Genomic DNA, 72089 nt, shown 5'->3' with positions numbered 1-72089 from the left:
GCTCAGAATGAAACTGATAGGAGAAAACTTCATGATGAGAAAAAAATGGTAATTTAGTTTTATCCAGATTAAGATCGACATTATATTTGTAGATTGGTGATTTTTTTTTTCATGAGGAGTTACATTGATATGAAAAAACAAGTTGAAATAGATCAGGCCCTGTTTTGGTGTTTTTGAAACTTGTCATTAGCATCCTCAACCAGGCTATTTGTCATCTATTAAAATTCATTCAGATAGCTTTGTGCATTTCTTGCAGTGAAAAGCAGATAATAGAATTTTTGAAGTAGAAATTAACAATTATGTTTCCTTCTTTCCTTTTATTTGTGTAATTTTTAATTACACTTGTATCAAAGATTGTTTGCCTCGATGGTGTTGGGTTGATCCAGTGTTGGTAAAAGTGCAAAACCCCAAGGACAAAGCAAAGTGAATTTACAAATATTTGCTTAAGGCGCATTTTTAGGTGATCTTAAAGCGCAGAAAAGCACCATTTTGTATTTTTTTAATGAAGAAAATAGAAAATATCTATTCAAGACCCAGAAAATAAATATTCTAGAGTGTTGATATTGAAAATCATTTGCCGTATGGTGCCACATGTTTTCATGTGTTATGCTTTGACTTATAAAAAAAAAAATATATGTGTCATGCTTTGAACTCGATATAATAGTCCGAAATGGCTTTCTAGATGGATTGATATTTTTCTTGCTTATGTTGGCATAAAAGTCAATCAATACCTACAATTCTCAAGCTTTTTTGATCATGGCCCATCGGTAGTTTTGTTTCGACCATGTACGCTTTAATTGGATTATTGCTATTAAATATCATAAAGGTGTATATAAAGTACAGCACAAAAGAATTATATAAAATGTTATGTTAAAACTTTATGTAATTAGTTATTACTTGTGATGCAGTATAATACTTTAATTGAGTTAATAGAGGTGGTTTAACGTTTGTCCTTGGCTCTTTTTTTGGGCTAGTTTCTATCCTGCTTTGAGAATTTGAGAAACTCTTACTGAATGGGTAAGATCACCTCTTTTTTTCAGAATGAGAGGGCTGCTGTAGAGCAAAAGAAGGCAGATGAGAATTTCTTGAAGTTGGCAGAGGAACATAAGGTGTGTTTTGCATTCTGTGCCTTGAAATGGATCTCTGAAAAAATATATATAATAATATTATAATTTTTGTATATTGATACTTTAATTTCTAGACTTCTCATGCTTTTTTTTTTGTTTGATTGATGATGGCAGAAAGAAAAGGAGAAACTTCATAGAAAAACAATTGAACTGGAAAAGAAACTTGATGCTAAGCAGGCATTAGAGTTGGAGGTTGAGCGCATGAGAGGTGCGTTACAGGTCATGAAACACATGGGTGACGATGGGGATTTTGAGATGAAGAAAAAGATGGATCAAATTATAGAAGATTTGAATGAGAAGGAAGAAGAATTGGATCACATGGAACAACTGAACCAAACTCTTATCATCAAGGAGCGTAAAACTAATGATGAAGTGCAGGAGGCTCGTAAAGAGCTAATCGCTGTATGTATCCCTTTTTTCAACTCATGTGAAGTGCTTGGGGATGCATTATAATTTGAGGATTAAAACGCAGTACTGATTTTAGATAGACTATGGTTATGTTTAGTTGAGATGTGAGGCAACAACTGTGGATTTAGTACAACCAAAATGGCCAAATCACGAATAAGTAGTAGAAGAAAGAATGAATGAGAAACTTAGTTGAAATTGTAGAAAAAAGTTCAAATATTTGAATGACATTGCATCACATGTAAAAGCATGATGGAGATGTTTTTTAAATCATGTTCATGATTCAGGGTAATTTTGTTGAGCTTTTGATCCAATTTTTAGCTTCGGACAGTGTACCGTTGAAAGCTTTCCAGCTGTAAAAATTTCCCAGAACAAGATAACAAGAATCGAAAGGTCTTCGGAGAATTGCAGTAACCCCAACAGATTCATTTTTTTGGTGCAGTCCTATTCTTAGCAAAAATTGCTCACAAATCACGTTCTTCCTCAGCCGTCTTCCCTCATTTGATGCCAACATGAATTCCCCTGCTATAAATTGTTCATAATTTTTTCTGCAAGTATAAGTTGTTCACTACACAGTCAATATCGACAGCTTGGGCTCCTTGAGTCTGTCAATTATTTTGGTTTTCTTTTTCTGGTTTATTAGTTTTCTTAGTAATTGCAACTAAGAAAGTTAATAAACCAGAAAAAGGAATGGTCATTTTGAAGATCGAGAAAGGACATTGGATTAACGTAAATGCCTCTTTTTCAACACTTTGTTCCTTTGGATAGCCATTGATTTCAATGGACTAAACTGTAAAGATTTCCTTGTATTCTACTTCTTAACTAGCTATTGTCTCTTGTATACACCCCGTGTACTTGGGCTATGCCTATTCTTATTGTCAATAAATTTTTTGTTTACCTACAAAAGAGAAAAATAACCTTCTTAGTGATTGCATTACACCTGCATTGCAAAGCAGTTACTCCTTAGTTCAATTTGCCGAATAGGGCTGGCAATGAGCTTCATTTTTTTTCCCCTAAAGATGATGAACAAGTAATCTACCTAGTAAAATAATTTCACCTTTACATGCTCTGTTTATTTTTTACATTATAAACACTTGCTTGCCTTACAAGCCAATTATCAATGGGACATAAATTTGGACCTACATTTGGATTTTTCCAGACATGATTTTGTTATCTCCATGTTTTATTAAATGCATCAATCGTTGAATTTAAGACTTGTTATCGAGAATTTAAGTCACGTTTTTGTTTACTCTCATTGTCATATTCTGTAAATGGAAGAATTAATCCACTTGTAGGTCTATCAATGTCTTCTATCTTACAACTATATTTTCTAATGGAAGAATTGGTCTCCTGAGACGTTTGAGACAGCATGGATAAACATCTAAACTGTGTCAGTGGACCATTATCGGTGTTTTGTTTTGAACTCAAGGGTACTGGTTCACTAGGCATCAATTGGAGATGAGTTGACATCTTATAGCTTCTTGTTTTGCTCTATGTACATAAAATATTCGAGGAGAAAATGTGATGTGCTGGTCATATTGTTCTTGAACTTTGTAGTATCAACGATTTTTATTGTTTGCTTAGTTTTTTTATTGTCCATATCTGTTTATATCCTAATATGGAAATGCTTGTCCTTTGGTGGAAAGTCTGATTTCGTTGCTTTGCAGGGATTGAGAGAAGTGACAGCCCGTGCTAATATTGGTGTCAAGAGAATGGGCGAGCTTGACATCAAGCCATTTACCACAGCAGCCAAGAGGAAATTTCCCAAGGAAGAAGCAGCTGAGAAAGCTATGGTGCTGTGTTCACAATGGGAGGACTATCTTAGAGATCCTAGCTGGCATCCCTTTAAGATCATCCTAGATGAAGGAGGGAAGAGTAAGGTATGCCTATATGTGATAATGGAACAATTCATGTGAACATTTTTTTTAAGCATACAACCTGCCCACCTCAATCTCTGCTTATGCTGATATAAAGGAAGGCCCATATTTTTGGTGCGGCTGGTAGAAGATTTTCTCCTTGTCGTAACTTCATTAAGATTGTCTTAGGCTCTCTTGGCTCGTAAATTTTCTACCATTTTCCTCTTTTGATATAGTTTCTGTTAGTGTTTTTTTTTTTTTTTTTTAATGACGGGGAACCACCCCATGGCAGAGCCCTTAGGACTCACCCATGGAACCTAAACCCTTGGGGAGACTAGCACAGCAACCCACCGCCATGTCCTCCCACTTAAATTGCAGTTTGATCCCAGGGAAAATCAAACCTGTGACATGGGCTCATGCACACAAGTTCACCCCTTTCCACTTTCTATTTTGACTAAAACTACATCATCCTAATATTTTTCCATTTAATTCGTATACTGGTTTGAGTTGGATGTTGCTGTACAGGAAGTAATGAATGAAGAAGATGAAAAGTTGAAGAATTTGAAGAATGAGTTTGGTGATGAAGTTTACGTGGCAGTGACTACAGCCTTGAAGGAGGTGAATGAATATAATGCAAGTGGTAGGTACATTGTACCGGAGCTGTGGAATTTCAAAGAAGGAAAGAAAGCAACATTAAAGGAAGGAGTACTCCACATCCTGAAGAAGTGGAGATTGCTTAAACAGAGGTCGCGCTGAAGATATGCATTGTAAGTGCTACGATGGAGAGTGTTTAACATGACATATACAGGTTACAGTTCTAATGCTTTTTACTTGTTGGATTCTGTCTAGTTGTGGTTAGAAATCGGACAACCCCGGATAATAAGGGAGGAAACATTTGGTTGTTTAGCTGCCTCGATCAATGACAGCCAGTTTTCATGTCAACAATTGGTATTAATTCGTCATTATGCAAGTAATCTGTGCCAGTACATAGATGCTGGTTGGCATCAAGTCATCCAGACTGATGTTCTAATTGAAGCTTCATCACACCTAATGTCCAACTTTATACTTGGCATATCTGACTTATACAGCACATAATTCAATTGTTGTCATTAATTTCGACATTTCACACTATTTCTATTCTAATATATACATTTTCAGGATCTGTGGCTGCATCATCCTTTACTGAAGCATAGTGGATGTGGTGCTCGTAGAGATTTCAGTTATATTTTGGCTGGCTAGTAGTCCGTCTCATGCATACCTGCATATAAAGAAACTTTCAGAATTTTCTTTTGCTTGATGTGCCTGTATTTTGATAAAAGACAAAACTGGATGGAGTACCAATGGAAGATGTTTGTGTTCTCTAGTTTGGACTAGGCATTGCAATGTTACAGGTTATATGGACACATGCGCTCGCTTTCTAATTACATAATCACTTGCTAATGCATGAGGCAGGCCGGGAGAGGTGTAAGCATCGTGAGATCAGTTATCTTCGATCTCAGAAACTATTTTCGGGCGTGTTTTCTATCTGATGTGAGGGATGATTTAGAGGTTCCTGGGCCTTCTGTACACATATTTTGAGTGTGATGTTTCCATTAAGCATATAGTTCATAACTCCTGTCATTTTGTACATACTGGGCTCTTGACCCGAGTTATGGGCTAGCTGTATGGGCTTTTCTAGACCACGCACCACTTACCCAACAAACAAATGATTTTAGGACGAATCATCATATTATCTCAGATACGGAAATTCATCTCAACCGCGAACAGGGACATTCACACAGAGATACGTTAATATACGAACTCTCTGGAGTGATTATAATGTGACAAACACAGGAGATATGTAAAATATCATCGTAGCATTTAAATGAAATGCACGTTTCATTAACTTGTTCGAAATCTCCCCCCTCCCATTTCCAAATCCTGCTTGAAAAAAAAAATGCTAAACACAACCAGTTGGAGGAACCGCTGGATAAACACTGCCCTTGTGGCATAGAAGAAACGGTGCCATTTAGAAAAACTTCCTTCCCCACCCCCCACAAACCCCCGGCGCCCGATCCCCCTTTCCCCAAGCACAACATTTCGAAATCACCTTTCCCCCATCTCCCCCTTTCCGTTCGATTATGCAATTTTCCCATTTTTCGTGTTCGGAGCGAAACGTTCCTCCCTTAGATTTGTGGTCGTAGCTGAAGAAGACATCTGCCTCCTTTTGAATCATTTTTCTTTGGCAGCTTTTCGGTTACTTGAGAAAGGGGTAGTGGCGATAATTGATCCACAGTCCTCTACTATAGCTCATATGATTTCTGAGATTGCTAGTGATCTCCAAGTGCCTCTTGTTTCATTGCCATATTTGTGGATGATGACTATTGGAGAAATGAGATATCTGCTTTAGATGATGAACTTCACAAGAGTGCATTGAAGATTGCCCAGAAGTTGCCTTTGGCTATCCAGACACCAACAGTTTGCGGAAAGGAATAGGAATAATATAATCTGTCTTGGTGATGATGGGCATTTGATTGTTTTTCTTTTGTAGAGTATAAATTGGAATATGAAATAACTCCTTATTTTTATAGATTCTTTTTTAGAAATAAAATAATTATGATGTGAATTTTAAGGGCCATTTTCATCCGTTGGTTCTCATTTAGTGTAAAAAATCCAAGAATCAAATCAGATATCAGTATGTTTTGTGGAATGCAAGATTCTGGAATGCAAAGTCCACCACAGGAGATGAGCAAAAAAAAAAAAACATTATATTTTAAAATAGTAACAAATATTTTATTGGCATAGCCCTTTAATCTGTGGTCGTCTTCTTGGCCATGACTGGGCTTGCCCGCATTGTTTGTCGCTTGGGAGGAGCTTCTCGGACATTGCGTAACCAGATCCGAGGTCATCGATATTGAACTTGTTGTTAAAGGTGTGGGCATTGCAGTTGTAGGTGAACTAGTTGTTGGCAGCCAGGAGCTTCTAGAGGCATTGGTGCGCTATGGAATTGAAATTTCCACTTAAGCCTCTGGAGTGTTTAGAGCTTCCAGAGGTAGTGGGCATAGTGAGTGGAGAAGAAACAAAATGCATCAAATCCCAAAGTTTCAACCGATTGCTTATCTTTTTCTTTTTAATTTTATGCTGACATCAGCCGGTTACACGCCGGTTGTACCTAGCAAGATTCTATCTGAATTGAACCGATTTTACAAGTACAAAATGTGCCGCTTCATTTTGTGGGTGGCATGCCAAGTAGATGGGGGTGCGCAAGGGTGTACGAACTTGTCTTCCTATATATATATTTTATATCAAACTATTAAGATAATGTAGAGTTATTTATTAAATTTCTTATATTCAAATTTTTCTAATATCTCTCATTTATAAGCTAAAAAAAATAAGGTCTTGTTTGGTTACATAGATGAGATGAGATAAAAATTGAAACTTAAATATAATATTGTTAGAATATATTTTTTTAATATTATTTTTATTTTAAAATTTGAAAAAATTAAATTTTTTATAATATTTTGTATGAAAATTTGAAAAAGTTATAATGATTAGATGAGATGAGATGGTTTCATTTGTGTAACCAAACTAGGCCTAACCCTAATCTAAAACTTTGTTTTGCCATGAACGTTCCAAAATAAAATAAATATTAAGGATAGGCAAAAGAAATTGTTTTAGCAAAGTAAGTGGGCACACTTTGTTGGGTTTGTGGGGCTTAGTTTGTGCTTATAGTGGTCCGATTTGATAACCCAACCTAACAATGACTCGTCATGATTTTTTGGTAGAGATTCAATGAGACATGGCCATGGAGTGCAGGTCCAAAGCCAAAGCAAACATAGTCAAGTCTCATGAGGGTTTGGGGGGGAAGGCCCCAGGAGAAATATTTTTTATCCTATTTTATTCGAGAAATGTCAAGAGAAAGTTCACTCGACGTTTGTGTGACAGACTACTCGAGCGAACATCAAACATAGAGTTCGTTTGATACCTCGCTTGAACGAATAACGCGATAATTGTAAAATTAGGATTTCCATCGTACAACTATATGTGTGTGTGTGCACGCGCGCACATTTGTTATGAACTGTATGACAGTTATGGAATGGTGTATTTTCACCCCAAAATATATTTTATCATTCCTCGAGATAATTAAATCATCTATAGCTCTGTAAACGTAGGTACGTTATTGAATCACATAAATTTGTGTGTTACGTGATTGATTTCTTGTTTTACTTTATTTTATACTAACTTATATAAAACTTTTAAGTTGCAAAGAAAAAACTGTATCAATATTAATAACTGGATTCCGGAAATAGGTTATAAAGCATAGCAATTGAAGGAAAACTAGCATGATAATAAGAAACAGTTCAAATAAATTGTAATGAAATAGGAAACGTGGCTCTTGTGCGGTCATAGCTAGCTTTACCAGAAAACGAAATAATAAAAAAAGCGTTCCACATGTTTGCATTCTTATTTTTACAGCCTTTGTGCCTATAGAAATGGATGAGTCACCGTATCTTTACCTTCTTCAACCGATGAACATCTATGACGGGAAGTTGTTTGCTACCTTCAATGGATGTGCGCTAGATTATGAGCAAGTTTCAATAGATGTTAAGAGTAGAATTTGCTGATTATCAAAAGGGAGGATATGACAGATAGACTATCAAAAGGTAGATCAAGAAGGGAGCTCATGACAGATTTTTTTCATTGGAGTTGATCTAGGATCTTTCAAAGGGAGATGAAGATTTATGTTCATAATTTCTGACTGCAGGTTTTCTTAGGTGAAGTTGTAAAGCCTTTGTAACACCCAGGTCAAGCAGCAAGCCCAAGCTAATTATAGTTTTTATATATATATTTTTTCTCTTTTGAAGCAGGTTACGAGTTCAAAATTTATTTCCGTGGTATATGAATTTTTATTGGATTTGATAATTCCCTTTAAGTTATTTAAGAGACCAAGATCTTTTTATTTGAAAATTGGCCCGAAAGATTTAAGAGACGTGTTGGTCTATTTTAACAGTTGAGTCGAGGCCTACTATTATTATTATTTATTTAAATGATCGACCCATGAAAACATGGGTAAGCGGAAAAGATTATATGAACTGCATTAACCGACCCAACGCAATTATTAAGACTCGGACCCGGTTGCTTTAAACTGAGTGACCCGACATCCTATTTCTTTAGAAACTCGCCACAACGCATGACTCCACGCTCATGCACCCATGCACGTTTCTTCCCTTTCCTCCTTTAGGGTTTTCCAATCACCAATATATATATGCACATGTATTTCTCTTCTGCATATAAGAAACTAACCAAGGCTTGTTGCTGCCGCCAGCCACTGCACAAGCCGTACCTTGTTACACCTCCACAAGCCACTGGCCACAAGTTGTCGTTAACCCAAAGCTCTTTGTCGTTGCACCTGGACAGACCGAGTGAAAAGGAAGCAAACCCACAGCTTAGTCCCACGTTCAACGTTGCACTGCAGCCCTTCCACGTACGTTGCCAACCACCATCGCACAACAACCCCACAAGACAATCCCCCCTACACTACCTCAGCCGCAACAACAAATCGCAGCATACCCAGTTGCCGTGAAACCAACCTCCACACCGTGAGCCATCCTCCCACTCAAAACTACCGTGTGATAGCCCCACTTCCTAGCCTACTCGAAACCGACAGCCACTTGCATAGAGAACGGAAGTCATCTCTGTTTTTGCTCATCAAAACAGAGCACCTACTTCTCCACCACGAGCCATTACAAACCACCATCATCGAGAGCCAAACACATTGAAACCCCCACAGAAACCATCGCCAAAAGCTTTATGTCACCCTAGATCGTCGCACGCCTCCTCGTTGTCTCACGGTGAGTTTCCTCTCTCCCTCACGCCTTGCTCTCTCTCAGCTCTCTTCGTTCTCTCTCTCTCTCTCTCTCTCTCTCTCTCTCTCATAGTGTCGTGCTGCCGCGTGACCACCTACGACCTCCACTTAGCTCACTGCCCCGTCGCGTCTCTCTTTCCCTCTCAGTGAGTATGAACTCTTCTCTATTTCACGACTTGGTTTGGGTGTCTTATGAGTTCATGCCTTTTAATTTCAGCCTTCCCAAAGAACCCATATATAATTATGATCAATTCCTAAAATACCCTTGTAAGTGGGCTGGTAATACGTTCGTCTTTTTTTTTTTTTTTTTTTTTTTTGTAATTTACTTTGTAAAGGCTTTGTTTTAAGTATAAGTATTATTATAGAAGATAGTTAGAGATTTAAATTATATTTTTATAGTTGGATTTCAGTAGTAAGTAGTAAGTGTTTAATTTTATTTTAAACACTTTAAATCTGATTAAGTCTATTTTATTATATGAAATTTTGTTGTTTCCTGTAATAGATTTTGTTATAATTATGTTAAGTAAATATTAAGCTAGAGGTGTATTTTCACGTGGGCTTAGTTTTAATTGAGTAAATATGTTAGCCATATAATTATTTTACTGAAAATTATTTAGAGTTTAAAGTATTAGACGGAGAAATTAAGTGGATATCGATGAATTTGAGAAGTGATGGTATTTTAAGGTTACGAAAATTTTAGATTGTTAGGAAAAATAGGTTATTTTAGTATTTTAGAATTAAATATCAAAATATGTGTATAGCTAGAGATTTAAATAAGTTATGTGTTTATTTTATAGGTGACGATTGATTTTCATCCAGCACTATCATGGAAAAATTCAAAAAATTTAAGAAGTTCAGGTAAGCGAAATTCTTATATTGGACTTTGCAATAAAAGAAAATGGACCGATGTTGATTTTATGAAAAATGTGCATTATATGTTTAGAAGAGAAATGTGAAAATAACCTCGGTCATGTGTTCTACATTACTCATGAAAGTTGTATAAGAAGAAAGTATTTTCTGTCATGACTGATGTAGACATGAGCTTATTTTTGATATTTTATTTTCTGCACAAAGAGCGAATATGAAATCTGAAAATTTTTACATTGATTTAGCGATGATATTTTGAATTTTTTTCTGATATTGTTAAGATGAGATGAGTTTTTTAGTACTCTGTTTTGATATGATGTGGCATCTAAAAGACTTTTGGCATGACTTTTTGATTCTGTATCTGATTCTATTTTAGTTTCGATTTTGTTTCTTTTATGTTCAGTTAAGGCCCCCACAGGTAATAATAATGGTATACGACCATACTACGGGTAATAATAGTAATATATGGCTCTGCCACAGGTAATATTAGTGGAATACGGCCCTGCCACAAGTAATAATAGTGGTATACAGCTTTTTCATGAGTAATAATAGTAGTATACGATCTGCCAGTGCTGTCATAAGTGATAGTAGTAGTCTCTGTTTGAGTGCATACCATTTGGTAACATAGTGATTTATGTTCTGTTTGGCTATCCGCAGATACACAATCCTACCATTGGAGTTAAACATGACATCTGTTATGATATGATGCTCTGATAAGATGATGATGATGCTCAATTATGCTATGCCAGACAATACTTTTGAATAAGAATATTTCTGAACTTGCACTCTGATATTTTTAATAACATGTTATAATTCTACATTCTGAAGCTAAAAATATTTTGTTCTGTATTATGAACTTTGTAAATGCTCATGTTTACATACTAGTATATGTTATCTGCTTATTGAGTTGTTGATAACTTATTTTTTATCTCCACAATATTTTCTGATAATTTTGAAAGTTCATCCAGAAATCAAGAGTAGCGACCAGGAGAAAATTAGATGATCGTAGAGGAATAAGTGCTATAGGGTATGAGTAATTATTAGAGAGTCGTAGTCAATAGATATATTATTTTATGTTAATTTGAGTATCTGAGACGTAGATATTTTGAATTTTTATGGAGATTTTAGTTTGTTATATTGATGTCTTTGTTTGGTGTCCTTGTGAAGGAACACCCATTTGATTTTGAATGAGTGAATTTATATTTTATAGAAACTTTGGAGTATTTATAATTGTATTATGAGAAATGATTTTAGGTAACAGAAGTTAACTCTCTGGATTTTTGGGAATGGGACGTTACAACCTTTACAAGTCTCGTTTGGTTACTAAGTCATCTCAACTTATCTCATCTCATCATTATAATTTTCTAAACTTTCACACAAAATATAATAAACAGTTCAACTTTTTTAAATCTTTGAACATAAATAATATTAAAATATTATATTATAACAATATTTTATTTTACTTTTAACTTTTATATTATCTCATCTCATCTCATTTCATTTGTATAACCAAACGAGGTCTGAAGGCTTTTCTTGGAAGGCATAAAACATGTTTTCTCGTTCATGAAAAGTGTGATTCATAGCTTGTCAAAGAAGACATTACAATTAGAGGAGAGCAATGCTAGATTGAAGATGGACCAAATGAGACTTAGGCCATGTTTTGTTAAACATATGAGATGAGAAATTTGTAAATAGTAGTAAAATAATTTGTAAATAATAATGAAATAGTTTGAGTTAAGATGTTTTATGGAGTTTTGGGAGAGAATAGAGAAAAAATTGAATAAAAATATTATAAAGTTAAAATATTATTATAATATAATTTTTTAATATATATATTTTTATATTTGAAAAAGTTGAATTGTTTTTTTGTTTTGTTTGGAAGTTTGAGAAAGTTGTAATGATTAGATAAAAAAGTTAATGAGAAAGTTGTAATGATTAGATAAAAAAGTTAAAATTTGAAATTAAAAAGTGTTTATATTTAAATAGTATTTAAATGTTGAGATGAGATGGAATAAGATGAGATGTGTTTATACTTTGATCTACTATCCTATGCTATTAAAATCGTATTAAAATTATATGATATGCTATGCTATTATTGACCCGTTGACCAATGTGATTTGGTACATCTGCCCAATGCTGTGTTGTGCAAATCAATTAGATGGCGCGCGGGTGTTTGGACGTCCTATTTTAATCACTCCATTTTGTATAAACAATTATTTGTTGTATGTTTTTCATTACTAACCATGTATATGGGAGTAGCCCCGGTAGAGCCTCTAATATCTCACGCTTTAACAAATCATGAGAATGACACTTATAATAAAATTCATACCAATCCGTGGATAGTTCAAGTGGCCAGGGCGAACTTGTGTCCATTAGTCTCATGTCACACGTTTGATTTTTATGGAATCAAACTACGATTTAAGTATGAGGTTATGATGATGGGTTGTTATGCTAGTCTCTTTAGAAATTTAGGTTTTATAGTTAAATCCTAAAACTTTTACCATTAGGTGAGTATATATATATATATATTATATATATATATATATATCAACCCAAGTGTGAATAGTAGTCTCTCAAAAGTCTTGAATAGTTGCTCTAAATATCAAGCTTGTCTCCTACAGCCTCTTTAATTATCTGTTTGTCTCCTGAGATTTCTTCTATAAAAAGATATCATTTGTAAACGAAATAGTGTGTAAGAAATACATAAAAGATGCCATTTGTAGAGATAGAGATAATCTTGTTAGAATTTGTATATTTTGTACAAACACTTTAAAATCTATTATTTTCGCTATAATGGATATAGGTAAATTGCCGAACCACTTACATATTTTGGATGGTTTTGGTACAACATAAATATATATATATATATATATATATATTTATATTAAGACTCATTTGAAGCAATAGCCATTTATGCAGGTTTATAACATGCAATTACTTTTTACTGCATAGATCTTTTGAAAAAGAGGAGGGACGTATGTAAAAAGAATTTACTTTTTATGGTAAGCTTGTTTTATTACTTTTTTTATTTTTTTTACTGGTTAAGGAAGTGATTATAGTAAAGTTGTATATTTTTTTAATTTTCTCTTAATAATTAAGGATGTTAAAAAAATATTTAAAAAAAATTATAAAAAAAATAAAAATTTTAAATATACTATAAAACAGTAAAAGAGTAATAGAAGGATAGTAAGACTATCATTATCGTTTAAATATTTATGGAAAGCATGAAAAAATATCTGTACTTTTTAAACTCTTTTTATATATACAATGGTCTCCCAATATGTGGTGTGACATAATAGACTTGCAAAGTATCATTAGTACTCATATCAAAATGAGTTATTCATTCAAATAATCAAATTTAATGATAATTACGTAACTTAAGTGACCCTCAATTACTACGTCATGGCCAGTAATGTCCATAAATGTTTCGTAAATGCACATACAGATAAATTTTAAGATGTAAAGGCCATATTTGGTTTGCCATTAAATTTCAACTTCATTAATACGAACATACTTCATTCTTAAAAATATTATTTATTTTAAATTTTCAACCAATCATTTTCCTAACTTTCAGTAAAATGTTAAAAAAATACATACATATATATATATATATATATATAGGTTTAAACCAAAACGGTTTAATAAAACATAAATTATCATAAAATTTATATTCAAATAATATTTTAACTCTTTTGATTCATTTTTAAAATTTTCAATATAATATAAAACATACTTTTTTTTTGGAAAAATGATTAATTTCCAACTCTTGTACAACTGAGATATATATAGTTTCGTAAGATTGAGATTTATTTATAATGATACGAAGAGTCAATTGATTGATTGTAAAATGAGTTGTAAAAAACTTGTAGATGTATCATTATCTTATATTTTTAAGATTTAATTTAATAGAAAATATATTTCCATTATTGATTTAGATATGTTTAATGAGGAAAAATTTTAAAAGTATTTAAAAAACCTAGTTTTTTTTTTTTAATTTATAATAAAGTTAATTATAGTTATATATATATATTTAGAGTACTAATGTTAGGTACAATTTTTAAATGTATTTTTATGTATTTTTTTAAAAAGAAAAATGCTACTTAAACAGATGATTATGACTGACAATCTTGACTGATTGTATTTTTATTTTTTATTTTATTTTTATATTTTTACTTAATAATTAAGGAAGTGATTATTAGTATTTTTATTTTTTATTTTTTTTAATATTTGAAGATGAATAAAAAATGATTGAAAATAAAACAAAAAATAATAATAAAAAATTTATTTACACTTAGTCCACTATCTCAGTCCGAGTAGCACTGTCGCTTTTAAAAAATATAAAATTTATCGTTAAAAACAAATGTTTTCACATGCAGAACATGTTTATCTAATTTTTGAAACTGAACTGAGTGAGTTAGAAAAATATTTTTTTTTTTAAAAAAAAAAATAGTTTGTGCATATCTTTATAAGAAATTGAACTCCATATTAAAAATATGTTAAAAAAATTATTCTTTTTAATACTTTCTACTATTTTATAAAAAATTTATCAATTTAAAATTTATAAGCAGCTAACTTTTTTTCATAAAACCTGTTATTAATCGAAATTAAGGTTGAGTTTGGATGTTAAATTGAATTGAATTGACGTGATAAGATATTGTTAGAATATTATTTTTTAATATTATTATTATTTTAAAATTTAAAAAAATTAAATTATTTATTATATGTTGTATTGAGATTTAAAAAAATTATAATTATGAGTTGAAAAGAATCAACCTAACAAACGTCTACACGACAGCTTACTGGCCGAATGGACGGGCTCGTTATGGAACAGTGGGAGCGTGATTGGTTGCGTGCTCGACGATTTCTATTCCGTTCTCGGCCATCGTACTACCATAGAACCTACCTCTGTCACTCTCGTTTGCTATACCTCTCTAGCTAAGGACTCCTTTGCTGTTCGCTGACGAGCGATTCTGTTTCCTATGCGTCGTTTCATCTTATCAGCTGGTTTGCCTTCATTTAGTCGATATATCGGAGTTTTGCTTCGGAAATCATTCAGGAAAGCGGTCAGGGATCCGCAATCTGTTCTCGAACGAACAATATAAGGTATGATCGATGAACCGTCCATCCTGTTTTACATGCAAACTGGTACCTGTATATTCGTGCTTTGTTTGGGTTGAGAGAAAATGTAGGAAATGATAAAAGGAAATGAATGGGCAAGTGTTTTTGGTTTTAACACCGTGTCGAAAAATGAAGCGTGGTTCTGTAGCCGTGAGGGTTCTTACTTTTTTCCTTTACGTTCTGAATCGTAACTGATTGGATTCTTTTTGGTGGAGAATTGCTGAAGTGAGTTGGATGCGACAACCGTACAATGGCTTGGTTGGTTATAGTTTTTTGGTCGTTTGGTTGCTGAGAAAAAGTATGAGAGTAAAAAGAAACAAAACATAAATTTTGAACGTTACGAATTTTGTTGCATATGGATGAGGCCGTGCCGGGAATTGACTGGTGCTTATAAGTGTCGTTTGGAGGTTGTAATGGGATGAAAAATTTTTAAATAATAGTAAAATTATTTGTGAATAGTAATAAAATAGTTTGAATTAATATATTTTTTTGAATTTTTGAAAAATGAAAAAGAAAAGTTGAATAAAAATATTATAAAATTAAAATGTAATCTTTAATATAATTTTTATTTTGATATTTAAAAAAATTAATTATTTTTTGTCTTGTTTAGAAATTTATGAAAATTGTAATGATTAGATGAAAAAAGTAAAAAATATTTATATTTGAGTGATATTTGGAAATGAAATAAAATAATATGAGTTGGGAATGGTATCCATAATATTCAATATAAAAAACTCAGTGTGCATACATGTGTGCGAGCATGCACCTTTATAAAATAAGAAAGGACAATTCTTAGCTTTATTTGGATGTTGAGATTATATGAGAATTTTTAAATAATAATAAAATGATTTGTGATTTGTATTGAAATGATTTGAATTAAGAGGTTTTATGGATCTTTAAGAAAGAAGAGAGAAAAAATTAAATAAAAATATAATAGAATTAAAATATTGTTAGAATATAAGTTTTTAATGTAATTTTTGTTTTAGAATTTAAAAAAGTTGAATTATTTTTTGTGTTTTGTTTAAAAGTTTGGAAAAATTGTAATAATTAGATGATACTTAGATGAAAAAGTTAAGATTTAAAATTGAAAAATATTTATATTTAAGTAGTGTTTGGATGTTGATATTAGATGAGATAGACGAGATGAGGCTTTTTCTTTAGTACTTTGAGTTTATGGGCTAAAACTTTTGTACTTGTTGATAATTTTCAGAATTTGTTTTAGATCTCCTTTTAGTATTAGAAAGAACTAGGTATTTCTTTTGTATAGGTCCTGTGTACTTAGATTTATACTGTTATTCTTATTCTTGAGAATAAAATCTCTTATTACTTATAAATAAAGAATAAATAAAAGTGAGATGAGATGAGACTAACTCAACATCGCCTTAATCATTTAATCCAAAAGTTGGTCATAACTTTCTATATACATTATTATAAGCTGCAAATTCTCAACCAGAATAATTCTATTATACCCTTTTTTTCACAAGTTTCATCGTCTAAAAGCATCTTCTTTACTTGCCTTACAAAGTGGAAGGGTCAACACATATCACTTGCGAATGAAAATTCATTCAGTCTATATTTGCAAGCAAAAGCAGAGGAAGTGTAAGCCCTTGCGAACAAGAAAATGTAGGAAGTTGGTAATCATTTGAAATTCCTTTGAACTCTTTGGAGGGTCAATTTCACTAGCATACAGGCTGTAGGAAATTCTTAAACCTCACCCTCTAGCGTGGTACTGATACTGAATGTGGCTGGCAAAGACATTGAATTCCACTAAATTGAACCTGATGCAGCTATTTAGCATGGTTTGATGGTTTTCTCTACACTTTGAAACCAAAGAAGATAAAGCATTAGACCTTTATATTTCTCTGTATTTGGAATGGAACAATGGAATCGTTGCTTAGAACATTCATCTTGTGAATCTGATTTTCCTGATAAATGAGTATATGCTCTTTCCTGATGGAAAAAGAAATACTTTTTTTTTTTTTTTTTTATAATTAATAAGAGATTTATTATCAAGAATAGAGATAGCCAAGTATACAGGAGGTATACAAGAGAAAATACCTACATACACTAACTAAAAATGACCGAAAAACTAAAGTAAATCTAGAAATTCTTCCCCGTTCATTACAATAGCCTTACCCCACAAACATAAAGTTTAAAGAAAAATTCCTAACTTCTCCAATCGACTGTTCTCTATCTTCAAAACTCCTCCCATTTCTCTCCAGCCATAAACACCGCATCAAACACAAAAGAAGCATTTTCTAAATGGCAAAAATACATTGTATCCGCTCTACACCTCTGCAACAAACAAGTAGATCCACCACCTGCTTAGGAATCACCGAAGCTATACCTATTCTACCAAAAATCTCATTCCTCAAACTCTTAGCCACCTCGCAATGAAGAAACAGGTGGTTTACTGATTCACCATCTTTGTTGCACGTGGAACACCAATCTACAACGTTAAGTCCACGCTTACTTAAATTTTCCTTGGTCAGAATTTTATCTAGAGACACCAGCCAACAGAAGAAAGCCACCTTACTAGGCACCTTAACTTTCCAAATGCTTTTCCAAGGGTAGTCACAAACACCTCGGCAGGTTAACGCCTTGTAATAGGAACGAACCGAAAATCTGAAATTTCCTTCATGAATCCACAGCAAGCTATCCTCCCTTCCTTGAACAATCTTCCACTCATATAATCTATAAAAAAAATCAGAGATTACATTCACTTCCCAGTGATGCACATTTCTCACAAAATCAACATTCCATTGAGGACTATTATTCAAAAAAGAAAAGCAATCAGCCATTGCTGCATCTTGGTGCCTTGCGATCCTGAAAAGTGAAGGGAAGACATTTTTGAGTGCTGAATCGCCACACCAAATGGCATGCCAAAAATGTATCCTTGATCCATCCCCCACCTTAAAATTCACATGATTAACAAACTCCCCCCAACCCATTCGAATGGACTTCCACAATTTCACATTCGAATGGAAAAATAAATACTCTAGTCTCTGAAAAGGTATCTGGAAAGAAAGAGATATAATACTGAGTATTTTATATATTCCATCTGTTGACTTGTGGAAACATATAACTCTGGAGAAGGTACACCTCTTTGTGTAATTTTTGTTTATGATTTATTATTGTCTTAAAGGAAAACAGTGTGAAACGTCATAATATCAACTCCTGCAAGTGATGATTCTCCAGTTTTCCAGTTAAGTTCTCTGTTTCTGTAAGTGATGATTCTCCTAGGGAAAAATTTGGAGAATCATCGCTTACAGAAACAGAGAACTTAATTGGAAAACTGGTCTTTTTTCATGTTACTCTCAAAATAAATGAAAGCAGAACTTTAATCTTTGATTTTTGTGGTGTTTCAGTTTGGAGATGACCTACAGGTCAGAAAAAGATATTATTGAGACTGAGTTAGAGTACTACGAGTATAAATATTATAATGAGTTGAAAAAAGGGAGGCCTAAGGTTAAGTTTTCTGATTTAGTATATAGATGCCCATACTGCCCAGGGAAGTGTAAGCAAGATTACCTCTTTAAGGAGCTTCTCCAACATGCTTCTGCTGTTATTACCTCACGGAGTAGGAGCATCAAAGAGAAAGCGAGGCACTTGGCTTTGGAGAGGTACATGAGAAAGTATCTTGATGTGAGGGTTCATTCAGAACTTGCCACTAAAACTGAATGTTCCAAGCCTCATGGTGATCAGGGGTTTGTGTATCCTTGGAAGGGCATCATCGCAAATATTAAAACTGAATGGATAGATGGGAAAGATGTTGGTGAAAGTGGAACAAGACTCAGGGAGGTGTTGTCAAGGAAGGGGTTTAATCCTGTGAGGGTCCATCCCATATGGAATCGTTGGGGACATTCAGGTTTTGTGATTGCAGAGTTTAAAAGTGATTGGGCTGGTTTCAACAATGCCATGTCCATGGAGAAGAGTTTTGAACTCGATCATTGCGGGAAGAGGGACTACTACGCAGCCACAAATCTAGGAGATAAGTTGTTTGGATGGATGGCCCACAAGGATGACTATGACTCGAACGTCCCTATTGGTGTGTTTCTTAGAAAGAGTGCAGGTGTGAAAACCATTTCTGGAAAAGAAGCAGAAGAACAAAGACAGGCTTCAACGCTTGTCTCGAACTTGACAAATACCCTGGAGGTCCAGAGTTTGCACCTTAAACAGATTGAGAACGAATATCAGGAAATCAGTGCATCTCCAAACAAGTTGATAGGGCAAAAGGAGGACAAGCTCAAGGCTTACAATGAAGGTATGCTTAAAACTTTGTGACTTCTACTTTAGTGAATTCACTTTGATTTATATCTTTTTTCACTACCATGCTTTACAATAGTTTATCTTATGTTTTGATAAATGTTGTCAGAAATGAAAAAGATGCAACAGAATACGCGCGATCATCTTGATAAGATTTTCATAGAGCATGAGAAGGTTACACTGCATTTGGAGGCTCAGAAAAAACGGCTTGAGCAGCATGAGAAGCAATTGCAGCAGCGGGAGGCTCAGAATGAAACTGATAGGAGAAAACTTCATGATGAGAAAAAAATGGTAATTTAGTTTTATCCAGATTAAGATCGACATTATATTGTAGATTGGTGATTTTTTTTTTTCATGAGGATTTGCATTGATATAAAAAAGCAAGTTGAAATAGATCAGCCCTGTTTTGGTGTTTTTGAAACGTGTCATTGGCATCCTTAACCAGGCTATTTCTCATCTATTAAAATTCATCCAGATAGTTTTGTGCATTTCTTGCAGTGAAAAGCAGATATTAGAATTTTTGAAGTAGAAATTAACTATTATGTTTCCTTCTTTCCTTTTATTTGTGTAATTTTTAATTACACTTGTATCAAAGATTGTTTGCCTCGATGGTGTGGGTTGATCCAGTGTTTGTAAAAGCACAAAACCCCAAGAACAAAATGGTAAGCGAATTTACAAATATTTGCTTAAAGTGCACTTTTGAGTGATCTTAAAGTGCAAAAAAGCACAATTTTGTAAATTTTAATGAAGAAAATAGAAAATATCTATTCAAGACCCAGATCATAAATATTCTAGGGTGTTGATATTGAAAATCATTTGTCGTATGGTGCCACATGCTTTCATGTGTTATGCTTTGAACTCGATATAATAGTCCGAAATGGCTTTCTAAATGGATTGATATTTTTCTTGCTTATGTTGGCATAGAAGTCAATCAATACCTACAATTCTCTAGCTTTTTTATTCATGGCCCATTCAGTAGTTTTGATTCGACCATGTACTATCAGATATCACAAAGGTGTATATAAAGTAGAGCACAAAAGAATTATATAAAATGTTATGTTGAAACTTTATGTTATTACTTATTTTTGATGCAGCATAATACTTAAATTGAGTTAATAGAAGTGGTTTAACGATTGTCCTTGGCTCTTTTTTTGGGCTAGTTTCTTCCTACTGTGAGAATTTGAGAAACTTTTACTTATAAAAAAAATGAGAAACTTTTACTAAATGGGTAACATCGCCTTTTTTTTTTTTTCAGAATGAGAGGGCTGCTGTAGAGCAAAAGAAGGCAGATGAGAATTTCTTGAAGTTGACAGAGGAACAAAAGGTGTGTTTTGCATTCTGTGCCTTGAAATGGATCTTTGAAAAAATATATATAATAATATTATAATTTTTGTATAACAATACTATAATTTCTAGAATTCTCATGCCTTTTTTTTTGTGTTTGATTGATGATGGCAGAAAGAAAAGGAGAAACTTCTTAGAAAAACAATTCGACTGGAAAAGAAACTTGCTAAGCAGGCATTAGAGTTGGAGGTTGAGCGCATGAGAGGAGCGTTACAGGTCATGAAACACATGGGTGACGATGGGTATTTTGAGATGAAGAAAAAGATTATAGAAGATTTGAATGAGAAGGAAAAAGCATTGGATCACATGGAACAACTGAACCTAGCTCTTATCATCAAGGAGCGTAAAACTAATGATGAACTGCAGGAGGCTCGTAAAGAGCTAATCGATGTATGTTTCCCTTTTTCAACTCATGTGAAGTGCTTGGGAATATCTAATTTCAATGCAAGATCAACATAACCATTCTTACACCATCAAAACGTCACTAGCATTCACAGATTTTTGACCCTATACAAAGCAAATAATTAGAGAAACCATTTATATCTACATTTTTGGCTTCTTGCTTGCCTTTTTCTTTTTTTTTTTTACCAGTAATTATTTTTTTTTTATTATTATTACATGCAAATATCATGATTTTGTTAGTGTCTGAATATAATACTAGAGTGTTTTGGTTTGTAAGGCAATTAGGCAATTTGTATGCACTTGTATTTGCTTTGCATTTGTCCTCTCACTTTATTTTTAAAAACAAATTACTTTTAAAAATCAAGGCAAATGAAGCTGGAATCTTGTGAATGTGCTGAAATCTCCAGAATGTGCTAGAATCTTGTGAATTTGGAATTGAATATTGGATAACTTTTTTGATTCCTTGAAAATTTAACATTTTTCAAAGATGGACACACATTTTGATGATGACCCATTCTTCACCACTCTCTTACAAAGCGGATGAGGAGGTTGTAATAGCACTCCAATGCAATATTCTAATGTTGTGGTCCAAGCAACCCCAAATGACAGTGAAAAGAGACATCATTAAAAAAAAAGTTCAAAGAGGTGCATCTTTTACTGTAGAGGAAGATAACTTACTCGTCTCAGTTTGACTCAACATTAGCATCGACGCGATAAGGGGTACTGATAAAAAGTCTACTCAAATGTGAGAAAGAATTACCATATTTTATTATGAATATAAAAAATCGAACATTGCCAACTATTCTGATGACTCTTTGATGAATCGGTAGTCTACGATTAAAAAATGGACAAATAAGTTTTGTGCATATATAGCATAGGTAGAGTCATTGCACTCGAGTGGTGCAACAGAGCAAGACAAGGTATGTATCATTTTCCTTTAATTATGCAATTATGTTGGACTTATTTATGAATTAATAAATATTCATTCACCTTTGTAGATTGAGAAGACAAATATGTTGTACAAAGAGATGGTAGGGTCTAATTTCACAATGGAGCACTCCAACCAAAATGGCAGCAACACATATCCACTTTTGGTATGAAGAGAATACCACAAGAAAATGTGTGCGGTGAAGTTGATGTTGATATAGCCGAGGAGGACCTAGAGGTTCTTGCTGAGAGACATCCAGACAAAAAATCTGAGAAAGAAAGAGAGAGGAAGCGAAAGTTGATGGAAGGCAAAGAGGTAGAGATCAAGATTGCGTTAGCTAAAATCATTGAGGATAGAGCGACGACCATGGGAGAACGGAGAAATGCTGCATTGAAGGTAGACCAAAAAAGCAATGCAGTATTTAAACTAAAGAAGAAGTTCGAGGCAAAGATGATGATGCTAGATCTACATGGCATGAATGTTATGCTACAAGAATATTTCCGTAATATTCAACTAGCAATTTTTGAGGAATCGAAATCCCATTCCGGAGGTACATCTACATCTTCTTTGACACCTTATGGAGGTGTCTAACTTCTAATGTTGGTAGTATTAAATTTTTTGAGAATTTAGTGGCTGCTCAGCCATAAGTGGGCTAGATAAATATGTGGCTGGGTAGCAACTAAATGTATGGACTGTTGACTATTTAGTAATTTGTGAATTGGATATTATCTTTTGTACTAGAAACTGTGTTGTAAATTCTCTTTTGGTATTTATATGGACTATTTTGCACTGTTTTGGTAATTTGTGTTGGTAATTTGTGGACTATTTTAGTAACTTTTTTGACTCTTTTGGTATATAAAGAGGTATTTATATGGACTGTTGTTGCCATGTCTTGTGAATTTGGACTTGAATTTGGAATCTTGTGAATTTGGACTTGAATGTGCTGAAATCTTGTGAATTCCTTTATATGAATTCAATTCTTGAGCATTAAACATGAAGTGAATTTGGAGTGAAGGAGATGCGGTTTTTTTTTTCAAAATAAATTAAACATGAAGTGCTCTTTTTGCACAAGTTCTTGAACATTAATGAAAAACTTGGAGTGAAGGAGATGTAGTGAAAAATGTGAGTAAACAACATATATTATTTTTATGCCAATGTAGTGAAGGGTTATTGGTAGGGCTGTGCAAAAAAGTACGTAACTCGGTTTGTTCGTTCGTCCGTCCGCCCGCACGTAAGACCCGACCCGACCCAAAATAGCGGTTTGAAATAGCATGCGGGTCAAACCCGCTGAAACTAACTACACGTTTTCACAATTGATCTCAAACCCTAGCTGCAATCCCTCTCCATTTCTCTTTGTCGTCATAACCACTTGCAGTCGATTTAAAGCACGAGTTGGAGCATATTATACTTGATCCATTGTTCAACCATAAGGAAAATCCTTAGTTTTATGCCAATTTGAAAACACAAAAAGAACAAAACAGAGCATTTCATCACAGAAGAAACCAAACCTTATAAACTACATGAACAAACCAACGATTAAATTGAAGAAGAAAAGCAGAGCTTACTTGCATCAACCGTGAGGAGCTCGGTCCAAGCACCATCTATGAATCTCCATAAAACCCATATCGGATGCTCTGCAAAAAATGCCCATTTCATCGCAGGTCTGATGAAAACCAACATGAAAGCAACGAACGCAGCACATGAGAGGAGAACCCAAATTGATATTAGGGGGCTCTTGTGGCCACCACTATCACCGTCACCCGCGAGTGCTACGACTATAGGCAGCAGGATCCACACAGCGATGTCGTTGAATGCAACTACAACTATGGCAAGCTCTCCCACTCTGTTACAGTTGAGGTTACTGTTTCGTTTCGACTTCCTCTATTAGTTCCTCTCACACTCGCTCTCTCTACGTTTGTGTCCTTGTACCTCTTTCAAACTCGATCTCACATCAATTTCGTTTGTATCTCGATCTCTTGAGAGTAAATGTGTTATTACTCATCAAACTCGAGTCGGATTGGGTCAGGCTGTCTTATTTATTCTTGGTGACAGGTCGGGTCAGTCCTAAACACTAATCGGGTCAATCGGTGCTCACCCCTAGTTATTGGCATCAGAGAAGGAAAAACGTCTAATTTGTGCCAATGTAGCATAACAGCCGGAGTAAAGTTGATGTGTTAATATCTTTTTATCAAATATTATTAAAATATATGAAATATATTTGCAAAATATAAAAATCAGATAAAATTACTGTAGCTCAAAGTTCAAGCCAATGCCAGTTCTCTTTCCCATTTATTGGGGAGAACAAAATATCTCCCGGAACTGTATGTAAAATCAGTCTATTAAGTTATTATTATTTGCAGATCGATCGGGCAAATTCAATTAATACCTGTTGAAATTAATTTTAATGAAGCAGCTCAATTATATTAGTTGAATGTAAAATGAGTTATAAAATAAATATATATAAGAATTGTAGGTGTTAATTAAATTACAACGTTTATAAATAAAAATTCTCTAAAAAAAAAACCTGCCATCTCTGCTTACATCAATGGATTTACTAAGATTTCACACAGCACACGACATAAAACGCAAAGCAGAGAATTCATTCCGGCCATAAGAATTAAAATTTATCATTAATTGATGACTTGTAGCCAGGGGATTTCGGAATGTTGGGAGCCTGTAATGGAACTTCAACAAATCACTCTGTTATGGAGACTTTTTTCTGGAAAACTAATTTGCAGGAGAAAGTTGTCAAACTCAAATGGCTGGCGCAAACTGAGGACGGAGGGAGTTTAATCGCTTTCGTTCTCATGTCTTCCAAACACGAATGGTGCCGTCAACAGAGGCAGTTATCATGCAGTTGTCCTTTGGATGGTAACTCACACTTGTCACCTGCATAGTGAAATCCATATGCATTAAGTTGCCAATATAATCCCCAAAAAGTATATTATTCAAGGGAGATATCATACACGACAAACTGCTTTCGACCCACAAATCAAACAAATCTAGTGTTGACCTTCTGCATGACTATTGGCTAATAAAACATAATTGCACCCTGCATCATTTTGTTCCCATGGAGGTTGACATAGAACCAATCATAAAGCACAATACAGCTAACAGTTTTGAAGGAGGTTTTCCTAAGGTGTTGTCAAACTAAAATCTAGTTTATCAACAATAACACAACCAAATTCAGGCGAAAAAACGATATGAGCCATTGAGAACTACAAAACAGGAGATACTTGAAGCAAATCTCCCTATATTTATGAGATTCATTTTGTTTTTGTGAAAGTGTCTTCCTTGACAACATTAGTGTGTTTTTAGTTCCAGTCAAAGGATGCACCTAAGAACTCCAGAAAAAAAAAAATTGCTACAACAAATGGGAAATAGAGATGAGCACATCATTTGTTTTTCGCATACACCAGTGATTATACTTGGTCCTGGTATTCCAAAAAACTGCATCTGATTTCTCAATTTTGATATAAGCAAAGAATTGACAAGCTATCCAGGGAGCTGGGTACTCCTTTTGGGAAAATGCCTATGGATAAAAGTCTCAATGATATTTAAGCCAACTGCAAACATGACTAAAGACAACAATACTCAAAGCAAAAAATTCAACATTGTGGAAACTAGTGATTATGACACATTTTGGTGTCTTATCTGACTTGATTTACAAAAGATTCGCTCATTATTGTGAGTTTTTTATGCTACCGTACAATATTTAAATTTTTGAATCATGTTTAACATTAGACTAATACTTCAACACATTAAACATCACAGACATAACAATATATACTATAAGCACATCTAGGAGGATCTTTTTTCTTTGATAGGTAATCAAGACGTTTTATTCATAAGAAGAGAAGGCATAGCCCAAGTACACATCCAGGAGGAGTTTACCACTGACGAATGCGCTTGGAAACTTGAAACCACTGATGCATCCACCAGATCCCAGAAATAAATGAAGCCATCCTCAGATCCACCAGTTATATGGGCATCATTGTTGGTGAGGCAGCAGTCCAGTTTGTAGGACTGATATGAGAATGAAAAATATAGACTTGCAAAGCTTGTTACAGATTTCAAACATAGGTAGAAGATGCTTCAACATGTGTGAGAATTAAAAAGACTTGTTTCTTGTTGGTGCACATAAAAGTAAGCAAATAATATATAACTTGTATGTAACCATCATTGATAGCAGTAATCTTATAAAGATGACTACATTTCTGAATTATATAATTTCAGAGAGACACTACGTAGAAGACACAAGAACAAAGAATCTACAGGCTAACCTTACAAGTATGGCCTTTATATTCTTGCAAGAGTTCACCAGTAGATCTGCCATAAGAAAGCTAGTAAGGGCAGAGAACTATAGTAAATATCAATAAAAGTAGAAGAATTTACCTGTCCAGAAGACGGAATGTAGAATCTAAGCAACTGGCTAATATGCAGTTACCATCATTTGACATTGCAATACAGTTGACTGGTTGACCCAAGTTGTCTGATAATTCTCTATATTATAAGGCAGAAAAAGAACATCATCATTAGAAGAAGTGGATGATCTAAAATGGGATACTTTCCAGCAAGTAATGCGTACCAACCTTTAGGAAAGTTAGAGAAAAAAAGAGAGAATTCAATGTAGCACAAAAGGTCACAAAAGGGTAAAACAAAAGGTATAACTCAATTTGTTCACAGAAAAAAGGTAAGAAATACGAACAATCTCTTGAATGTCTAAGATATTTCTATAACATCGACATGTGGATTTTACAAGCTTTCCACTAGAGTACTACATACCTACCAATGCGCATGTCAAATGTTCGAACAGTCCCATCAACACTTCCTCCAATAATTTCAGTTTTTGTTAAACAAACAGACATTACGCTGTCTAAAAATGTGTCAATAATCTGCAAACAAAACAGCATTTTTGAAAAGATAAGCTATTATAAACTGATAAAAGGGTACCCGCAGAGATGTACTTGATTAACAAAAAATAGAGTAAACCTGAATTGGCTCGTTGCTGTGCGATCTACAGTCCCAAGCACGCAATGATCGATCATACCCTGCTGAGACTACGACAGAAGAATACTCATTGAACTTTACAGCATTGACCTGACAAAAGAAAAAAAGAAAAAGGAAGGACAGATAGTTAAATAAATTCCAAAAAATTATATGATTTGCAAGAACAACAAAAATAGGAAACAAAGGAAGACATTTGAACAAAGAAAAAACATCTTCCAGCATCTTCACATGAGATATTGTTAATGTATATGTCATTGCCAGGTCTAGATAACAATGTTGGTTTGACAAGATCCATAACCTCACCTAAGAATTAAGAATTCAATTCATAAACAGACAATGATAAGAAATGAAATTTCCATCTGTAAAGAAACCATACCTCTCCATCATGGCCACGGAATTTTCGAATTACACGGCCTGTTGATACATCCCAATAAAAGATTTGTCGGTCACCACCACAAGAACAAAGCTTCGAATTGTCCCTAATATAATAACCCATCATTAGCCAAATGAGGTGAAAGCTATCAGGCCCTCAAACTAACTGTTCTGAGTAGGAAAAGAAATGTCATAAAGACACAGCTACCAAGGCTTATGTTTCAAATGATAGTCTTTGGTTTTTAGCCCACCCGGTATATTCTTTTCCTAGATTTAACTCAGTTCCCAGTTTGCAATGACTTAAGGATCACAAGTCAAAATTTTTTTTTCTTGGATAGGTAAAAAGAGTCACTAGTCAAATATTACCTAACTGATCCCAATTCACCTAATTTTTTTGCCAGAGTTAGTCTTTTCAATTAAAGTTCCAAATAACTATCTGCGTGCAGCATTATAAGTTGGATGTTCATCAGATCAAAGATTCTTATGGTACAGAACGTATACAAAAATACAAGCTAATTATGATTTTTGTTAGACAGTAGATCAAAATTTGAAAACTTTACCTTACAAGATATTCCTTGTATCACGGGAGAACTTGAAACTTCTTCTATACCATGTTATCACCTTATATTAAGTTGAAAAATAGAACTAAAACACCAAGTACTTTTTTTTCACATAAAATAAAAAAAAGCACAAGTGAATCTCATAATCAAAGAATGTTTTAATCAAGGAGCATGTGAGGTAAAGCTGGTTTATTACAGAGACAGAAATGGGACTTGGAGTTTCAAAAGTTCGTGTTTGTATCAAACTTAAAGACAAATTAAAGGGTAAAAGGCTGGTAGCAAAGGCAGTAATGAAATAATCAAGGTACTCTTCCCTAGTATCAAAAGTAATAATAATTTGAGGATTAAAAACGCAGTACTGATTTTAGATAGATTAAGGTAATGTTTAGTTGAGATGTGAGGCAACAACTGTGGATATAGTACAACAAAAATGGCATCACATGTAGAAAGAATGAATGAGAAACTTAGTTGAAATTGTAGAAAAAAGTTTAAATTTTTGAATGACATGGCATCACATGTAAAAGCATGATGGAGATGTTTTTTAAATCATGATCACGATTCCGTGTAATTTTGTTGAGCTTTGGGTCCAATTTTTAGTTTCAGACTGTGTACAGTTAAAAGCTTTCCAGCTGTAAAAAAATTCCCAGAACAAGATAACAAGAATCGAAACGTCTTTGGAGAATTGCAGTAACCCCAACAGATTCATTTTTTTGGTGCAGTCCTATTCTTAGCAAAAATTGTTCACAAAACACGTTCCTCCTCAGCCGTCTTCCGTCATTTGATGCCAATATGAAATCCCCAGCTATAAATTGTTCACAATTTTGTCTGAAAGTTCAAGTTGTTCACTACACAGTCAAAATATTGACAGCATGTGGTCCTTGAGTCTGTCAATTATTTTGGTTTTCTTTTTCTGGTTTATTAGATTTCTTAGTATCAATTACTAAGAAAACTAATAAACCAGAAAAAGGAATGGTCTTTTTGAAGATCAAGAAAGGACATTGGATTAATGTAAATGCCTCTTTTTCAACACTTTGTTCCTTTGTATAGCTATTGATTTCAATGGACTAAACTTTCAAGATTTCCTTGTATCTACTTCTACTTCTTAACTAGCTATTGTCTCTTGTATACGCTCCGTGTACTTGGACTATGCCTATTTTGTATTGTCAATAAAATTTTTGTTTACCTACAAAACAGAAAATAACCTTCTTAGTAATTGCATGACACTTGCATTGCAAAGCAGTTACTCCTTAGTTCAATTTGCAGAATAGGGCTGGCAATGAGCTTCATTTTTTCCCTAAAGATGATGAACAAGTAATCAACCGAGTAAAATAATTTCGCCTTTACATGCTCTGTTTATTTTTTACATTATAAACACTTACTTGCCTTACAAGTCAATTATCAATGGGACATAAATTTGGACCTGCATTTGGATTTTTCCAGACATGATTTTGTTATCTCCATGTTTTATTAAATGCATCAATCGTTGAATTTAAGACTTGTTCTTGAGGTTCTTTTATTTGTTTTCCTGAAAGTCACGTTTTTGTTTACTTTCATTATAATATTCTGTAAATGGAAGAATTAATCCACTTCTATGTCTTTCAATGTCTGCTAGCTCACAACTATATTTTGTAAATGGAAGAATTGGTCCCCTGAGACGTTTGAGACAGCATGGATAAACATCTAAACTGTGTCAGTGGACCATTATCTGTGTTTTGTTTTGAACTCAAGGGTACTGGTTTGCTAGGCATTAATTGGAGATGAGTCGACATCTCATAGATTCTTGTTTTGCTCTATGTACATAAGGAGAGAATGTGATGTGCTGATCATATTGTTCTCGAACTTTGTACTATCAACAATTTTTGTTTTTTGCTTAGTTTTTTTATTGTTCATATTTGTTTATTTTCTAATATGGAAATGCTTGTCCTTCGGTGGAAAGTCTGATTTCTTTGCTTCACAGGGATTGAGAGAAGTGACAGCCCGTGCTAATATTGGTGTCAAGAGAATGGGCGAGCTTGACATCAAGCCATTCAGAACTGCAACCAAGAGGAAATTTCCCCAGGAAGAAGCAGCTGAGAAAGCTATGGTGCTTTGTTCACAATGGGAGGACTATCTTAGAGATCCTAGCTGGCATCCCTTTAAGATCATCATAGATGCAGGAGGGTTTAGTGAGGTATGCCTATATGTGATAATGGAACAATTCATGTGAACATTTTTTTTAAGCATGCAACCTGCCCACCTCAATCTCTGCTTATGCTGATATAAAGGAAGGCCCATATTTTTGGTGTGGGTGGTAGAAGATTTTCTCCTTGTCGTAACTTCATTAAGATTGTCTTAGGCTCTCTTGGCTCGTAAATTTTCTACCATTTTCCTCTTTTGATATAGTTTCTGTTAGTGTTTTTTTTTTTTAATGACAGGGAACCACCCCATGGCAGAGCCCTTAGGACTCACCCATGGAACCTAAACCCTTGGAGAGACTAGCACAGCAACCCACCACCATGGCCTCCCACTTAAATCACAGTTTGATCCCATGGAGAATCGAACCTGTGACATGGGCTCATGCACACAAGTTCACCCTCACCACTTTCTATTTTGACTAAAACTACATCATCCTAATATTTTTCCATTTAATTCATATGGTGGTTTGAGTTGGATGTTGCTGTACAGGAAGTAATGAATGAAGAAGATGAAAAGTTGAAGAATTTGAAGAATGAGTTTGGTGATGAAGTTTACGCGGCAGTGACCACAGCCTTGAAGGAGGTGAATGAATATAATCCAAGTGGTAGGTACATTGTACCGGAGCTGTGGAATTTCAAAGAAGGAAGGAAAGCAACATTAAAGGAAGGAGTGCTCCACATCCTGGAGAAGTGGAGATTGCTTAAACAGAGGTCGCGCTGAAGGTATGCATTGTAAGTGCTACGATGGAGAGTGTTTAACATGACATATACAGGTTACAGTTCTACTAAGGGAGGAAACATTTGGTTGTTTAGTTGCCTCGATCAATGACAGCCAGTTTTCATGTCAACAATTGGTATTAATTCGTCATTATGCAAGTAATCCGTGCCAGTACATAGATGCTGGTTGGCATCAAGTCATCCAGATTGATGTTCTAATTGAAGCTTCATCACACCTAATGTCCAACTTTATACTTGGCATATCTGACTTATACAGCACATAATTCAATTGTTGTCATTAATTTCGACATTTCACGCTATTTCTATTCTAAATATACATTTTCAGGATCTGGGGCCGGATCATCCTTTACTGAAGCATAGTGGATGTGGTGCTCCTAGCGGTTTCAGTTATATTTGGCTGGCTAGTAGTCCGTCTCATGCATACCTGCATATAAAGAAACTTCCAGAAATTTTCTTTTGCTTGATGTGCCTGTATTTTGATAAAAGACAAAACTGGATGGAGTACCAATGGAAGATGTTTATGTTCTTTAGTTTGGACTAGGCATTGCAATGTTACAGGTTATATGGACACATGCGCTCGCTTTCTAATTACATAATCACTTGCTAATGCATGAGGCAGGCCGGGAGAGGTGTAAGCATCGTGAGATCCGTTATCTTCGATCTCAGAAACTACTTTCAGTCGAGTTTACTATCTCATGTGAGGGATGGTTTAGACGTTCCAGGGCCTTTTGTACACTTATTTTGAGTGTGATGTTTCCATTAAGCATATAGTTCATAACTCCTGCCTTTTTGTACATACTGGGCTCTTGACCCGAGTTATGGGCCAGCTCTATGGGCTTTTCTAGACCACGCACCACTTACCCAACAAACCAATGATTTTAGGACGAATCATCATATTATCTCCGATATGGAGAGTGATTATAATGTGACAAACACAGGAGATATGTAAAATATCATCGTAGCATTTAGTGTTATAAACCTTCATTTACTTCCATTTATTTTGAGATCTATAGTTCATATCCGTTATGGTCCCATAGAATCTCTCACACACTCTCATGTGAAGGGAATATTCTGGCGTGGGGGCTCACATCACACCCCAATGATTGAGAACGAACAGGAGGAGGAGGAGGAGGAGGAGGAGGAGTAGGGATTTGCGCAAGGAATCCAAAGCCTTACCATGTTGTTACCTTTTTCAGGTAGTAGTATGGGGATCCAAAGATATTTGTCTCCTGAACTGAACAAAAGAAAGGAGAGAAGGAGAACAACTCAACTTTCTGCCCACATGTGAGCAGCGCCACTAACAAACCCAACCCCACCCATGTGCTCTACTTTGGTTGCGTGCAATTGCATTGATGTGACTCATTTTTACTTGAAAGCGTTGGCATTTGTTGCTTGAAAGATATTACAACACACACACACACACATACATATGTTGTTTGTGCCCGTCGTTCAAATTAGGTGTCAATTGTATTTGCAGCTTTACGGGTACATGTCAATAAGAAAAGCTATACATGTCCTAGATAAATATGCTTTCTTTAATACTAAAAATGCACCCAAAAAATAGTATGGTTTCGTTATCCAATAAATTGAAATGCTTTTCATTTTTATTTTTATTTTTTTTTTTTGTATCCTTTTTCTTTCTTTCTTTCATTGCAAATACATTGGAAATCTAAATCATTTGAAATTGGGATGGTCGAAGGATATGAAGCATCTGAGAAAATCCTTGGAAGTTTCCCACCAAAGTGGAGGATGACACACTACATTTGAAGAATATTGGTGATGGTACGCCCTAATCTTCTCTTGGATGGAGCAACGGGTGAAGTTGCCAATGAAATTCTAATCAATAAAGGTTTCCGGAAGATGTATTAATGCATGGTCCTATCTCTCACCCAAATGACCAAAAATCCATGCAAGTACCCACGTTGTTGGGGGGAAGGGGAGGGGTGCGAAGTTATTTGTTTGATAAGGTGTGAGAATGTGCTTTCTTGAAAACCTACTTCATACATGGACCGGAAGTTTCCCGCATGAGTGCTGAAAAAATAAACACCCTTTACTAAGATATTGCTGTCGAATGCAACTTCCCTCGTTTCGTACCATACCATCCTGTGTAAATTGTTATATTGCAGACTTTTCTGTATATGCATACAAAATAAAAATCTCTCCCTCGAGTGTTTGACTGTGACATGCAAACATCCTCTTTGAAACAAACTCCAACTTCTTGACAAGTCATTACATCTTTCTTAACTTTCTCCCATGCCGTATATGCATGTTCATATCTAATCAACCCCAATTGGGTGTGGCGCAGCTAGAAAGAACTTTCAGGGTGAGTCTTTAAATGCAAACGTTTTGAATCCAAGTAGCCAGGTATGATAACTGGGATGATGGCAGTCCTCTTCATGACCAGTACTCAAGGACTAGAAGTCTTTGTTAAATGAAGATAAAAAGTGTCGAATTGAGAATGAGTGAGATATTTTACTCTTGAAAAGGCTTGTAAATTTCCAAAAAGCTAATGATTTGGTTCATTTATTAACTACGCGCAAAGAGGGGCAAGATATTTTTATTTGGAAGAGTAAAAATAATGATAATTTTAATCATAAAAGTGATCGAGAGTGTATCAATATTCGGATGCCTTGTTTATATTCTTAAGAATCAAGACTTTGTTATCGAATATCATGTCAAAAAGAGTAAAATATCCATATCATGTAAAAAATTAGATCTCAAGAAATCATAAATTTCATGAAACAAACCAAATACTTTTCTAATTCAAATATATATTTAAGTTAGTACAATACACTTCCCCAAATAATACTTAATATCATCACCATGCTATATATATAACATTATAAGCTGCGGGCTACAATCTTGTGCAGCCGCTTCAGCCTTTAAACCCTAACAATTTTCCAACCCCTTCTGTTCTTTTTTTTTTTTCACCTTAGATAAGTTACACTTGCATCCTTCACACCCCACTCCCCAAAAAGACCCACCCACTATTTTTCCCCCCTAAAAAAAAAAAAACAAAAACACTCCCTAATTTAGTAATTTCCACTCACTTATTGCTCCAACAACAACAATACTTTCACAGTCCCCAACACACCCCAGTCAAAAAAAGAAACCACAATCTAAAAACTGGCGCCAATAAGGGTAAAAACGGTAAATAGGTTATGGCGGGAATTCTAAAATGTTGACTCTGACTCTTGACTTCCTTTTTGTGTTTTGGGGTGAGGGTTCATCAAATCCTGAAATTTTTGCCGGTGAATGTTTGACCGAACTGCCAATGGGCGGGAACAATGTTCCAGGAGGTAGAGGTGCGGCGGTCGCTCCCCGTGACTCTAAACGACAGCGTTTGGCCGACCAAGACAGCATTTGACTGCCAGTTCTGGCCCCAGTTGCGGCTCATGGTCATCCAGCCTGTCCTGGAGCCCTTCACACTCACGCGCACGATGTCCCCTGAGCCTGCAACGTTGGATATCAAAACCAAGTTGAAGTAACGGAAGCCGTTGATTGTGAACCTGATTCCTCCGTGCTTACGGCATGGCACCCTGCATAAATAAGTCCAACAGGTCAGTTTCGTCATTTGGGAAAAGGTCCGTGATTTTAGGGTGGGGCACAAGTTGGGTGTGAAGAAAATCAGAAACCCTTTTTTTCGGGTTTTTCACATTCATCAACGTTGTAGGATTGCCTTGATGGGACATCGAAACACCAACACAACATCATGCGCATGGTTCGGTGTGTCCCCTCAGATTTCCTGCCCAAAACTATGGAACGGTCCAGATCCTCCGGATTAGATCAGGCACACTACCCAAAAGTAAAAAAGCAAAAAAAAAAAAAAAAAAAAAAAAGGCAGGGATTATTGTGTTCAAAAGGACTCTATGAAACGACACCGTTTGTTTCCTCTCTCATTTGGCACAATCCTGAGTACCCAAATCTTTCATGTATTGGAACTGTTGTACGTAAAAGCGTTTTTAAGGGAATATAATATAATACCTTAAAAGATTTAACCGAAAGGTCAAAAGTAAAAACAATAGCCAATAGCCTACTAGGGTTACACTTTTGCTTTGCTATAAAAAGAACCAACTCCCACGCCCTAAAAGCCTATAGGGCTTCAAGAGGTCCAAGAAAGAGAGGCCCCTATTTTATATTTATATATATGAATAATGTTATATTTACGCATAATTTTTTACACGTTATTATATTACGTAAGATTGAAAAAACTCTAGGTTTCGTTAGTCTTTTAGGATTCAACATAGACCAGATATTTTACAACACATTGCAAAATAATTTTTTATATGATATTTTATAAAAATATTACTCATTCAAAATATAATTATATAAAATATTATGTATATTTTTCGTAAAAACAAACCCCGAAAAAGTGACCAAAAAATTAAAAAACGGCCCGAAGGTCCACCAAGATAGAGACCCTTCTAACTAACCAAACGAGAGGACAATTAAAGATTTGTTTGAATAGTGAGAGTCTCACTATTATTCTTTATTTTTATTATTATTTTTTACTTATTTTTTATTATTTATTACTTTTCATTTAATTTTTATTATTATTTAATATTTTATTATTATTATTATTTATAAATATTTTTAATGCTTCTCAAATATTTTTACTATTCAAACCGAGTAACCATATCGGAAATTAAGTGGCCTGAGTAAAAGCCCCCCACCATCTGACAAAAGCAATAAAGTTCAGCACCAGTATCCGGCCCATATGGACCATTATCCCTCACACACGAGCCACTAACTACCATTCACCAACATTATTTAAAAAAAAAAAAGTTAATTTTTTTTTATTTTAGGAGACCATAAATTGAAGTAATGTAATCTGGGTCTGGTTAGCATTATAGGTTAATTTTCCGAATAAAGAAAAATAAAAGGCAACAGTTGACTTCTAGGTGGTAGATATGGTTGATATTATCATGTCATATTATGTTAGGTGATAGAGATTTTATAAAAATCATTAAAATGAAAATTTGTAGAATTAATTTTTAAAAGGAAAATGATTTATATACAATAATTTTTATAATATTTTACACAATAATATTTTAAATAAAAAGTATCTTTATAAAACATCTTATAACAATATTTTAAATGAGGGATGTAATATCTTTATTTTATAATATTATTATATAATATGTCGTGTGTATATTAATTACCCTTTTTACAAACCTATATGTGATCTAAACATTTTTCTACTCATTTATCTACAACTTTTATTCAAGTACGAATATGGTTGTTGAGGGTTGTTAAGCACTTGTTACGAGGTCACGTTGCTGATCATGCACTGATAACACGAAGGTTTAGCAGTAATATATATAGCAGAGAGGTGGCTTACCGGCGGTAGGCGACGGGGACAATTCCGGCCCGGTACTCGGCAATCTTGAGGAACATTGGCATGGCGAGGTCAAAGTGGGGCGAGGAGGGTTGCACCAGCCGCCATTGTCGTTGGGGAGGCATAGTTTGGTGGGCAAAAGTTAGTGGCTGTGACAAGGATTGATGGGCTGCCGGAGTGGCACCACGTCGGGTCATTTGCGCACTTGATCTCAAAGCAGGCACCGCAGCTCAGGCCATTGTTGAACAGTGCAGTGCTCAGCGCGGCAGTGTTCACGCCGTAGCCTTGGCTGTAGAGGTTGCCGTATCCACAAGCTCCACCTGTAGACAATAAATGAGAACACACACTCAAGCTAGGATAATATACGAGTTTTCCCCAAAACAAAGACTGTAGTTTAATTGAATTAGGTAATATTGACAATGACAAAAAGTTTTCAAACCCAAAATGGGATTACAAAGATGGACCGTGGAATACAGAGTTTCAGGTGGGTCTTTGATGTTTCCTTGAACAAGCCGGTCAGGAGATAGAATCTCGAACAATATAACAGGGGGACTCTGCTATTTCTTATGTAATGAAATAATGCAGTGAAAATGGTTCACAAATTCCATTAAAACTTGCGGGAACTTGCAGATTCAAAGGAACTTAAAAAAGAAAAACACAGTGAATTGGGTTAGAAAACATACCCATTGTGCCAGAGGCATCAGCGCCTCCATAGAAGGTAGCATGAGCGGTCTGCCAGGCACCCCCAGAGTAAACTCCGGGGATTCTAGCTTCTGCCATCCACATTAACGAGATAAGAGAGGCAATGCACACCACACTCACCACACCCATTTTTCTTTTTTTTCAGACACTAGAAAACAAACACAGAGCAAGAGACAGAGGGATAGAGAGAGGGAGCGAGAGATATTGGAGATGATGGATGAAGTGGAATGGTGGTGGAGTACTTATGGGCGCCTGGGGAGTGGCAACAGGAGCAACATTTGAAATTTCCAAACACGCCCATCATTTTTCTCGTTTTACCTTCCCTTCCGTATAGGGCCAAAATAGAAAATCGCAACTTATGGGGCCCTCTTCCGCAAACTAAAAAGTGCTGGGGGGTGTCTATAAGTTATAACCACCTTCGCTAGACGTCGCGTATAAATACACTCCAATTGCGTTAAAATATGTACGGATAAGTTGGGGTCCGCGTGAAACAAAGGGTTTCATCTCCCCAATCGATGGGAGGAGGTGTACTGCACGCAGTTCAGGCGTGTGGGAGAAGGGAGATTGATTCTCTTTTCTCATTTATTTATTTTAATAAAACTCTAGCTATAGGTTGCTTGTAGCTTGTTCACTCCCAAGACGCGTTTTTCTCTGTCCTTACCGGAGCATACGATATGTATTTGTAATACGTAAGAGAATAAAAAATTAAAAAAAAAAAAAAAGTAAAAACAAAACAAAAAGAAGAAGGAAAAAAAAAAAGAAAAAAATTATCTGGAATTAAGAAGAATATAAAAGCAGTAGAAATTAGAAAACCCATGTCAAAATTATTCATTTATTATATTGATAATGGAATACCGTTTTACATCAGATGTAATATTTTTTATTGGTTAATAAGCATTTAATGTTATTTATTAAATGCTATAGGTTACCATTAAATATTATATGATGGACCATTTTCCTTTTTTTTTTTTTACTGTGCAAGACAATATTCTATAAAGACATTCTATTTGCAAAATTCTTTATTCTAATGATATTTTATTATTACTCATTCCTATCAAGAAATATTTAGTATATAATATATTTTAAAAGTAAAGCTAGAAATTCTACAAAATCCTTGTAATAATACACTGTACTTATCTCCCCGTCTGACTTATATACCCTTAGCAAGCTGCTGTACATTATTATTCACGAGATTAAGGTCAGGTGTTTCATAAATTCTCGCATCTTATTTTATTTAATTATTAATAATTTTTTAAATTTTTAATTAAAATATAAAAGATAATTTAATTTTTTTAATTCAAAAATTAAAATTATATTTTAATAAAAATTTATTTAATTTTTATCTAATATTATCTCATAATAAAAATCTAATAATAAAATAAACAAACAAAAAAGAAAAGAAAATAAGTAGCGAAAGGAAATAGATCCAGATGAGAGAAGCTGCTTTTTGGGTCCACAGGGTGACAGGAAGATGAAGCGTGAGGAGCGGCTGTGATTTGAGGGTAATTTTGAGTTTTGGGGGAGGGGGGGGGCCCCTAGGGTCCAGGAAAGATTTAATGGGGTATGAGACATGAAATATTGTAAACCCCACCAATAATAATAGTAATAATGGAAAGATGGTGCCCAGAAGAGCAAAAGACAGGGGCCAACTATAAGACACTGAGGTAACGAGCATCCAACGTGGGTGTCGGGACCCACTTAATCCCGTAATCATCGGTCCATATGCTGCCCCTGCCCCAGAAGGCGTTTTAACTGTTTGTGGGCCACCACACACCACACCAAACATAATCTCGAGCCACACGCACGCGCGCCCGCGCAAATCTTAAATCTCCGTACCAATTTTTTCTTCTTTTTTACTTTGCCACCTCTCCTCAGCATGCATGCATGTTGTTCGAATAATCATTGTTCTTAACTTATTTATGTTTGCTTGTAACTGTCAGTTAGATTCTTAAGAAATATTTTTTATTTATATTTTGTCATTTTAGGTATATTAATTATGTAACATACTTGTGTTCAAACTTGTTAAAATAAAATCACGTAAAATCAACTCTATTAGCAAGTAATATTAAAGATGACGAAATTCATAGTGAAAATTATTATTTTTTTAATATCATTTATTTAAATTTCAGTTGCGTTTGGATAGTAAGATTTTCTGAAGTATTATGTGAATAGTAATAAAAAATTAATAGTAGTGAATAGTAGTGAAAAATAAAATAATAAATAATAATAATGTATAATGTCTGAGTATCCAAAGGCTTTATCCCATAATTCTCTTAAATAAAATATATATTTCAAGATGTCAACAAAAGAAAAAGAAGTTATAATATTTCTTAATTACCAGCAACTTTAAATTTTAATTATTCTTGGTTTACAGAAAAGTTAGTTAGTTAATGGAGATACATGCATTGGATGCCTTCACTAGTATCTAATACCATGACCTACTTTTATTTTGTCTTCTTTCTCTTCTAGCTAGGAACTTTCTTTGTTTGTCAACAAACACATCGTATTTATGTAATTAATAATCTACATGAAAAGGAGTGGCAACATTTGGATTTTGTGCCACAAACTTATAAGTTTAAGATGCAAATTTCAATTTGGTTTAGATATCTAAATAATCAGTTCGATCGTCGTTTGTTGGAAAGTTGTGCATTCCAGAATATCATCATCCTTTGGGATCGATCGATCAATTTGATGGATATTAATTGTTTTAAGTTCTAAAGTTTGGCGGAAAGATAAAAAGAGTTAGGCAAATGTGAACTCAAACCAAGAAAATCATGTATGCAAGTTCAGTAAAGCAAGAACATGTACGTTTGATCAGATCAGAAACTGTGTTTTCACTCTGATCTATGAATTTCACATCATATATATATAATAGAAAAAGCAGAGAACTACTGCTTGGGGCTCATGATGGCCGAGATCTATAATTCCTGAAATTATTTGAGATATTGATCATATTGCACATGACCACCTACTGCCATTATGGAATATTGTTCAATATTTGAAATTTAGGTGCACCCAAAAAATTCAAACCCCCCGTCACCAACCATGCACAGCATCACATGAAGTATCTAAATGTTGCACCATTTTCATTTTTCTGTTAAATTTTTTTTTTATATTTTTTCGAAAGTAATAAAACAAAAATGGGTTTATAAACGTCAAAGGTCTAAGCTTTTATGATTGTGTAGAGGTTAGAATCTTGGTTTACACTTTCTTACTGCAATATTGGCCTCATAATTTACCCATTCCCAGACAACACATGACCGGCAATAAAAAAAGAAAACAAAGAAGTGATTGAAAGATCTCTATCTTAATGTTATAAGATCATGTGCTACAGTGGCGGATCTACATAGAGCTTGGGGTGCCATGACCCACCCAAATTTTTTTCAAATTTCAAAATTGTCCCTAAACTTTATTTATGATTCCATGTATATATATATATAGAAATTGACCCCCAAAAAAATTCATAATTTCCTTATTCCCATATATTTTGTAAAATTTCAATATATATATAAATGTCTCTATCCAATTTTTTCTTATAACTCATTTTGTAAAATTTTTATATATTATCTATTTTTAAGGATGTGACCCCACTAAAATTAAATTAAAACTAAGATTAAGAGAAATAATAAACTATTAACATTGACCCCAAAAATTTTTATTATACAATATTAAGTTTATTAATCTAGAATCCAAAGTGAAAATATAAGAAAAATCATTTAAGATTAATGGTTTATATGAAAAATAGTGGAGATGTTTTATCCTCTAAACTTCATTGAGCAAGAAAATTTTTATTTAAGATTTCAATTGCAGCATTCTATATACTTAATGTATAGATAGAGTTTACATGAAGTTTGATAAACTAACTTAGATATTAGAATGCAGTATTATAATATTCTAAAAGATCACTCGATAGCTAGTTCTTATGAAAAAAATAATTTCTAAATACTTCATATTTACAAAAATAATAATAGATAAATATTATTCTACAAAATATTGTCGTCAAAATTAAATCTAAAACAGACATTAAGTTGTGTTTTTAAAATTTTATTTTTATACTATTTGGCAAATTATCAAAATTTAATTTTATATACATTTATGTTTTATATTTTGTAATATTTTTTCATTTTATATAAACATCTCGTATGGTAGAAAAGTCAGTCAATTTAAAAAAAAAATTGTCGTTTCTGTCACTGATGTGCTAGATTGACTGCACTCAAACTTATGCAAATATATATATATGTATATGAATTCTTTAAAAAAGAAAAAGAAAAATATCATGCGTGGCAAGTTATTGTGGCCTTACTTATATTTGTGAGCAATAAAGTCATTGAGTTAAGGAGTCTCTCCCAATTCTATAGGCAGAAAATGTATCCGATCGAACAACCATAAGCTTTTCGCACTGAATGAGATGTCGTCTAGGATATTAAAAAAATCAGAAGAAAGAGTGGGGATGGAATTTATATTTACGTGTACAAGAAGGAATAGGTCACGTGGAAACAATAATGAACAAATTGGGTAGAAAGCGTGGGCTGCCTGACTATCTCGCATTGCTAATTTTTAACTTACGTTGGCATGGCAAAGTTGTCACACCCTTGAATCTGATGAACTCCAACCCCCATGTGCTCTCCACGCATGAGTCACGGCTAATTTGCTTTGTAGATACCCTTTCCAAAACCATTCTACGAATACACACGTGGACGAACAAATTTTTTTAATTAATTTTTTCTAAAAATAAAAAATATATTGTTTTCTTTGTATACAAGTTTTTGAAAATTACTTTTTAAGGCCTTGTTTATTTTTATAAATAGGATAAGATAAGTTGAGTAAAAATTAAAAATTGAATAAAATATTATTAGAATATATTTTTTTAGAGTTCCGCTTCTAAACGGTCTGGCTGATATTAGAAGGAAAGCAGCCCTCATTTCATCCGCTGTCATGTCAAAAATTACACAATAATTTCAATAGTCTCACTCTACGAAGAAAAGCTCGCTTCCCCTCCTCTTTGCTCTGCTTCCATCACATTGATTTCTGCCGCCATTTGACCATTGCCTACCATCCCAATCACCACTATCCTACTACCGTCCTCCAGTCACCGTAGAAATTATTTTATTTTTTTCTATCAAAACGGTAGATTTTGTGATTTTTTTTTCTATGCCAAATCTGCATGTGATTTATTTTTTTCCAACCCAAATAAAATGCAAGGCATTATCCGGAATAAACAAGAATGAGCTACGCGATTTTATTTTTCCTAACCAAAATAAAATGCCAAATCTGATAACGTGCATTACAAAAGATGCAATGAATTATTTAGAACCTAGACAATCAAGAACAAACCTAGCATTTTCTGTGATAATTGGGGTGGGTGATGTCGATGGGAGTGGTGGAAAAGAGGAGAGGGGGCGACGTTAATGGATCTAGGGGCGTCGATAGATCTGATCTTGTAACATCCCAATAAAAGGCCCAAACCATATGATATATACTCCAAAAGGATTAGTCAATAATACAATTAGAGTTCTATTGAAACCTTATAAAGAGCAAGAAATTCTCATTTATAAGCAATGTGGGATCTCATATACCACCTACCATTATCCTTATCATATGGGGTGTCACAATCTCTCCCTCTTAAATTACCGACGTCCTTGTCGGGCCAATCTATTGTAGGTGGCACGACTTTAGTCCCACATTTCTAGTTAGAATATGCTCTAATACCATTTGTAACGCCTCAATAGAAGGCTCAAACCATATGATCTATACTCTAAAATAACTAATCAATGATACAATTGGAGCTCCATTAAAACCTTATAAAGAGCAAGAAATTCTCCTTCCCAAATAATGTGGGATATCATATACCACCTACCTTTATTCTTATTATATAGGGTGTCACAATCTCCCCCTTTTAAATTCCCAACGTCCTCGTCGGGCCAATCTATCGTAAGTGACACGGTTCAAGTCCCACATTTCTGGTTGGAATAGGCTCTGATACCATTTGTAACGTCCTAATAGAAGACCCAAATCACATGACCTATACTCCAAAACGACTAGTCAATGATACAATTGGAGCTCCATTGAAACCTTATAAAGAGCAATAAATTCTCCTTCCCAAATAATGTGGGATCTTATATACTATCTACCCTTATCCTTATCATATGGGGTGTCACAATCTCCCCCTCTTAAATTTTTGACGTCCTCGTCGTGCCAATTTATCGTAAGTGACACAGCTCAAGTCTCACATTTCTAGTTAGAATAGGCTCTAATACCAACGTCTCAATAGAAGACCCAAACCACATAGTCTATACTCCAAAAGGACTAGTCAATGATACAATTAGATCTCTATTGAAACCTTATAAAGAGTAAGAAATTCTCATTCTCTAGTAATGTGGAATCTCATACACCACCTACCCTTATCCTTATCATATAGGGTGTCACAGATCTAGTAGCAGAGTGATGAGAGAGAGTAGAGTCATCGAGTTGATGAGGGATTTGATTTCCATTACGGGATTTTTTACTGTGTGCCACACATCCGTTATTAATCCATAGATGGGCTACATGGCAGAAAATTATTAAAGGCTGTTTTCAGCCTAATAACAACATGACCGTTGAAAAGATATTCTCATTTTTTTTAATATTATTTTTGTTTTTAGATTTGAAAAAGTTGAATTATTTATTTTATTTTGTGTGATAATTTGAAAAAATTGTAATGATTAGATGAAATGAATTGAAAAATTTTATGAAACTGACCAAGGCCTAAAAATGGTCAAGCCATCCATTGAGATTTTGGTGATCAGCCATCGAAGGCCACCAAAAATGGTTGTTAGGTGACCGGCTGGCGGCTATCCACAAATTTCTTTAAAAAATTAAAAGTTAATAAAATGTAATATTTTTATAAATATTTTAAATAATGTCTCTAAAATATATACTTTTCATCTTTGAGAGGAATTATGTTAGAGAATGAATATTCTTCTTCTTCCTACTAATTTTTAGCAAGCCTTTATGCCAATCAAACGCAACCGTAGACTAATTTTGTGCACGAATAATTGGAGAACCGCCATTAAAGAGGTCCTAGCTCGCTTCTCCAAGAGGAGAATCAACGTACGTGCGATTATTTTTGTGGAACTCCAAAATAAACACCGCCTTTTGACATTATGTTGGTTTGAAAACTTCGTCGGTGCATAGCTAGCTAGCAGCTTGAGGCATGCGGTTTTCTAAAGTAGCTTCATGGCATGGACCATATAATATAGATACATATATTAATGTGACCGTCGAGTACTTGTACTACTAGTTATCCATATCTATACTTCACTCAAAGGAGAAGGTAGTTAGCAACCGACCGCTACCTATTTCAACAACTTCATTCGATTCAGGGTTAATAGACTAAACAAAAATTCGAAAATCCAACTCCAACAAATCATAGTCAGAGTTGGATTTTTTTTTTCATTTTTTTATTGGAGGTGTACTAGTATGAGCTAATTATTATAAAATAATATGTTTATACTATAATTTAAATAGACTAATAACAGGGCTTAGAAACCAAAACCCTTGCAGCCCAACCCAAAATGGCCAAAACAGAGTAAAAAAAATGGTGTTATTTGAGCCAACACCTCCCCAAACAACCGCACTTCTAAGTAAAACACTCTAAAATGACATTGTTTTACTTGGTTAGGGTTTTGTGCCCCTCAACCTCATTACTCATTCCGATTCAATCTCAAAAGTCAAAATCGTTTCTCTTCTCCCTTCGCTCACTGCCCTCACCCTTGTGCCTCGTCGTTGGCTTCTCTCCCTAACCCAAGTCCCTTTTATCTTGTAACCCTAAGTCCCTTTGCCAATGATTTGCCTTCACCTAGCTCTTCGCCTCTCTCTCTCCTCCTGTCGTCGTTCACCACTAATTCATCATAAGTGTCTCTTCCATCCACCACCATATGTAGGCATGTTGATTTTTCATTTTTGGTACATAAGCATTTTGGGATGATTTTTGGGTAATTTTGCTTCAAAATTTGGGGTTTGTGATTTGGTGGTTGTAATTTTTGGGTGATTTTGCTAGTTGAATCTGTCAATCTTTGGTGGTTGTGTTGAGTGGTAATTTTTTTGCTAGTTGTGAATCTATGATTGGGTGGTTATGGATCCAACTCCGCTTCGACAAGTCAAAGTCATAACGAAGTCTATAGTGGTAGGAGTTGGAGTTCAGAGTCGAACTTTAACAAAGAGTAGGAGTTAGAGTCGAAATTAGGGCTTTCTAACTCCAACTGGTGCTCAGCCTTGAGGGCACATTTGGCAACACCACTGTTCTCAACTATTCTCTGATATTCTCATATATTTCTTTCCCAAACATCACTAAAACACTAAATACTTTTTAATTTTAAATTTTTAACTTTTTCATCTAATCATTATAAATTTATCAAACTTGCAATCAAAAAACAAAAAATAATAATATTTTTTCAAAATTTAAAACAAAAATTATATTAAAAAATTGTATACAAATAATTTTTTAACTTTATAATATTTTATTCAATTTTTCCTCTTTCATTTCCTAAAACTCAATAAAATATCTTAACTCAAATAATTTTATTACAATTTATAGATATACTTATAAGATATTCTTAAGTATCCAAACTGGGACATGAGTCTATCAAGATTGCGAACTTTGAAAGCTAGCTGCTGCTAGCTGCAAGATGAAGGGTAAGGGCCATGAAGAAGAATGGCGCAAGATCAAAACCTAGCTGGCTAGCTCGTAAATGATCAGTGAAAGAAAAAGAGATTCAGATGTTTTTATGTCATAGCATTTCCAAAGGATTTCCCATATATATAATGTTTACACGTCACCATATTAATGTATGAAGCTAACCTCTGTTGTAGTCACGTGCTGTTGGTTAGGATGGAAGAAAAGTTGATCGATCATGCAATGATCATCATATATATTCTGACTCGATTGATGATCTGGTATATATAACAACATTATCATAATTCAAAGGATCACGAGAAAGAGAGTAGGGGTGTAATTGATTCAATTCGATCTAATTTTAGACATATTTTAAAACCGAATCAATATGTATCAATTTGAGAATTGAAGAACTGATACTGAACCGATTCATCACTGAAATCAAAACTTTCAATTTTATTAGTTTCAATCCGATTTTTCCCATATAAATATTATCATACACTGAATAATATTTTTTTAAAACTCAAAGAATCCAACACTGAATATATTAGAAATCAAATATCCTAATACTGCAATGACAAACTGAATATATTAAAAATTTGGTACCATGCTCATTATCTAAACAAAACAAATCTGGCACATCTTTTGCTTCTATGCTCATTATCTAAAGAAGATAATTTTATGTTATTAGATTATTAAACATGAATAATAAGATTTTAAAATTTCATAGTATATTAATTATTAATTTAGCATATAATATATATGATATAATATAAATTTTATATAAAATTTAAAAAATATATATTTATGTATCAGCCCATGTTCTAAAAACCAAAATTAGAACCCAATTGATTTTCAACCGAATTTTTTTAAATAGAAACCGATACAGACTGACCGGTTCGGTCCGATTCACATATATATATATATATATATTTTTTTTTTTTTTATTTTGTTTACAGCCGTGGATTTTTTTTTTTTTTTTTTTGAACAGCCGTGAAATTAGAGAGGTTGAAAGGAGTACTAGGATGAATATTGGTATCGTATGAGACCTGACAGGTAGCTCTTGTTTCCGATTATACATTTAGCATACCAACAGCCTTGATCGTGAAGCTATATTATGATATATTTTTAATAATCAAACTTATTTCTATTTATCAGTTTAAACATTTAGAATTTTATATAAGTGATGATTTAATAAGGTATCAATTAGGTTTTGAATTTAAACCTTGATTTTACATTTCAGTCTGATCATTTGATTAAAATATTTTACATTTTCGACTCACTTATTAAAGTTGTAAATTTAATTATTTCTAACGGAGTCATGAACTGTAGATTAGTATATAGTTAATATTTGAACTCAAAACTTTTATATATATGATGTCATATTAGTCAATATTTATCTAAAAACCTTATATAGATGCAAAAGTTAGATTTATTTATTTATATTATATCGTAATTATTATAATAAAAAAAATAAGATTATTTATCATCGTACCGTGCTTTTTTTTTTTTAATTAATAGAGACTGATAAACTCTTATATATGTGCGTGACATGCATGAGTAATATTTGGCAAATATTTTCAAAAACAGTATTTTACCAAAAAATGAAAAATTCCATAAGAGCATGCACATTGACTTGAACTAATAAAAAAGTTAGTTAAAATTTACATAGTTGATATAAAAAGATACTCCACATTGAATTGGTCAAATATAAAATAAGATGAACTTCTGCTATAGTGGTTGGTCAAAGATAAAGAACTACAATTGATTTATCAAATATTAAAATATTAATTTCTCACTTTAAGCAAATATTAAAATATTAGTTTTTTATTTCAAACAAAAATACTATTTGATTTGTAATTAAAAAATTTAGATAGAATGTTAGATGAGTTTAATCAAATATTTTTTATTATTAACATTAAATGTCTTTTACAAAATATGATTTTTAAATATTAATTTAATTAGAATATAATTATTATTAATATTAAATTGAAAGAACTATAAAATATGATATAAATAAATTAAAAATTTATTAATTTAATAATATTTTATTATTATATAAAGAGTAAATTAATGATTAATTCAGTATAAGGATTCAATTTAAATAAAATAAATAAATATAAAAAATATGATATTATTTAAATTTTAAAAATGTATTAGGCCAAACTAACGAAGATAATTAGAAGTGATTAAGAAGGTGGTGGGTGCGAGGAATTGATGATGCAGACGGGGGCCAGCCAGACAAGACAGCATGCATGCAGGGGTCATGATTGCCTATTTGCCTCTGTTAGAAACTGCTCCTTGATCAGTCCCTTTATACACTCCCCTAACCATGTGATTCTAATCATTCCTTCTTGATTTATTACATCCCCCGACGACTCTTACATTCATACATACATAGAAACGGAAAACCTTCAATGTCTGGTCTCTCTCTCTCTATGCTTCCTGCCTCCACATTTTAATATTTTATAAGGTGGAGGGCATGCACTGGATATATTGTGGGCAGGGTTTTTAATTTTTTTTAATTATAAAATACGTAAATGTCGTATATATTTTTTAAAAATAAATAAATATAAAATTTATATAAAAAATTAATTTTTTAATAATAAATGAACCTGCCTACTGATCATTTTGCTTAGCAATAGCACAGGTTTCTTTCTTTCATAAGGATAATGATTAATGAGTATAAAAGCCAACAAAAAAAGCACCCCAGCCCACAGCTTTGAATTCTTCCAGTTTTTTTGCCCAACATGTTCATTAATATTAATATTGTCTATATATATATATATATATACACACAGTTTCTCTTTCATCATAATGGTCTTAAAAACTTTAGCCCTTTAATTATGGCTACTCAGAATGCGTATATATTAAACCACAATTATGTAATACCAGATGCAAATTCATTAATTGTTTATGTAAGTTTTGTGAGTGATTCAAGCTGTACACGTCATGCTATTCATTACAAAAAATTATTTATTTATAATCATTTATTTTTATAAAAATAATTATTTTTTTATTAAAATAAGTATATTTTGATCATAAATAATTATTCTCGTCTTAAATAATTCGTTACAAATATTTATTTTTCTTATAGTATTATATATAAGTTAATTCTAGCGTTGACATCTGAATATTGTAAAATTTCCTCCCTTTTTGTACTTCTGTTTGTACTTATATATTTATCGTCTTGGGTGCAAAGAATATGATGATCTTGTCTTACAATAATACTGTCAATATTTAATTTGTGTATTTTAATAATTAAATGGGTTTGATGCAGCTAAAACATGTTCTACCCGCGGTTTTTGACTTCATCTATTTGGGTCGTAATGTAATGGCAGACTTTGAGCATTTCAAGGAAAAGCATGGTCGATCTTAAGAGAACTTGTCATAGATTTGCCTTCACGTGGAAGCCTCGTTTTGAAAACGGAAGTACTACAATTAAGCTGCTGGTTTTTGTTTTCGTCGACAAGGAAAAAGCTTTGTATTGAGTATTGACGTACTTTTCAGTAACCAGATAAAGGTACAATAAATTGACCAGTTTGTTCTCCAACATGTTATCGTAAAACAAATGAGGACAAAATTTATGACAATCTAGGCGATGGACCAGATCATTATTCAAACCAAGGAGCTGGGCTTTGACTAGTAACTTGGCCAGTTTGTTCTCAACATCTGTAATATAATAACAGACAACCATAAACTGCTACACGTTAACTTGTCAATGCAGTCTCCCATAGTGTTAAACTTGTCTTCGGTGCCCATCTTCCAAAGTAAAATTTAAGATATCAATGAAAGTTGAACAAATTAATTAAAACAATAGGAATATTATAGTCACAAAGTGATTATATAAAAGTAATCTTATAAACTGATGTAGTTTAATAATGTAGTTTGTTAAATTGTAAAGTTACTTTTATTATATAGCAGATCTAACAGATCAAATGAATCTATATCAATTTGTGTGATTATTTTTGTGTAATTTATTTGTAGTTATAACACTCTTTTTTAGTTACAAATGAATTAAATAAAAGTAAACTCCTAGCATGACGTAGTTTGATGTATATAGCATTCGGTCGGTTAAATTGTCAAATTATTTTTATCGTAAAGTAGATTTAATACATCATAAGAAATCACGTCATTTTATGAATTTATTTTGTGTAATTATTTTGTGTCTTCAACACTTCTCAATCCATAAACTCAATAATTAAAATCTGAAGTTGGCTGCAAATTATATATATAATACATGATTCACATGGGTGTTACGACTAGCTAACATGACGGTTTATTTATGTGTACGGGTAATAGGGTGGCTAGCTATATACGAACTACTACTTTTGTTGATTTTGATTTTCCATCTTTATCAATTGGTATATATATGACTTTGAATTAATATTTTAGGGTTGTTGATGAGTCTCACATTCTACAACCACCATATTCCCCACGACTTGTGCCTTCAATCGAGGCTTGATTGCTGGGAAAAAACAATAATATATGTTGAGTTTTGGCACTGATCATGGTGACTTAAGAGAATGACAAAGTGGACCAATATTAATGTATTCCCATGATCCATGGCTGATGACAACTCTTAGACCTCGTGAATTGTGATTTCCTGTACGTACTTTCTGTGCGTACGTAGTACTTCTTCTTCCTCTCCATGTAATTAATAACTTGAAAGGAATGAATTGGGTTGTAATTTTGTTCTACATTTGTTAACCTTTCTCGGAGAAAAAAAATGTGAATATACAAATTGGTTTGAAAATTTTTTCTAATCAATTATTATTTACTATTTTATATTTTGTATTTTATGAAAAATGTACACCTCCACATCTTATAAAAAATATCTCCACGTCTTATAAAGAAGTTATAGGTATGAAACATACATAATAATAAATAGTGACTGATGTATAATATTTTTCAATTAATTTTAAAAAACAATACTACTACTGAAAAGCTGCGCACACTCGGTTGCTAAGAATGAGTGCATGCATGCATGTAAGCTAGAAGAAAAAATGAAGAAAGAAAGAAAGATAAACACAATCATGATAAGCATGTGAGTGAGAGAAAACTTGGCAACGAGGATAAAGTAAGGCTGCATTTAAATGTTGAATATAATTGAATTGAGATGATAAAATATTTATTTTAATATTATTATTATTTTAAAATTTAAAAAAGTTAAAATTTTTATTATATTTTATATTAAAATTAAAAAAAATTATAATTATAAATTGAAATGAATTAAAATAAAGTTACCAACCAAACAAAGCCTAAACGTATCCCCACCAAATATGCATAGAATTTTAACATCATCCATTATCTTATCTGTGACTCATCCTTCTCCTCGATCCCCTCCATGTGATGCCCTAATATTATTATAAAATAAGCCCTCGATACGACGATACATCATCTCATATGCCTTGTCAAAGCAGCTTGAGGGCCATGCCCCATATATGGAAGAAAAGATTGTACGTACTATCTTTAAAGCTTATCGGGGAATGGAATTGAAATGTTTAGAATTTCAAGATAAAAATCGAACAAAAACTGTATTCCGCCTTAAATGAATAAACATGGCTTTACTCATAGTCAAATTTACCGGCAAACTGATTTGAAAATGAGATAAAGATACGAGAGAGATGAGGGGGGCTATTACTCATTGGTACACCACAGGATCAGATATCCATCATTGTGTTGTGTTGTTTAGCTGTGAGGCTGCAAAAGCTTCCCTGATTGGTGTAATTTTCGGGAGGAAGACCAATACTCTGGTATGAATTATGGATAGTGACACTGACAGAGGGACATGGAACTTTAAACCAAGTTGTTTGACTAGTGCAGGGTAAGGGGACAGGATTGTCAGTAAAAGTGTTCAACTCATTGTTGGAAAGATCGAAAGATTTAAAAAAAACCCATCATGGAAAATGATTTCTTTGTTTTCCGACTGGTCGTCTTATACTTACAATAAAAAATGGGTTTGAGATTAAATTGATTCTGAAAATAAATAGAGATGTAAAATGACAGTTGGAACATGAGACTAGAGTTTTAATGGAAAGATATGCTATTTTGTAATATTTTACAAGCGTTTTTTTTTTACTATTGTTGTTGTCTGTTTAAAAGAAGACAAATGCTGTAAGATTCTATACAAATAAATTTATAAATTAACGTGAAGTTATATAGTATATTATATTTATTTTATAATAAAAATATACTGCATCGTAGAATAAATTTACTAATTGACTAAATAATTTTTCTCTTAAAAGAATACTACTTCTCTGATTTTGAAAGACGTGCTTTCTATTTGTGGCCATAGAATTACTGAAGGAATAACAGAGCTCAGGCGCCCCTTTCCAGCATATAACCAGTAATGGCGTCCACATTATGCACATGTATGGATTGAAAAGTTGACTTCAACTCATTTTAATTTATTTTATTTTTATTTTTATAATTTTTTTAAATTTTTATATAAAATATAATAAAAAATTTAATTTTTTTAAATTTTAAAATAATAATAATATTAAAAAATAATATTCTAACAATATTTTATTCAACTAATTTAAAACTATCTCAACTCATCTCTAAATTTAAATGGAACCCGCACTCATTTTAGAGCTAGTTGATAAATGAATTATCAAGACAGATCCTCATTTCAGGTAAAAATATTCTTCCCTATGTCATAAGGTTAAGTAGAAGAAAGTGATGCATGGCAGCAGGAGGGAGACATTAATCCAGCATTTTTTTTTAGGTATTCTAGGTTATTATATGGTTAGAAAAGAAAATATCATATAGAAGGAGCAGCTGACAAACATTTTTTAATGGAAAATAACATATCCTCCACTTGAATCATCAATTACTATTCATTTAGTTGGGCATTATTGTGTTTTTATGACATGAACTGACAAAATTATTCTCATTGAATTAAAAAGGGGACAACATTTGTAAACAATCTAGTCATTTCAAATCTTGAAAAGTACGCAGAAGATGATGCAGTTGCAACCCAAGTCTCGAGATTTGTGATCTCCTCCTCCTTCCTTTGATTTTCTTTTCGTTTTCCCTGTGTGCCAAACATGTTTCCCTCCAGGCTACTGAAAATAAAGAGGCAAACCCCAATATGTTAGATCTGAAATACTAATGAGTAATGATCTTCTATGATACAAGTGTACTCATGTGAAGTTGGCAAAGCATTTGCAAAGGCAATTAATTATCGAGAACCATTGCCGGGTCCTTCTCAAACCGTTGGTTGGAAGTAGGGACCATTTTTAGCTAAAACATGCACCCTACTTTGATGAAACTCTGCATGCCTGCGCGTTGCAGCTTTAAACTTTACGCCATTCTCTCCTTCACAAAATGGCTTTCAAGTTTCTCAAGCAAGCGAATTGGCATCATCATATCCAGGTACACTTTCTTTTGTTTTAAATGCGCCCACAGCTGCACCATCAATGCATCAGTCAGTACACAGATTAATTGTGCTATTTCCTTTCTTTCTTCTTTCTTTACAAATGCAATTAGGTCAAAATACCTACTTGAATTCTTCTGTGCAGTATACCTGCTCGATGGCCATTAAAGACCAACTACACCAACAACCGAATCAACTACCTTCCATAAAAAACAAACCCTATAGGGCAGGGCACAAAGACTTGCTCCAAAAACAAGATGACAAAACAAAGGAAAAAGTTGTAAAATTATTTAATGGAAATAGTGAGGGAATCAGCTATATATCACATCCATGCAAAAACAAAAGACACAGCCCGGCCGGGCCAAGCCACCATCTGTGTGTACCATCGTTGATAGCCCCTAATCATTCGGCAAGCTTGATGGAATATGATTTGTTCTCCATACCTACCAAATGGCTCTCCAAGAAATTATTGCATCGTTTATTTTTGAATTATTCTCTTCGTGAAGCAGGTCATCCACGTACATCAATTAAATAGGAAAATTTAATCTGTATGTTTTAAATTTTAAAATTTATTTTTCAAATCAAATTATGCTATGTAAATAATTTACTAGATGTACTTTACACACCGACTTAAAAATATAATTTTCTTTTTTTTTCTGCTCCACATTATTGATGAAAATAACTTCAGCACCAGAAACGTACTTTTTTTTAAAAATGTTCTGCATTCACATAACGACTCAAACTATGTGACGTCGACGACTCCACCTTTGTAGATCCATGAAAATAAAAAAATCAATCATGGTATTAATATATGAGTACTGCTACAATTCGGGACCCAAAAAGTGTCCGAATGGTGTAATTTTTTTCTTTTTTTTTTTTTATGTATTTTTTTAATCATCATAAACATTTTTTAAAAAAATAAAAAATTTACAACGTTATTAAAAAATATTTTTTTAATCATTCGGTTAAAAAAAAAAAAATCTCATTCGGGACATTTTTTTTGTTCCCAAATTCGGGACCCAAAGCATTTCTCTAATGATTTATCTTATATTTTAAAGCTTTACTCAAACATATCCACGTAGTGTACGTTCCAATCTCCATTTTTCTTCACATAATGTTATAATATTTTTTTCATGCGAAATTGTTCATCACAGATAAATTAATGCGCATGATGAGAACAGGTGCTTTTAAAGTTTCCATTGTCATGCATGCTCTCTGCATTCGTAAATCATACTTGGGAAAATTACCCCAAATCTATCGACCAATATGTTGCTTCCAGCATAGACATAAAAGCAATTGTCACCATTTTATCCATTGTCTTTGCTCTACGACTACATTAGAATTTGATAACATCCGAGATCAAACAAACAGGTAAAATAATAGAAGAAAGACTCCAAAGCAAGAATATTCCCCACCATATGTTGGATAAATCCCAAGGCGCCACAGTGAAATATGGCATAAACTAGTCTGGAAATGATCGAACAAAAACTAAAAGCTCGGTGTCCTTTCCATATAGTTGGGCAGTAAAAATAGAATCTAAAAGCTTTTCTTTAGGAACTGTCCATGCCACTTCCGAGTATTTGCATTGCAACAATTCAGCAACGGACAAACTAGGAGCAAATAACTCCTGGACAAAGTCTTCACAGTTCTTGATACCGATCTAGTATCGATACAGAGGTGGTAGTGGACTGTATTCAGGTAGTATGCCTGAAGGAGGACGATATTCACGTGCTGGTCCTGCAAGACGGTACTCATGTCGCCTACCAGCAGCATCATATGATGCATCAAATTCAGATATAGTTCCTGCAGGAGGACGATACTCATGTGCGGGTCCTGCAAGACGGTACTCAGGCCGCCTACCAGCAGCATCATATGATGCATTGAATTCAGATATAGTTCCTGCAGGAGGATGATACTCACGCGGAGGTCCTGCAAGAAGGTACTCAGGCTGTGCACCAGCAGAATACAATGGATCATAGTACGGCAGACGCTCCTTGTATAAACTGTAGGGATCATGGTGTTCAATCCTATCTCGGTGTGTCAGTTCCAAATCTGAAAGCCGTCGATCATAATGTTCATTGAATGGGTCCCGTCTGTAATTATCCAACTTTGGGGCCCTCTCATAAGCATAAGATGGCAAAGGAAGTGCAGGGCTCGATTGTTGACGGAAAGGTGGGGGTAGGACTGAATGCACTGCCCGAGATGGAAATGCCTCCCTTTCATATACAACAGGTCTCTCTCCATACAGGCGGCCTCCATCAAAAGCAGGGCCCCTCTCTTGCTCCCAGTTGTGCCGTTTAGGCTTCTCTCGATCCTGCCTGTGCCTTCTATTAATCTCTCGGTGAGTTTCTGCCCTGGAACTTCTGCCTGAATGTTTGGACTTGGAACCTTTGCTGGCAGCTTGGAAAAGCTTGCACAGGTTCTTCACCTATTGACCAGTATAGGATGCACTCACTATCAATTAGCATAAAATGCAGACAAACACTACCGCTTTGTAATATGAAGCCATAAAAAATTCCTGCTCAAATATCTTTCATAGGAAACCAAATCAGACCTGTTCAGAGGTCAATTGACAGTTGAACTTGTTCTTCTCGTAATAATTATCCTTGATGACCTTTTTAAACTTCTCCTCTGCCACCGGCAAGCAATCCTCCAAAACAGTAAAGCGCACCTACCATAAACTTCCCTCATTATTATTTCCTCAAACTTTCCACTATAACTTTAGATCAGGAATAAAGGTTTCATCGCAAGGACAAAATTCATGGATAGTTAGCAATGGCCACAAAGACTAAACTATGTTTTTTCCCCTTTCTTTCTTTCTTTCAAATGCCATACTACCCCCAGGTCAGGTCACCCCAAAGAAAACGAGAGGATAAAGAAAGAAAGGCAATAATTTACTAGCATGAAAATTATATTCTTTCTCCACCTCCTTAGTTCTCTTTACCATTCTATAAACAGTGGACAAATGCAGAGATATTTACTTTCACAGCAAATTACAAGGGCAGCAAAGACACTTTGGTCGAGTGATGACCACCATGGAATATATTGCAATTACTATCCTAGACCAGAATTTCTACTTAAAATGGAAGACAGGAGAGAACTTTAGTCCAAACCAAGAAGAACAAAATGCCATTTTGAGAACAAAAACAATCACTAGAAAAAGAACAAAGTTATCACAACAATTCAAGAAAACAAAATCTGAATGGTATGGGAAATGGCAGCAGCGGAGCCATGTTCACAGCAAGAGAACCCCCCCCCCCCCCAAAAAAAAAAAAAAAAATCTTCCCCTTCTCCTCAAAAGATTCTATCAATAATAACAACTTAAATTGTCCACATTCATTACTACAAAAGGGTTGACATTCACAATTGAGTTAAATATAATGTTAAACAGAATTCAAATTACCAATTGCACACTGATGTTCTTTTGCAATCCTTCATAAACTTTTAAAAATGATTTATCCCTCTATATTTTTAACTAAGCAAACAGATAAAAAAAAACTCAGCAATAGAGTACACATTATTATTAAGAGAAATCAATATTCCTATCAACCTTCATAAATATTTGTCTCGTCAAATTCTAAATTACCATTACCATACAGAGTTTTGCTACTTGCAAGCCAGGTGTGTCAACATACCACTTGCTATATTATAGTTATGAGAAAGTTAAAATGCAACGCCAGCAGTTTTTCATCATTATGGGATCCATATTAGTGGATTCCACAACTTAAATACCTCGTAAATCAAGGTACAAGTTTTCAAAGCAGACATCACACAAAAAGTATCTCCGATTTTGTTTGTAACTTTCGATCTTTACACCTACAGGCTAATTATATGTACACATCAAGATGGAACATTGCAACACCCCGAACTCTTGAGGTTTCTAATTTAGGAAAGTTAGGTTTACAATACAAGTAGGGTTTCTATTTTTATGCTTCGTTTGCTTCCTCAACTCATCATTACAACTTTTTCAAATTTCAATACAAAATATAATAAATAATTTAACTTTTTCAAATCCCAAAATAATAATAATATTAAAAAATAATATTCTAACAATATTTTATTATCTCAACTCAACTCAATTCAGTTCAACATCCAAACGTAGCCTTGGAGATTAACTTGGGGTTAGATTGGCGTTCATTCCTTGAGGTTAATTATTAGGCACCTAGGATTATGGATGATTAATTTTATGAAGATCTAGAAACCCACTAGGCCCATGCAAGGATGAGCAAATCCAAGTATTATCCTTGCCAAGCCCATCGATAGCCCATGAAAGTGAGCCCACATAGATTATACCTGGAATCTACTTGCACTACACTTCTAGGTGCAAGCACAAGTCTTTCTACTCCAACTACAAGTCACCTATTCCTACTCCAACCACAACTCCCAATGCGAGCTCCCGTTTTGCGGCGTGGTGGCAAGACGAACATTCCATCAGTTAACAGTCTGAAAGATGTCGCTTGAAGTCTCAATGGTCACTTACGCTAATAACATGTGACTCACTTCCCCTCCCACAACTCCTAATGCAACCAGAACACCTAAGGCAGTGTTAAAACCCCTAGAAAAGTAGCCTCAGGACAAGCCTCGACATTGCCCTTGGAAGGCAAGGACAGCACCATGGCTAGCCTACATGCATGTCTTGGCCCGTGCCGTGACACGCATGGGGCACCCAGCATGCATGCATGCCTTGGCCCACGTGTTGACATGCACGGAGCGCCTAGCATGCAGGCTAGTGAGGTTAGTGGCCGAGCACGGCCCTGCGCACGCCTCTGCACGCACCCACGCACAAGCTCGCCCAAACGTGCCTCCCTGTGCACGCCCCAGCATGCAGCCCACGCCGCACAGCAGCAAGGCTAGTGGCATGCCCTTGCAGGCATGCCATCCAGCGCAAGCTCCAGCCCGTGCCTTGCAGGCTAAGCCAGTGGCATGCCCACCAGGCATGCCATTCAGCTCATGACTCCAACCCATGCCTTGCAGCCCAACACCCAGGCCACCAGCCTGGGCCATGCAGCACGCACACATGGCTCACCATCAGTAGGCCTTGCATGGCACCAGACCATGCCCACTAGCAGGCCCATGCATGGCACCATGCCATGCCCATCAGCAAGCCATGTTGTGCCACCTAGCCATGGACCAATCCGAAGACCGCCATGCACCATTCTAGCCACCATGGGCTCATGCATGCCTCGACCAACTTGGCCCATGCTTCTATGTTATTTCTTTTTTATTTAATTTATTTTTATTTATTTATTTCCAAGGGACCTATTGGGGGTTTCCAAATTGTAACTCTTATAAATAGAACCCTTAGTCTTTTCTTTTACATCTTTTGAAAAATTCCTTTTGCACGGCTTTGTTCTTAAGATCATACATTTCGGTGCTTAGCACTTGGGCTCTTTGGGGTGCAATTCGTGAATCCCTAAGGAGAAAATCACACTTTGCAATTCGTAAATAAGTGTAGTTCAATTTATCAATCTTATGAATAATATTCATTCATTCTCTTGTCTTCCATTTTCTCTCCATTGATATTGTTATTTATGTGCATTGCTCGTGAATTGTTCTTGAATTGTTCTTGAGAAAACATTGTGTTCTTCGGATTGTTCATTGGCAAAAGTCCATCATTTGCCTCATTTGATCCATCCAAACACTTAGTGCCGCCCACTATAGTGTTTGCCTAGGTCCACTTTCCATACATAGCCTTGCCGCCACTCTCATAAAACCCTAGCCAAATCCCCACTTCCATACACGACATTCCCATATTTACCCATCTTCCATCCTTGTTTGCCCTAGCCGAAACATCCTCACATTTGAATCCAAGTCCAATTTTCGGCCAACACTTGCCTTAATTGGATTAACCCTAGCCGCCCACCTCCCATTCCATATTGGGGTTCCTATAATTTAGGAACCCTAGTTGACCATATCTACACCCATAACCGGCCATATCCTTCCTTATTAGAGTTCCAAGATTTTAGGAATCATTCCTAAAATCTCTCAACCAATCACTCAATCCATTCCTTATTGCCGTCCACCCTAGCCGCCCAACATCTAGCCCTAATTCCATCTTCCTTCATCCAACCCTAAACCTAAACCCTATGTGGCGCCAACCCTAGATTCATCCATTGTTGTGCGACTCCATCATCCATTGCAACCCTTACACGCCATCATCATTCCCATCAACCCACATGCCATGACAAGCCTAAACACCTAACCTCACTCTACCAAAGTAGCCATCTTGTGACCTTTGTCGAGAACCAAGCAAGAGAGGAACAGGCTCTTGGTCAACATAAGGAGATCCTAGGCGAGGAGATCATAATGTTTAGGAACTTGACCGAGGTCCCTAACAGGCAGCCACAACTCCTAGTCAACTATGGCTCCAAATCATATTCAAACACTCCATTAATCCCACAACACTAGGACTACAACACCCTCCAAACTCTATCGACCCCATATGAGAGCCTGTCTACCATGACATGAGCCCTAAGCATGGCCCCGTCAAAGGCCACAAAATTCTCTTAAATTTTGTGGTAAAATCAAAAACCTTAAGTCCCATAACCCTTGCTACAACATTCACCCCCTAAGCAAGAAGATCAAGATCCAAACCACTTAGCAAAGCTGTGTACTCCAACCCAACCTTTGGATCAAGCTCTTCCTTTAGGTAACTCTCTCTCTCTCTCTCTCTCTCTCTCTCTCTCTCTCTCTCTCTCTTTCATGATAGGTATACTAGACTAATGCCATGAGATCAAATGAAAATAGTGAAATTCGGATTTCATAAAGGGCTAGGAATTACACATGCTAGAATTAAGTTTATGGCATTAGAATGCATGTTTATACACAGGGTTGGACAAGCATACATATAGGAAGATTATTTGAATGAAATCATGCATATTTGAGGAGTTAGACTTATGATTTTGACGGTTTAAACATTGGGACAGATTTTACAAAGAGAGATCATAAGCAATTTGGGCAGCATAGTATATGCTTGAACATGGATGGATGCATTGAAGATAGGGTCATGTGAACTCAAAGACTAGTGTTAATAGCATGCATAGTCACGGGATTGCTTAAACAATAATTAGGTTTGAAGATCTTATTGTGCAGAGGTATGAATTGCGAGGGAAGATGATGGACTAAAATGACTAAAGTGATCTAGCAAAAGTTAAGGGCTAATTGAATGTTTAGGAAGTCAATATGCATTCGGGTAGTCCAACTAAGAGAAGTTTTAGTTTTTAAAGCGATGATATATGAGATTACAAATTGACTTGATTACATATTTATTGAATAGGTGATTATCGATGTGCTAATTGATGTCCAAAGTTGCAAGGTAAGTAATACGATCATGCTGTCTTGCATATTTTCTAAATTATGTAAGCAGCATGATAATACCCTTATATGTATGGTAAACGATGTTTTACTGCTAAAAAATATGTATGGTAAACAATGTTTTTAAAGTATTATGTGTGTATGACCCTTTATTGAAAGCCCCTTTTTACGTATCACGTTATGAAGAAAGTGATTTTTGAATATCACGTTATTATGTGTTTCACATGCATCATAATATGTTTTCAATTATGATAACGATGAGCTATGTCATTATGTGGTCTGCATGCATTATGATATGAAAGATAAAAGATAAGTTAGGAAAGAAGCTTTAAAAATGGCCGTAAAAAATGCATGGTACTAATGCAATTATGGGAGGATGTGCAAGCCATAGACCTAAGCGTAGTCCACCATAGTTTCTTATGATAAGTTAAGCGGCTCCCCTTGCGGCCACAGGCAGTGGAACCAATGCACAACCCCCCACATGGGGGTTAAGGTGTGTTGGCCATTAATGAAAGGAAAAGACAAGTTCAATGAGTTATTCATAGTACATGTTACATGTTTATGTTACTATAAGTATTAAGTATGCACTAGATAAAAAATAAAAAATAAAAAAGGTATTAAGTATGCACATTTTTCAAGGAAATCCTATATTTATATTATTTTTACTGCATTATGTATTACTTATTGAGTATTCAACTCATTTTTTTCTATATTTTAAATGTGTTTTAACCACCTAGGTTATGGTCATTGTGAGACAGATGTTGTAGGATGGAACTTGACTTAGGGAGATGATACAAAGGCCCAGACAGTTTGAGATATTTAGGGGATGTTTGGAAACTCTTTCAATCTCATCTCCTTCCTAGACATCATTCAAATACAAACACTTTCAAATTAATGCTTTTTCAAATTAATCATTATAATTTTTCCAAATTTTCAAACAAAAAACAATTCAATTTTCACAAATTCCAAAATAAAAATAATATTACAAAATCATATTCTAACAATAGTTAACTTAACAATATTTTTTATTCAATTTTTTCTCTCATTTTTCAAAATCCAGTAAATACTTAACTCAAACTATCTCATTACTATTCACAAACCATCTTACTATTATTAACAAAATTCTCATCTCATCTCATTCCCCAAGTATCCCCTTAGTTTTACGTTTTCAATCATTAAATTTATTTTTTCAAGTACGAGACTTAAATGATTTTCAATAAGTACTTCCACTCTCCTTTAAATTTTAATGAAGTATGCTTTATTTTAAATTATGGAATCTTTTATACTGGGCTTCTATGTAATGTATATGGTTTTAAAGGTTAGCAACATTCAGGTTCATCTAGATTTCAAAAAATGATGTTATTCTTAAACCTAGGGGGACGGGGAGTTACAAACATCAATGGAAATAAAGATGCATGGATTGAAAGGTAATATCACAATAAACATTGGAGAAACCTTTTACTTTAGGTCTTTGGTTTAAGACAAGTAACTTTGTATAGACTTTGGCAAAAATGGAAATTGTATCATTTGGTCTATGAATGATAAAATCAGTGACGATGAAAGTGTTAAGACACACTTAAGCACAAACGCTGTCTAGAGCTTATGCACTAAGTGAAAAGTGTAAGTACATGCCTGATTCAAGTAAAATGCACATTTCTAAAATGATGTATAATAACATAACATCGATAAAATACAACAAAAGACAAAGCAAGGTGGTAATATGTTTGGCCTATTAACTCAATTTATTAGAGTATTATGCAACGCGACAATCAAGTAATCATCTAATTATATTTTGTATGGGTACTCTAATTGCATGAAAAGTTTAGACATAGTAGCTATTGTATTGAAGGGTGGGAATATTCATGAGTTTCTTTCTTCTTTCCAGATTACTAGATTGTAACTAGGTGTCTCACTTTGTATACTTCTTGTATACTTGGGCATTGCCTAATTTCAATCTATTCAATAAAGTTTCTTACTTAAAAAAAATAGAAGGTTTAGACATAGTATTTGATATAATTATACCATTCTTTACTAAATATGCACATCTATGACGTCTAATACCCAAAATCAAATTGAAGTATGCAGTTGAATCAAAATCTACCAAAAAGGCCATGACATAAAACATTAAAGGCCCACACAATGTAGGTATCCCTATGCAATCAAATATCAATCCACCTAGAAAGCCAGCTTGGACTATTAAATTGAGTTCAAAGCATATGCATCACATATGACATGTCACGCCATGGTAAGTAAATGATCTTATATGTAAATTAATACTAAAATATTTGTAAGACAAATGATACAGTCCTAAGTTGTGCAGGCCCCACACACTCTTTAAAAAAATTGAGACCCACCATGAAAAAATGGGTTTTTCATGTGAGTCCTAGATTTGCCCAACTTTTTCCAAAGTAAATACATGGGGCTAGCACATCCTAGGGTTGTACAAATAATTTCCTTACGAGTTAACATCATTTTCTAGGTCTTGAAAGGATATTTTATATTTAATTTTTATAAAAATTATAAAAAGTGCTTTTCGTGAATCAAAACTCACAAAAAATTACAACATTGCTAGTCAAGCAATACCATAAACAACCTTAAGACCACTCATTCACCTCAACTAACTTCATAGATGATGACCAACCATGGCCTTAGGTGGTGGTGGGCTAGCAAGGGCAAAATGATTGTGGAACATTAATGTCATGGGTCACAAGAAGTTTTTTGTGAATAAAAAACACTCACATAATCCATTGGCCTTCCAAAGGGATGCAAGTGGCAACTTACAATTTTTTTTTTTTATAGGTATGGCAACTTACAATAGGATGGCTAAGGCTGTATTTGAATATTGAGCTGAGCTAAGTTTTTATAAAAAGTAGTGAGTTGAGTAAGTGGAGTGAGTTATGTGGGGTCCATCTAAAATGAGTTTAGATGTGTTTGGATGTTAAGATGAGTTTAATACTATTTATGAAAAATTGAAAAGAGTTGTGGGTCCCACGTATAAAAATGTGTTAAGTTGAAAAAGGTTGTGGGTCCCACATGTAAGGAGATTTTGAGTTGAGATGAGTTTATAAATTTGAAAATTAGGTGTTTGGATGTTAAACTCAGCTTAAAATTAGACTGAACTGAGTTGATCTCAACTGAATCTTGCAACCAAACGGGGCCTAAGTCATGCAAGTGAAGGGGTTGTGCCACTAGGGATGTCATGCTATATATTCAAAAGGGAAGGGGAAAATTCAAAGGGTGATTGGATCAAGGGTATTCATGACAGTCAAAGGTGTTGCAAGGATTAGGGTTTTAGAAATTGAGGAGAGGTTGCAAACAATAAGATGGCTACAAGTGAAAGAGGTGGTGCCACTAGCTGCGATGGGGCGAAAGAGTTTTTCTTTTTAAGGTAAAAGAGGGGAAGAAAGGGACGAGTTGTGAAAAATAGCTAATCCCTTTGAAGAGGAATAAGCTATTTTAAGGTCCACAATATAAATATTAGAGTTGACCCACAAGCAATTCCCATTGATTGACAATTTGTCCCACCAAACATAAGAAATGTAGAAAATACTCTTTGAAAAACCTTTTATGTCCAAACAACCATGTTTAAAAGCACTTGTCCAATAAATTTTGAACAATAAAGTAAAAGCAAGAGCCTTCATAATCATGAAGAATCAAACGTTTGTATCAAGTACTCAAAGTTGATATTAAAATTGATTACTAACCTGAGCTGGGAACCCAGACTTGAAAGCTTTAGGCTCAATGTTATAACCCCCGCGTCCCACGGCTTTGTAGATTCCATACATCAATTTCAAATCATAATCAAACAAAAAGAGCTTCATGCCGGTATAAATCTTTTGTACAATATCTTTCTTGCTTGCAGGCAACCCTAAAACCTTGTAACGAAAACAATCAATCTTTGTCTTGGAACTACACATGAATATTATTCCCATAATCTCCTTATCTGTAGTCCTCTTTTCCGTTTTTGCTAAATTTAGCTTGCCCGTATCCTCAGCAACTACTTTATAATTCCTCAGAGCCTTCTTCTTCTTTCTCTTCTTGTTTGATGATTTTGTCCCATTCACATCTTCGGTCATGGAATCCATAACCCTCAAAACCATCTTCTCCTTTTTGCTAATTGTGTTTGAGGAACTTGGCTTCTCAGTATCCTTGACAATCACTTCATTAGAAACACTCAAGGGCATGTTCTCCGTCTTGTGTTTCTTGTTCAGTGATTGTTGCTTAGTTGCGTCTTCAATAGCCAAAGCATCATCGACTTCCATAGTTATCATCTTCCTTTTGCTAATTGTGTTTGAAGATTCTGGTTTCTCACTATCCTTAGCAATCATTTCATTTATAGCCCTCGAGGCCATTTTCTTCCTTTTGATTCTCTTCTTCAACTTTTTAACCTTTTCCTTAGAATCCCTTTCAATATTACCTTCATTCTTCACCTCCTTGTTCATTTCTTCTTCACTCATTACCTTTTGTTGTGTACTTCCGTCAGCATTTGCATCTTTTATCATGTGGTCTTCCTTCTCTTCAACCCCAACTCTAGTAATATGTGTAGACTTATCACCATTCATCTTCATGAGCTCATAGGCAACCATATCACCCTTGGCCCCAGTCACGACAATGGATTTTTCTTCATTCACCATTATAGGCTCGAACGCACTTATCTCAATCTCGTCACTTCAACTATGTCAGGCTTTTCAAATTCTGATATTACGGGTGAGTCATTAACCCTTCATGTCATGCATGACCACCCTGTACGATCACAAAGAAGGAATAATCATGCAAGCCTAAAAACACTTTAGACTTGAAGTGCTAGAAATAGCGTACATCACCGGAAATGGCCCTTTTAAATAAATAAAAAAAAACCTTCATTAAACAGTACAAAAGGCACAACCTAAGTACATAGGACGTATAGAAGACACCTATCTAGAAGGAGAGAAACATACAAGAGAATCATGAGATTCCAATCAATTCAAGTCTATAGAAGTTGCCCAAAGGAAGAGAGTTTTGAAAAAGAATGCTTTGAGCTCTTTCAGCGTCCGCTCACAAACTCTGAGAATTTCCGTCATTCCTTTCCTACACCATATAAGACAAGTAGGACCCATATTTCACACTGCTGCAATTTTTGGGCTACCACTTAATTTTCTCCAAGAGTAAAAAAGGATGAAGATTATTCTATGCATGACCCCAGCCCAAAAAATGACCTAATCTACTTAAGGGATTTATTATTCAAATCCTAGCTGCTTCAAAAGGGTCTAATAGGTATCCAGCCTAAAATCATTAAGTCATAGTTGTGTCACATGGAATATCATTTTACCCATATGGTGGATCAAATGGGACAAAATAACAGATCATATAGGTGCTTCCCCAACTCTTCTTTCATGAAATAGAATAAACTTATATAGCTCAAAAAGAAGTTCGATGGTGAATGTAAGAAGCCATTTTTATAACATTGTAGAATACTACTTGCTCCAATTGGTTAATAACCTCCTCTTCCGCTTTAAGACAAGGGTAGCTTGATCAAAGAAATGAAAGATATAGAGGGAGAAGCTCTTTGAAGCATACAAATTCTTATCCCCATCCTATATAACAGACTTGTCATCATTATTGCCCTCAAGGCATAGAAACTCCCTATGGCCTCAAGTTTTTGCTTCGAACGCTTAAGTTATGAATTATTACAAGTAATCGAAGATCTTATAAATAAAAGTGTATGCCCAAGTACACTAGAAGTATACAGGCTTAAATTATGTTAAATATTGCGCCAAGCATAGTCCACATTAAGTGTAAAGAGAAGTTGAGTTTTCAACAAGTCTTATAATGAAATCAAATTCATTGTTTTAAGTTAAGAAAGAACAGTAAAAAGAGAATTCTTTTAGTACAACTTAATTCAACAATATTACCAAACCTAAGGTTACTGGAAAGTTGAACATGAAATCATCAAGAAGCAAAAGGGTCCAAGCTTTACTTTTGATACTTATCATCCTCCTCAGCTTTTGGTGATATACTATTATAATAACGAAGACTTTTGACACTAGGAAAAGATCTTTATTTTGTCCTACCATCAAACCATCATCTTCTTTCTTGATGCTGTTAGGGATTGATGAAAGTAGGGAACCAAATGATAGATTGAAGAAGGAACATGCCTCTCTTTAAAATCTTGAGCGCACAAAGAGCAAAGAGCATGTTTGGATAATGAAAATTTTAAGAACTTTTGAGAATTCTTAAAAAAGGATTTTGCGACGTGTTTATTGAGTTTTGTGAAAGTGGATAGGAAAATTGAGAAATTGTTTGGATAAAAAATTCTCCAGATACGTTTTGTATTTGGGCTTGTGAGACTATGTAGGTAGATTTGAAAGTGTTTAAAAATTTTTAGTTATTCTCAGTTGTTGTAAAGTTGTTTGGTTTTTGTTTTTGTTTTTTCATGGAAAGCTAAGCAAATGATTGGATGAAAAGTATGGAATTTAAATATGCTTAATTAATGATCTCAATTATTTAACCCTCCTTTAACTAAGATCTCAATTATTTAAGCTTCAAAAATTAGAAAACCCCAAAAATTAGGAGTTCAAAAGTCACAAGGAAAACCTAAAAATAATACAAAAAAAAGAAGGGAAAAATAACCTTAGCCACCTCATCCTAATTAAGAGCCACTTGTCCTACACTCCCCCAAGCCTTAATCTTCATTGTCCACTTGACATATAGAGAAATTGATGGAAAAAGGGTAACAAAACGATATGGACTGCAATACAAAGGCCAAGGCCACATTGCAATGCTACTGCTAGAAGAAGGGCATGGATTGACAGAAAACTCTTCTTTTACCTTTTTAAATTTACCTTTCTAAGAAAATAAAGCTTTACAATCTTTTTCAACAGAAGTATTAAGGCATAAACCTGCTCCATGCATCCATGGAATGCTGATTTAAAATTTGCCAACATCTGCAATCCTTGCATTACTATGCCATACCTATGCCAATTTTGCAGACTCATACCAAGGCTACTGCCAGCCGAAAATACAATCCCAAGACAGAGAAAAAAACCATTGCTATTACCATCATTAAAGACCTTAACACGTTTCAATGAAATTGACAAAGTAGAAGAAGGGAAAATCAGCATCCTAATCTACACAAGAAATTCAAACACAACCTAGTCTAGGATGATTTATAGAAGAGGTCAAACCTGAATATTGAATGCTGCTTAGACAAAGAGAAAGCAATAATTCATCAACCAGTTGATTTCTTATTCCAACCAACATTTAAAAAACAATCCTGAGGATACACAATCTTACTGTATCGTTACAAAATAGAAGAAAATCACGAAAGATGGAGTCTAGTATTGTCTTTTTCTTTGTATAAGGTGCCTCATAATTCATAACCAAGTTTTGTTTTCTTAATCTAACCAAATCGAGTACGGAAATCTATTTATCGGATTCCAAGTAATGAAAATCCCAACACGGGCAAAGCGGATCTCTTTTTGTTTTTCCATTTCCGCACCGTTTTCCCAGCGACCACATAGCCCGGGTCAACAATTCTTCCATATGGACAATCAATGAAATCTCATCAACCGAAAGAATGATAAATCAAAATAAACGCACAAAACAGCCCCAACTTACTCTACCGATTGGATCAGAGATCCTATCACAAAATAAGAATAATCCAGCGCACGATATTCTATAAGAACAATTTCGGGCCACAACTTAAGAGATAAGAAAACGAGGACTCACCTGCTCTGTGGATGAAAAATGCGAAGCGCGAGACGGCGAGAGAAGACGAGGGCGAGAGAAATCCACGGAAAGGGGAAGTATTTATTTCACGGATTGTCCCGATTTGCCCTAATTATAAACCCATCCCTCCGGTAAAAAGTTTTAAAAACTGATCCCCCCACTTTGTAACGAATTGGTCCTGCTCGTTTTGTCTGTGCATTCTGAATTTCGGTCCCATAAAATTAAACTATCTTATTTTATTTTATTTTATTTTATATAATTATTATAATTTTTTTAAATTTTAATATAAAATATAATAAATAATTTAATAATTTTAAATACTAAAATAAAAATTATATTATAATAATATTTTATTCAATTTTTAACAAAATATTTCTTTTGAACTGCGTAATCAAGCGAGACATAAGAGTTATACTTTATACAATCATTTTTATGTATTCTTTATACATTTCATTGATATGATTGATCAAAATAATTATTTTATATTAAAAAAATGATACAGTTAATCACATTAATAAAATATATAAAAGAATACATAAAAGTGACTGCATATAAAATTTTTACAAAAAATAATAGCCTTCATTTCACAAAAAATAAAAACGTAATTACCATGATTGTGATTGTTTATAAATTTTCTTATCTAAATATTTTTTATAATTTAGTTATATATAATAGATTTGAGCTCATAGTTGACATAAAATTCAGATACTATGTCTATTTCTTTCTAAATTATAAAAGAAAAAAAATTTATTTATCATATTCTTAATTTGTTACCGTACACGTAACATTAATTAAAGATTTCATATAAAAGTTAAACTCACAAAAAATAAACTAAAAAATAAAAAGGCATTGAAAACTAAATTGATCCCTCCAATAAGTAACTATCCTCGCTATAAATTGGTCTTTTTATCCACTAATTCAGCAATTCTTTGCAGAAATAAACTTAATAAGATATGCCACGTCAGAATAAAAATAAAACTAAAAACTAAAAGGAAATAAAATAAAATAAAATAACTGAAAAAATAAATAAATGATGGTTTTTGTGAAAAAAATGTCTTAAACAGATATTTTAGGTACTTTATCCTCTTTCTAACGTGAACATATATTATTGCTGAATAAAATAATATAAATCTTCATTGGAATATGAATAGTCATCGGGTCCTATGATCATAAAAATAAAAAGTCTCCTCTCTGACTTCTCCAAGGTGGTGAAAATAGTCTTCTTCAGTGAGGAGAGATTCAGGGAAAAGGCTCGGTGGTGATCTCGATGGAAGAAATTGAGGATTTGTGTGGCAATTTGCGATTAATTGAGAAAGAGGGAATACTAGTTGAATGCCCTTCTGGTAGTGAAGAGGAAATCCTACAGAAGGGTGCAACGAGTTTGGTTGGGAAGATTTGTGCAAATCTGACTGTAGGGAAGAAAATTGTTGCAAACACAATGGGAAAAATATGGAGAATCAACAAACGGGCCAGTTTTTTTGAAGTGGACAAGAACGTTTTTATAGTCACATTTGCCAATCAAGCAGACAGGCAGCATGTGCTCGAAGGAAAGCCATGGCTTTTTGATAATTTTCTCTTTATACTGAAGTTGTATGAGGGTGATTTACAACCTAGCAAGATGAAGTTTAATGTGGAATCCTTTTGGTTGCAGATTTACAATCTACCGTTGGGCCATATGACTAAGGACTAGGGAGAGCATATTGGGCAGTCTATGGGAAAAGTTCACGATGTTGATGTAGATGAGGATGGTATCGGATGGAGGAAGTACTTGAGAGTGCAGGTTGAGTTAAATTTGCAGAAGTCTATAGCACGAGGTCGAATCATCATGGTGCAAGATAAAATGATTTGGTTGACTTTTAAATATGAGAAACTCCCACGATTATGCTTCGTTTTTGGATGGATTTTGCATGGTGTTGTCGGGTGTTCTGTGGCTGTTGATACCAATTGCTTGAATACACCATAGTTCAGTCCGCTTCGAGCCGATGACAACTATAAACGTAGGTCTTCATTCTCAAACATTGATGTAAGTTCTGAAGGGAAGATCGGAGGAGTGAAGGACCTGAATTATGAGGATGAAGGTTCAATGGGCAGGACTGGCATTGGGCGGCGATGGAAGGAATCCGATCAGGGCAATTATGTAAATTCTAGAAAGGATCCCTCAAGGATGGTTGATGAAATTTTCGGTATGGATGGGGGAAAGGATGTCACTGCGATAGCAATAGTTCCAAATTTGGAGGAAGTAGATACATGTTCTCAACGGAATATGTTGAAGGGAATAAGGGTGGCGTTGATTATGGAGGAAGTTTCTTCAAAACAGCAGGTAGATATTGGCTTAAATCTAGTTGGGCGGGAAAAGTTGTTGGGGGATGTTAATCTGGAGTTGGGCTCGAGTGACATGGGCCGAATGGTAACTGATGTTAGTTATGACTCGGCCCTTAAAAAGCCCAATGATAATAGTGTGTATAAGGGCAATCTTCGTTCACATACAATGTCACAAGGGACTACTCTAAATTCAGCAGTTACTAACTCTTCTACAGCTTAACCTCCAAAACTTGCTAAAAGTAATTCCCGGTGGGAGCTGAGGGCAAAGGGTCAAAATGCTGAGTCAACAGAGCGAGAATACTGTTTTGGGGAAAAAAGGCCTGTTGGATCGACTGCAGACGAGTTAATTGGGGTGATTGGGTCTAAGAGAGGTAAGCTCTCTCCTCTAAAAGCTAGTGATGAGTATAATTTTGAAGCCCTTGCCAAAGCCTTAGTAACTCAAGGCAAAAGCTCCCAATGTGGTTTTCCTCATGGAAACCAAGTTGAATACTGTGAATGCTCTAAGAATAGCAAGGGGAGTGAATTATGAAGGCTGTGTAGTCGTGTATGTTGTAGGAAGGAGTGGTAGCCTAATGATCATGTGGAAACATGACATAAATTTGGAGTTGGTCAATTTCTCCCATAGACATCAATTTAATAGTGAGACCAAATGACAATAAACTGTGTTGGTTGTTGACTTGTTTCTATGGGCATCCATATTCGAGTAAGAGAAGGGATGTTTGGCAACTTTTAAAATCCCTTAATCCGAGGAATATGGGGTGGTGCATCATAGGTAATTTTAATGAGGTACTGTCTCATGATGAGAAAGCAGGAGGTAGAGTTCGTTCTGAATCTCAGATTAATATGTTTAGAGAGGTTATTCAGGAAGGGGGTCCTTATGATTTTGGGTGGAGTGGATGCAAGTTCATATGGAGTAATAGGCATGAGGATTCCTCATTTACTAAAGAAAGGTTAGATCGAGCATTGGCAAACAATTTGTGGAGGGATGGTTTTTATGGTGTTAAAGTTGAAACATTGAGTGCTTTATGTTCAGACCATCGAGCAACTGTTTTAGAATATTCACACAACAGAGGCCCAACAACTAGATTTCAACCTTCTTTTAAGTATGAAGCCAATTGGTCTAAAGAGGTGGGTTTAAGGAGGTTATTAGAGCTGCTTGGCAAAATGGGGGAGGTTTGCCTTCCAATCTTGGTATTTTACAACAGAAACTGGAAACATGCAATAGAGATTTGAAGACCTCGAGCAGGAATCTTAACAAGAATAGAGAAGCTGTAATCAAAAAGAAAGTTCAAGAGATTAAACAGTTGGAATTGGTGGAATATATAGAAAATATGCAGGCCATTAAAAGAACTCAAAAGGAGCTAGGAGTGTTACTGGATTTAGAGGATATGAGATGGAAACAACGTGCAAAGTCTCATTGGTTGGCCAAAGGTGATAGAAATAGTAAATTCTATCACGCTTGTGTCAATCAAAGAAGAAAGAAAAATATGATTAAGAAGGTGGAGGATGGCTCAGGGTAGACTTTGGAGACAAAGGAGGACATAACAAGTAGTTTTTGGAACCATTTTCACCAGATTTTTCAATCTTCTCATCCATCCTCAGATTCCATTCAGGCATGTTACAAGGGGTGGAATAAAGAGTCACTCCTGATATGAGGGAA

General features: G+C 34.4%; 4 protein-coding genes, 1 long non-coding RNA gene and 1 pseudogene across 5 annotated transcripts in view; 2 read left to right on the top strand and 4 right to left on the bottom strand.

The window, feature by feature from the left end:
- Nucleotides 1-4674, top strand: part of LOC121239192 (factor of DNA methylation 4-like) — an 8998-nt gene extending 4324 nt beyond the window's left edge. The window contains exons 3-8 of the mRNA XM_041136352.1: nucleotides 1-48; nucleotides 1041-1109; nucleotides 1242-1529; nucleotides 3200-3412; nucleotides 3914-4155; nucleotides 4547-4674. The exon at nucleotides 1-48 is cut by the window's left edge and continues 134 nt beyond it. Of these exons, the coding sequence (XP_040992286.1) occupies nucleotides 1-48; nucleotides 1041-1109; nucleotides 1242-1529; nucleotides 3200-3412; nucleotides 3914-4144 (849 nt within the window). The 3' untranslated portion in view covers nucleotides 4145-4155; nucleotides 4547-4674. The remainder of the gene's footprint in view (nucleotides 49-1040; nucleotides 1110-1241; nucleotides 1530-3199; nucleotides 3413-3913; nucleotides 4156-4546) is intronic.
- A 13919-nt stretch (nucleotides 4675-18593) lies between these two features.
- On the top strand, nucleotides 18594-31539 carry LOC121239193 (factor of DNA methylation 4-like). Its single transcript, XM_041136354.1, has 7 exons — nucleotides 18594-19482; nucleotides 19594-19775; nucleotides 20740-20808; nucleotides 20943-21218; nucleotides 30058-30270; nucleotides 30765-31006; nucleotides 31338-31539. The coding sequence occupies exons 1-6, from the start codon at nucleotides 18594-18596 to the stop codon at nucleotides 30993-30995; spliced, it is 1860 nt and encodes a 619-aa protein (XP_040992288.1). The 3' UTR covers nucleotides 30996-31006; nucleotides 31338-31539.
- LOC121239382 (WD repeat domain-containing protein 83-like) lies at nucleotides 24605-29387 on the bottom strand. Its single transcript, XM_041136635.1, has 9 exons — nucleotides 29329-29387; nucleotides 27907-27948; nucleotides 27545-27647; nucleotides 27151-27258; nucleotides 26944-27053; nucleotides 26554-26661; nucleotides 26442-26487; nucleotides 26053-26184; nucleotides 24605-25047 (listed from the first exon to the last, which is right to left on the bottom strand). Exons 1-9 carry the CDS (start codon nucleotides 29385-29387, stop codon nucleotides 24964-24966), a joined length of 792 nt encoding a protein of 263 aa, XP_040992569.1. The 3' UTR covers nucleotides 24605-24963.
- Nucleotides 31540-34223: 2684 nt separating the features above from the next.
- Nucleotides 34224-37281, bottom strand: LOC121239194 (annotated as a pseudogene).
- A 5702-nt stretch (nucleotides 37282-42983) lies between these two features.
- LOC121239195 lies at nucleotides 42984-48510 on the bottom strand. The gene is made up of 3 exons (XR_005935256.1): nucleotides 48501-48510; nucleotides 46312-46315; nucleotides 42984-43219 (listed from the first exon to the last, which is right to left on the bottom strand). It is a non-coding gene; the product is annotated as an uncharacterized LOC121239195 (long non-coding RNA).
- A 5859-nt stretch (nucleotides 48511-54369) lies between these two features.
- LOC121240008 lies at nucleotides 54370-68252 on the bottom strand. The gene is made up of 4 exons (XM_041137437.1): nucleotides 68108-68252; nucleotides 64105-65143; nucleotides 55641-55757; nucleotides 54370-55514 (listed from the first exon to the last, which is right to left on the bottom strand). Exons 2-4 carry the CDS (start codon nucleotides 65032-65034, stop codon nucleotides 54747-54749), a joined length of 1815 nt encoding a protein of 604 aa, XP_040993371.1. The 5' UTR covers nucleotides 65035-65143; nucleotides 68108-68252; the 3' UTR covers nucleotides 54370-54746.
- Between the last annotated feature and the right edge of the window lie 3837 nt (nucleotides 68253-72089).

This window comes from Juglans microcarpa x Juglans regia, chromosome 7D, assembly GCF_004785595.1.
Source record: "Juglans microcarpa x Juglans regia isolate MS1-56 chromosome 7D, Jm3101_v1.0, whole genome shotgun sequence".
NCBI classification, from domain to species: Eukaryota; Viridiplantae; Streptophyta; class Magnoliopsida; order Fagales; family Juglandaceae; genus Juglans; species Juglans microcarpa x Juglans regia.
The sequence above is the reverse complement of the archived record's forward strand: the minus strand, read 5'-3'. Positions and strand labels throughout refer to the sequence as shown.

Bases quoted from the DNA above. Each gene is read 5' to 3' on its own strand.
- LOC121239193 (XM_041136354.1), top strand. From the start codon at position 18,594: ATGACCTACAGGTCAGAAAAAGATATTATTGAGACTGAGTTAGAGTAC. The intron at 19,483-19,593 runs GTATGCTTAAAA...AAATGTTGTCAG, and splicing joins GCTCAAGGCTTACAATGAAG to AAATGAAAAAGATGCAACAG. The intron at 30,271-30,764 runs GTATGCCTATAT...GTTGCTGTACAG, and splicing joins ATGCAGGAGGGTTTAGTGAG to GAAGTAATGAATGAAGAAGA.
- LOC121239382 (XM_041136635.1), bottom strand. From the start codon at position 29,387: ATGAAGCTCATTGCCAGCCCTATTCTGCAAATTGAACTAAGGAGTAAC. The intron at 27,054-27,150 runs GTTTACTCTATT...TTTTGTTTGCAG, and splicing joins ACAGCAACGAGCCAATTCAG to ATTATTGACACATTTTTAGA. The intron at 26,185-26,441 runs GTTAGCCTGTAG...TTCTCATATCAG, and splicing joins ATAAAGGCCATACTTGTAAG to TCCTACAAACTGGACTGCTG.
- LOC121240008 (XM_041137437.1), bottom strand. From the start codon at position 65,034: ATGGTGAATGAAGAAAAATCCATTGTCGTGACTGGGGCCAAGGGTGAT. The intron at 55,758-64,104 runs GTTAGTAATCAA...AGTTTATGGTAG, and splicing joins AGTCTGGGTTCCCAGCTCAG to GTGCGCTTTACTGTTTTGGA. The intron at 55,515-55,640 runs GTCTGATTTGGT...ACTGGTCAATAG, and splicing joins GTCAATTGACCTCTGAACAG to GTGAAGAACCTGTGCAAGCT.